Raw genomic sequence first — 72,089 nt, 5'->3', positions numbered from 1 at the left:
TAAAAATAAGCCTCAGTTTTGGACACAGGTGACCATGCACATGGTGCCAGCCCATCAGGAAGATTGTCGATTTCTGGTGTTGCATAATTTGCATGATGTTATCGTGCTGGGTTTTCCGTGGTTGCAGGTACATAATCCTGTGTTGGATTGGAAGTCTATGTCTGTGACTAGTTGGGGTTGTCAGGGGGTTCACAATGACGTTCCTTTGATGTCAATCTCCTCTTCTTCCTCTTCTGAAATTCTAGAGTTTTTGTCTGATTTTCAGGATGTATTCGATGAGCCCAAGTCCAGTTCCCTTCCACCGCATAGGGACTGTGATTGTGCTATTGATTTGATTCCAGGCTGTAAGTTTCCTAAGGGCCGACTTTTCAACCTGTCTGTGCCTGAACATAGCGCTATGCGGAGTTATGTTAAGGAATCTGGAGAAAGGGCATATTCGGCCATCTTCTTCACCGTTGGGAGCGGGATTTTTTTTTGTTGCTAAGAAGGATGGCTCCTTGAGACCTTGTATTGATTATCGCCTCTTGAATAAGATCACGGTCAAGTTTCAATACCCCTTACCTCTGCTTTCCGATTTGTTTGCTACGATTAAGGGGGCTAGTTGGTTTACTAAAATTGACCTTCGGGGGCATATAATCTTGTTTGTATTAAGCAGGGTGATGAATGGAAAACTGCGTTTAATACGCCCGAAGGCCATTTTGAATACCTTGTGATGCCATTCGGGCTCTCTAATGCTCCACCTGTTTTTCAGTCCTTCATGCATGATATCTTCCAGACTTATCTTGATAAATTCTTGATTATATATTTGGATGACATTTTGATCTTTTCCAATGATTGGGAGTCTCATGTGAAGCAGGTCAGGATGGTATTTCAGATCCTTCGTGATAATGCTTTGTTTGTGAAGGGGTCTAAGTGTCTCTTTGGAGTGCAGAAGGTTTCTTTTTTGGGCTTCATTTTTTCTCCCTCATCTATCGAGATGGATCCGGTTAAGGTTCAGGCCATTCATGATTGGATTCAACCCACATCCGTGAAGAGCCTTCAGAAATTTTTGGGCTTTGCTAATTTTTATCGCCGTTTCATTGCTAACTTCTCCAGCGTGGTTAAACCCTTGACCGATTTGACGAAGAAAGGTGCTGATATGGCGAATTGGTCCTCTGCAGCTGTCTCTGCCTTTCAGGAGCTTAAACGCCGATTTACTTCTGCCCCGGTGTTGGGTCAACCGGATGTTTCTCTTCCGTTTCAGGTTGAAGTTGACGCTTCTGAGATTGGTGCAGGGGCCGTTTTGTCCCAGAGGGATCCTGTTGGTTTCTTGATGAAACCATGTGCCTTCTTTTCCCGTAAGTTTTCGCATGCCGAACGCAATTATGATGTCGGCACCCGGGAATTGTTGGCTATGAAGTGGGCGTTTGAGGAGTGGCGACATTGGCTTGAGGGAGCTAAGCACCGTATTGTGGTCTTGACCGATCATAAGAATCTGATTTACCTCAAATCTGCCAGACGGCTGAATCCTAGACAGGCTCAATGGTCCTTGTTTTTTTCCTGTTTTGATTTCGTGGTCTCGTATCTTCCGGGTTCTAAGAATATTAAGGCTGATGCCCTCTCCCGGAGTTTTTTGTTTGATTCTCCTGAGGTCCTTGAACCGGTCGGCATTCTGAAAGAAGGGGTGGTCCTCTCTGCCATTTCCCCTGATTTACGATGGGTTCTTCAGGAATTTCAGGCTGACAAACCTAACCACTGTCCGGTGGGGAAACTGTTTGTTCCTGACAGATGGACTAGTAGAGTGATTTCTGAGGTTCATTGTTCTGTGTTGGCTGGCCATCCTGGTATTTTTGGTACCAGAGATTTGGTTGGTAGGTCATTTTGGTGGCCTTCTTTGTCACGTGATGTGCGTTCTTTTGTGCAGTCCTGTGGGACGTGTGCGCGGGCCAAGCCTTGTTGTTCCCGTGCTAGTGGGTTGCTTTTGCCATTGCCGGTCCCTGAGAGGCCCTGGACGCATATTTCTATGGATTTTATTTCTGATCTTCCGGTTTCCCAGAGGATGTCGGTTATCTGGGTGGTTTGTGACCGGGTCTCTAAGATGGTTCATTTGGTGCCTTTGCCTAAATTGCCTTCCTCTTCAGATTTGGTTCCGTTGTTTTTTCAGCATGTAGTTCGTTTGCATGGTATTCCGGAGAATATTGTGTCCGACAGAGGTTCCCAGTTTGTTTCTAGGTTTTGGCGGGCCTTTTGTGCTAGGCTGGGCATTGATTTGTCTTTTTCTTCCGCATTTCATCCTCAGACAAATGGCCAAACCGAGCGAACTAATCAGACCCTGGAGACTTATTTGAGATGCTTTGTGTCTGCTGATCAGGATGATTGGGTGGCTTTCTTGCCATTGGACGAGTTTGCCCTTAATAATCGGGCTAGTTCGGCTACTTTGGTTTCGCCCTTCTTTTGTAATTTTGGTTTTCATCCTCATTTTTCTTCAGGGCAGGCTGAGCCTTCTGACTGTCCCAGTGTGGATTCTGTGGTTGACAGGTTGCAGCAGATTTGGGCTCATGTGGTGGGCAATTTGGTGTTGTCTCAGGAGGAGGCTCAACGTTTTGCTAACCGTCGTCGGTGTGTTGGTTCCCGGCTTCGGGTTGGGGATCTGGTTTGGTTGTCTTCCCGTCATGTTCCTATGAAGGTTTCTTCCCCTAAGTTTAAGCCTCGGTTTATTGGTCCTTATAGGATTTCTGAGATTATTAATCCGGTGTCTTTTCGATTGGCGCTTCCGGCCTCTTTTGCTATCCATAATGTCTTCCATAGATCTTTATTGCGGAAATATGTGGTGCCCGTTGTTCCCTCTGTTGATCCTCCGGCCCCGGTGTTGGTTGATGGGGAGTTGGAGTATGTGGTTGAGAAGATCTTGGATTCTCGCTTTTCGAGGCTGAGGCTTCAGTGCCTTGTCAAATGGAAGGGTTATGGCCAGGAGGATAATTCTTGGGTTTTTGCCTCTGATGTCCATGCTGCTGATTTGGTTCGTGCCTTTCATCTGGCTCGTCCTGATCGGCCTGGGGGCTCTGGTGAGGGTTCGGTGACCCCTCCTCAAGGGGGGGTACTGTTGTGAATTCTGCTCTTGGGTTCCCTCCGGTGGTTGTTGGTGGTAATGCAGTTGTCCCTGGGTTGCAATCCTGGGCAGGTGTCCCTGCTGATTGCAGTGCTGACTGGGGGATTTAAGGTTGCAGGATTCATTACTCCTGGCCAGTTGTCCATTGTTCTTGGAAGGTTTGGATCTCAGTCTGGTTCCTCCTGCCCCGCTGCCAATTCAGCAAAGATAAGTGTCAGGTTTTTGTTTCTGCAGCACACACGCTGTGTGCTTTACAGATCAGTGCTATTCATTGTTTTTTCTTGTCAAGCTTAGACTGTGCCAGGATTTTTCCAGTCAAGTTGGATTCTCAGGAGATGCAGATATACGTTCCATGTCTTTAGTTAGATGTGGAATTTTTGTATTATCTGCTGTGGATATTTTCAGGGTTTTATTACTGACCACTTAGCATTCGGTCTTATCCTTTCCTATTTATCTAGAGTGGCCTCTTTTGCTAAACCCTGTTTTCTGCCTGCGTGTGTCTTTCCTCTAATACTCACAGTCAATATTTGTGGGGGGCTGTCTATCCTTTGGGGTTCTGCTCTGAGGCAAGATAGGATTCCCATTTCCATCTATAGGGGTATTTAGTCCTCCGGCTGCGTCGAGGTGTCTAGGATTGTTAGGTACATCCCACGGCTACTTCTAGTTGCGGTGTCAGTTTAGGGATTGCGGTCAGTATAGGTTCCACCTACTCCTGAGAAAGTCTCATGCGGCTCCACGGTCACCGGATCATAACACTAATCACCTCCAAGACTTCTCCTGAATATCCCCATCCTCTGGAATTCTGTACCCCAACACATCTGACTCTCAACCACATTCTGATCTTTCAGACGGAACCTGAAAACCCACCTCTTCAGGAAAGCCTACAGCCAGCAATAACCCCGCTGCCTCCTCACCACTACCGGAGCTATTGCAAAGCATTCAATCTTAAACTTATCAGTATATATTACCGCCACAATCTTGGATTACATACTTACCTGTGCAGGCTGTTTAGTCAGATCCACAGTGTGTACCCACCCCGACGCGCATTTTGGCGTGACGGCCTTTTTCAAGGGGTGATAGGAAAGGGGAAGTGCAGGTATAAAAAGACCTCATCCACCAATAGCCACCAACTAAGTGCTCATGTGGTTTTCTGCCTCAATGAAGTCGCAAGTATCTTTGTCCATTCATTCCGTAGTTTACCCCCGCTGTCATACAATCACAAGCCAATGACTAGGTCATGTGATATCTACCATTGCGTCACATACAGCGCCAAGTCTGCCTCTAATGACGCATGTGTTTCCACAACGACCCAGGACGCGAGACGGCATCGGCGTCAAGCACGAGGCGAGAGTTCACCAATAGCCATGGCGACGATAGACGCCGAAAACCGTCCAGTGCACCCGGAGCCTTAGCACACATGTGTATCAGCAGTAGGTAAGCTGGATATGAGGAAGCTTACTCAATGGCATAGGGGGATATATTAGGTAGTATGTGATTGATAATTATAACCACCTATAAAACAATAAGCGACTCTTTAGAATACGATCTGAGTCAGAGCATATTAATGGTGACAGAATAAAATGATACAGATCTTTAACACATATATACATAGATCTCCTAGGTTAATCAAATTACATAGTTGATAAATAGGCATATATACTTTGCATCACATCATACATGTATTTTAAATTAATGCAAATGGTCAGATACCAGTATTATATAGATATAGACAGAGAAATTCCATTTATCATAGAACAGTGAATAGTAGATATAATCCGGAACTGTTATTCCAACATAGCATAGTTGTATATGTCCTCAGTCAATCATGTTAGATATAGCATAGTTGAAAAATGCACAATGTGGATGATTACTTGATAAAAGACAGCATAGATAGTTAAAAACAATATAAAAACTAACATGCACAACAACCAGGAGGCAAACGTGATTTTTACAAAAATGAGACAAAACTCATTGTTTCATTAAGCCCTTTGGGGTTAAAAAGTATCCAAAGCCCAAATCCATCTAGTTTCACATTGTGATAGTTTTTGACTTAGCTTACCACCATGGATACCAGGATCAATCATGTCAATCCCTCTAATTCTAAGCAGGGAACTGTCGCATCCGTGGTGTAGCTTAAAGTGCCGTGGTAATGTCCTAAGTGTGGTCACGTCATCATGGTCGGCCGCCGCCTGAATCCCTAGTACATGTGCTCGGACACGTACTTTCAGTTGGCGGGTAGTCATCCCAGTGTAGATTAATCTACATGGGCATAGAGCATAATAGACCACATACCGAGAGTCAGGAAATTGATGTGACGTCGGCGGATATTACAGGCGGCTGCAGCTTGGGGGTCACGTGACCCGGACTCAGCCACCGACATAGCACAGCTCACAGGCAGTATCGGCAACAGAAGGTATTTACAAAATTCATTAGGGGCCCGGGGGGATACATTGGGGGGTTAATTGAAAGTAGTGGACAACCCCTTTAAGACTCTAGCAAATTGAGGAATGTTGTAATCTCCATTTTTCTTTTTAATTTGTACAATCCTTATAATGCAAGTATCTCCAAATAAGTTTCTTGGACACTAAACTACTTTTGAGGCAGAGTGCAAAGCTCAGAAGGGAGGAAATGCCACATTACAGTGCAGATTTTACTGTACTGGTTTGTTGGTGCCATGTCACATTGGCAGAGCCCCTGAGGTGTCATAACAGTATAAACCCCACATATGTGACCCCATTTTCCAAACTACACCTCTCATTGAATTCATCTCGGGGTGCAGTGATCATATTGACACCACAGGTGTGTCACAGACTTTTATACCATTGGGCAGTGAAGAAAAAAATATTTTTATTTTTACCACCAAGATTGTGTGTTAGCTCCAAGTTTCACAGTTTCTTTCTGGGAAATAGGCAAAAATGGCACTAAAAATTGTCCCACAAATTCTGCTGAATGTAGAAATACCCCGTATGTAGATGTACAGTACTGCTTAGCCATACGAAGAGACTCAGGAGGGACGGAGCGCTATTTGCCTCCTGGCACAGATTTTCCAAGAATAGTTTGCGGATTCCATATAAAGAGCCCCCAAGTGCTAGAAAACCAGAATCCCCCCCCTCAAGTGACCCCATTTTGGAAATTATATGCCTGCCAACATGTTGACGCTAAAGGTGGTTTATGCACACTGGGGCTCAGAAGGGAGAAGTGCAATTTATCTACAGATGTAGTGACGATTTTAACGCCATGGGTGTTTTCCAGAAACAGCAGCAGAGGATGTTGCTGAGAGAAAATTGGAAACTGTCATTGTAGTGACCATTACGCTGCAGTGACCAGTACATTATGCCCAGCTCATGCTTCTGGAGACACACACCTGTAAGTTAGGCGGGTTCTCATCACTACAGAAATGCCAAACATGTGGGCGCTAAATGTGGTTTAGGCACACTGGGGCTCAGAAGGGAGGGGGCATTTGGGTTTGGGAGCATACCAGTAATGTGGAAGCCCACTATATTTCCGTTAACAGATGAACCTGAGTGGGGACTTGCTTTTTTTGTGGATTGAGTTGAAGCTTTTATTGGAATCATTTTACATAACGTTTGGGATCACATTTATGTGATGGTTTGTTCTTTGTGGGAGGAGCTGACGTCTTTATCGGTACCATTTCCGGGCACATGACATTTTTTGATCGCTTTCTATTCCGATTTTTGGGAGATAGAATGAACAAAAGCCAGCATTTCAGGAATTGCTTTTTGTTTTTTTGTTTTCTTAATACCGTACCATTTTTATGTTTTGGCGCTTTTACACAATAAAAACTATTTTATTGAAAAAATATTTATTTTTGCATCGCTTTATTCTGAAACCTATAACTTTTTTATTTTTCTGATGATGGAGCTGTATGGTGGCTTGTTTTTTGCAGGATAAAAATGATGTTTTCAGTGGTACAATTTTTATTTACATTTGTCTTTTTTATCTTGTTTCATTGCACTTTTTGTTCGGAAGTATGATGATAAAGCAATTTTTTTTGTATTTTTTCACGTTGTTCACTGCAGGGGTTAACTGGTGGGACAGTATTATAGATTGGGTCGTTACTGCTACAGTGATACCAAATATGTGCCCTTGTATTGTTTTTATTTACATAAATAAATGTATTTATTGTAATAATATTTGTTTCTTTTTCTTTGTTCTTTATTTAAGGATATTTTTAAAAAAATATTTGACACTTATATATATATATATATATATATATATCTTTTTTTTACATTTTCCCAGGATGGGACATTACTAGTGTTGAGCGATACCTTCCGATATTTGAAAGTATCGGTGTCGGATTGTATCGGCCGATATCCGAAAAATATCGGATATCGCCGATACCGATACCCGATACCAATACAAGTCAATGGGACACAAATATCGGAAGTGATCCTGGATGGTTCCCAGGGTCTGAAGGAGAGGAAACTCTCCTTCAGGCCCTGGGATCCATATTCATGTGTAAAATAAAGAATAAAAATAAAAAATAGGCATATACTCACCCTCTGACGCGCCCTGGTTGTAACCGCTGCAACCGGCAGCCTCCGTTCCTAAGAATGAGCGAGTGAAGGACCTTCGATGACGTCGCGGCTTGTGATTGGTCGCGTGAGCGGTCACGTGAGCGGTTACGCGACCAATCACAAGACCGCGACGTCATCGCAGGTCCTTCACTCGCTCATTCTTAGGAACGGAGGCTGCCGGTTGCAGCGGTTACAACCAGGGTGCGTCAGAGGGTGAGTATATCCCTATTTTTTTTTTTATTCTTTATTTTACACATCAATATGCAACCCGATTCACGATATCGCAAAAATATCGGAACTCGTTATCGGAATTCCAATACCGCAAATATCGGCCGATAACCGATACTTGCGGCATCGGAATGCTCAACACTAGACATTACTGTATATCATCAGATCGCTGCTTTGATACTCTGCAATGTTTCTGCACTGCAGAGCATCAGAGCAGTGTCTGACAAGCAGGGAAGGAGGCATCTCAGGTCCTGCTGTGAGCAGGAAAGCACTGGCATGCCACTTTCCCTGAAGGACCTTACAGCCATCTTCCAGCTGGGGGTCTCCATGGAGACCATGAGTACAGTTCCTCTATCAGCAGCCATGGGTTGGTTCTCCTAAGCAGCTTTGTATTTTAGGCAGAAAAATATATATCATTTTTTTTTCCTCTTTTACATTTTAAAAATTGCAAAAAGGAAAATGGGCTGATGCAAAAGATTGGTCACCCTGCATGGTTAGTACCTAGTATCACCCCCTTTTGAAAGTATCACGGTTAGAGATGGGTGAACCCAATCAGTAAAGTTCGGCGTCCGTACCGAACACCTACTGTTCGAGCACGGACACCGAACATGGACCTCACTAGGAAGTCTGTGTAAGGGCTCCTTCTCACTTGCGAGAAATATGTCTTGGCATTTTGCTCAGCTCTTCCCATTATATGACCGTCCAGGCTGAGAACCACTGGTGAATGAGCTGCTGCGAGCACAGGCTCAGTGACCGATGGTGACATCATTGAGGTTACATCCGGTCACTGAGGCTCCATTCCAAGCTGGGCTCAAATGCGGTGACCGCTGTGAGATCCCCGCTAGCAGCGTCCGTGTTATATGTCCATTAACCCCTTCACGACATGCCCCGTACTAGTACGGCGCATGTCGTGTCTCCCCCTTTGATGTGGGCTCCGGCGGTGAGCCTACATCAAAGTCGCGACATGTCAGCTGTTTTGTACAGCTGACATGTGCGTGCAATAGCAGCAGGTGGAATCGCGATCCACCTGCCACTATTAACCAGTTAAATGCCGCTGTGAAACGCTGAAAGCGGCATTTAACTACCACTTCCAGCCGTGCAGCCGGAAAGGCGCGCATCACCGACCCAGTCACATGATCGGGGGTCAGCGATGCGTCGGCATAGTAACCAGAGGTCTCCTTGAGACCTCTATGGTTACTGATGCCGGCTTGCTGTGAGCGCCACCCTGTGTAGCAGAGCCGATCAGGCTATACCAGCTTCTAGCCTCCCATGGAGCATGGCAAAAGTAAAAAAAATTGTTTTAAAAAATATGAAAAAAATAAAAAAAATATAAAAGTTTAAATCACCCCCCCTTCGCCACATCCAAAATAAAACAATTAAAAAAAATCAAACATACACATATTTGGTATCACCGCGTTCAGAATCGCCCGATCTATCAATAAAAAAAGCATTAACCTGATCGCTAAACAGCGTAGCGAGAAAAAAAATTGAAACACCAGAATTACGTTTTTTGGGTTGCCGCGACATTGCAATAACGGGCGATCAAAAGAACGTATCTGCACAAAAGCGGTATCATTAAAAACATCAGTTCGGCGCACAAAATATAAGCCCTCCCCTGACCCGAGATCCTGAAAAATGGAGACGCTACGGGTATCGGAAAATAGCGCATTTTTTTTTTTTTTTTAGCAAAGTTTTGATTTTTTTTCACCACTTAAAAATATACCTAGACATATTTGGTGTCTATGAACATCGTAATGACCTGGAGAATCATAATGGCAGGTCAGTTTTAGCATTTAGTGAACCTAGCAAAAAAGCCAAACTAAAAACAAGTGTGGGATTGCACTTTTTTTTGCAATTTCACCGCACTTGGAATTTTTTTCCCGTTTTCTAGTACAAGACATGGTAAATCCAATGGTGTCACTCAAAAGTACAACTCGTCCCGCAAAAAATAAACCCTCACATGGCCATATTGACAGAAGAATAAAAAAGTTATGGCTCTGGGAAGGAGGGAAGCGAAAAAGGAAAATGCAAAAACGAAAAAGGGCTGCGTCTTGAAGGGGTTAAGAGGAATATGTTGGCTTTCTAATACAGATGGCATCTGCCATGTGTAGAGCAGGCTCAGCCCCTTAGCCTACTCCACCCGCAGCATGGTTATACCAGCTATAAGGTGTTAAGAGGTTAACATGGTGCTGACTGTATGTACCATTTCCAGTTGTTATGACATTTTTTTACAAATTACCTACTATAGGATAAAGTTATCTCCATTTATCTACATGAATGATGAATATGTGTCAAGTTCTTGGGTTGTAGGCAGTATTTTTGCAGACATCTAGTTATACCACTAGATACATTGGTCTTGCTGTAGGTTAAAATAATACCATAATCATTCCAAACCCTAGTAAATGAGCATGTTAGTACGGGAGGCTGAAGCAGCTCCACATCTGATGGGTCATGTGCTTATATGTCATTATATCATACAGGTAACATTCGCATAATCAAGCTGCCAAATTTTTCATCAATGGAAATGATTACTTGGAAAAATTCAGCAGTGTCTTGATAAGTCAATGTATTATTAACAACAGACAAAGATTAACAGACGCACTTTTTGGTGTCCTTGGTGTTCTTCATTCATACTATAGTAAATTACTAGAGCATTTTTCTGTTCTTGGCAGTGATTAGTGCATGTACAGACCATTTCCACTACTAATATGTAACTTGAAGGGAAATAATTACTTGGGACATACATGAGGACTCGCAGTTATGGCTCCAATGATTTCTTGCTAACTGGCCAAAGAATTCCCGAACAAGGAAGAGTGATGCACTTTTAAAGTTAACCCTTTGAGCTTGTCATGCTATCAAAGGGAAATAAAGTCAAAACAAAATTATATATTTTGCATGCATATACACCACATACATTTTTTGAAAGCACTATTTATTCTCTATATATATATATATATACACACACACACACACACACATATACACATACATACATACACACACACACACTTTCAGAACAATGACAATAGCTTTAAAACATGAAAAAAATAAACACAAAATTCCTTGCAAGAATGGACAAAATGCACTTATTATGGTAATTAATAACTGCCTATTGACTTAAACTTAACATCTAGCCACATCCTTTTTGCTGAAAAAAAAACCCCAGCAAAAACTGTTTTGTGTGAAAATATCTACACAGTTTTTAAGTAATTAGGTAGTTTCCGGAAATAAAGGATTCTTTTTGTATAATAAAAAATGTACAATATTTGAATAAACTTTCGATATAAAGTCCAAATTCTCCACTTGCTGTCCTATGAAAGGAACCTTTAACACTTTCATGGAGTTTTCTGGGAATAAACCTGGGAGCCATGTGTTAGACCCCACCAAGCTCTTTTCTGATGACCTACACTACAGATGGAGCAAACGCTGGAGCAGATGTCCGCTATAGGTAGAGCATCGATTATTTAGTCCATGATGACTCTTTTAATCCCTTCTTGACCATGCATTGTAAAGAACAGTCATATGGCTGCACAGGGTGTATAGGGGATGCTCACGGGTTGGACTCATAAGTAGATAATGAGCACCCTCCACCCTCCAAAGTCAACGGTTTCCTGAGGTTGGTGGCTTTACGTCTTGCTCACACAGGAACAGTATTCATTTGCTAAAACAGTAACATTACTAAAGTGAACCCGTCAACGCTACAGTGAAGAAAAAAAAAATTGGAGCTGGAGGCCAGAAAACAGGGGGTGCCAATATGTAAGGTAAGTGCAGTGCGTTAACTCATTCAACTGATTAAAAACAAATATATTAGGCTACAAACCTCTCTGCATAGACTTTGCCTTCTGGAAATCAGTATTCGTCCATCCATGATTAGAATTAATTGTTCTTCTCATGTGTGTGTCATGTCCAATGAATATATATATTTTTAATATATACATTTAGCACCTATGCTTGTCGCTTCGTCAGTCTCGTAGACTAGAGTCCCTCATATACATTAGAGATGAGCAGCCAAATTTGCAGATTTTAGCAGGAATGTCTGATGGGTAATTTGGTCCTGGTTACTTTCCTTGGATAGAAGATTCCAGGGGAGAAAAGAATAGACATCTGACAGCAGATTTCTCCCCTCTGCCCATATGGGGAGTCTGAAGAAATATCAATTATGCAAAATCCATCACACGTAGAGATGAGCAAATCAATTATCAGAACATGGTCAAGTGGCCATATCAATAATGGAATTTAAGCATGCCATCATACATCCATTACTTAAAAAACCCTCCCTCGACCAAAATGGTGCCGCTAATTATAGACCTGACTCTAATCTTCCCATCATCTCTAAACTCCTCGAACGCCTGGTCCACTCCAGTCTTACCCGCTATCTCTCAGATAACTCTCTTCTCGACCCTCTTCAATCTGGCTTCCGCTCTTTACACTCTACTGAAACTGCCCTCACTAAAGTCTCTAATGACCTACTAACAGCTAAATCTAATGGTCACTACTCCATGCTAATTCTCTTGGATCTCTCTGCAGCATTTGATACTGTGGATCATCAGCTCCTCCTCACTATGCTCCGCTCCATCGGCCTCAAGGACACCGTTCTCTCTTGGTTCTCCTCCTATCTCTCTGACCGATCCTTCACTGTACGTTTTGCTGGTTCCTCCTCCTCTCACCTTCCCCTTACTGTTGGGGTTCCTCAAGGATCAGTCCTAGGCCCCCTCCTCTTCTCTTTGTATACCACCCCTATTGGACAAACAATCAGTACATTTGGTTTCCAGTACCATCTCTATGCTGACGACACCCAATTATACACCTCTTCTCCTGCTATCACGCCGACCTTTTTAGAAAACACCAGTGGTTGTCTTACCGCTGTCTCTAACATCATGTCCTCCCTCTATCTGAAACTGAACCTGTCAAAAACTGAACTCCTAGTGTTCTCTCCCTCTACTAACCTACCTTTGCCTGACATTGCCATCTCCGTGTGTGGTTCCACCATTACTCCCAAGCAACATGCCCGCTGCCTTGGGGTCATCCTTGATTCCAAGCTTTCATTCACCCCCCACATCCGATCACTGGCTCGCTCTTCTTATCTGCATCTCAAAAGCATTTCTAGAATTCGCCCTTTTCTTACTTTCGACTCTGCAAAAACTTACTGTCTCACTTATTCATTCTCGTCTGGACTATTGTAACTCTCTACTAATCGGCCTCCCTCTTACCAAACTCTCCCCGCTCCAATCTATCCTGAATGCTGCTGCCAGGATCATATTCCTCACCAACCGTTACACCGATGCCTCTACCTTGTGCCAGTCATTACACTGGCTACCCATCCACTCCAGAATCCAGTACAAAACTACTACTCTCATCCACAAAGCACTCCATGGCTCAGCACCACCCTACATCTCCTCTCTGGTCTCAGTCTACCACCCTACCCGTGCCCTCCGCTCCGCTAATGACCTCAGGTTAGCATCCTCAATAATCAGAACCTCCCACTCCCGTCTCCAAGACTTTACACGTGCTGCGCCGATTCTTTGGAATGCACTACCCAGGTTAATACGATTAATCCCCAATCCCCACAGTTTTAAGCGTGCCCTAAAAACTCATTTGTTCAGACTGTCCTACCGCCTCAATGCATTAACCTAACCATCCCTGTGTGGCCCATTCAAAAAAAAAACAAAAAAAAAAACGAACCATAATCAGGTTCCTCTCATCATGTTCTCATACACTTTATGCAGTTAATAGCCCTCTGTGTCTGTACTGCTACACACTTAGGATGATAAAAAAAAATTATCTGTGCAGGTCACCAATTTGAACACACGCCTCAGTGATTTGAAACCTTTGAAAAATACAAAGAAAAATAAGATTGTGCACTATTTTTGTAAATTACAGTTACCATGATAATTGTTTTTCAGATTCAAGTCTGAAATACCTTTAAATAAAAAAAAAAAGCAATAAGAAAGGAAATGGAGGGAAACATTCCAGGTTTCTGCTGCAGGAAACAAAGGCTTATTTACATTCCTAGTGATAGAAATGGCAGCTGATAGAACGATGAATCAGCATTATGACCAGGGAAACCTTATCTCAGTAAAACGACTGAAGAATTATTGCTTCGTAGTCTAATCTGTGAAAGCCAACTACAGGACATGTTCTTGAGACAGATGTAGGAACAGTTTATGAGTTACAAAATCAGCTATTACAACACGTCTACAAATGATACAGTATTTGTGTTGAAACAAAGCCTCTCTGCTCTATGATCACTAGATGAATTCTTACATCATGACTATGCCCGCTATGACATTGACATGTAACCCTTTTAGGATTGTTACTTCCAATAAGAACTAAAGTTGAAGCCCTTTACTCTCTGAAGAGAAATTGCAGATTTGAGTTTCCCAGAGGAACATTGCATGACTTATAAGTCTCCTTACACTGGCCAATTAGGCATGTCATTCTGCATAAGGAGAAACATTACCACTCACACCCCAGTCAGAGGACTCTAATCCAGCCAAATCTGATCTGTGCTTTGCATTGAGGAGGGGCAACATCCCGAAACATGTCTGCAAACAGATTCTGGTTTGGCTTTTAAGTACCATCGCTAGGATCGTTAACCCCTTCACGACCTTGCCCTTTTCGCGTCCTCGTTTTTCACTCCCCTCCTTCCCAGAGCCATAACTTTTTTATTTTTCCATCAATATGGCCATGTAAGGGCTTGTTTTTTGCGGGACGAGTTGTACTTTTGAACGACACAATTGGTTTTAGCATGTCGTGTACTAGAAAACGGGAAAAAAAAAATCCAAGTGCGGTGAAATTGCAAAAAAAGTGCAATCACACACTTGTTTTTTGTTTGGCTTTTTTGCTAGGTTCACTGAATGCTAAAACTGACCTGCTATTGTGATTTTCCAGGTCAGTACGAGTTCATAGATAAAACGTAACCTAGACATGTTTGGTGTCTAAGTGGTAAAAAAAAAATTCCAAACTTTGCTGTTGCTGAAAAGAATTGCGCAATTTTCCAATACCCGTAGGGTCTCCATTTTTCGTGATCTCGGGTTGGGTGAGGGCTTATTTTTTGCGTGCCGAGCTGACGTTTTTAATTATACCATTTTGGTGCAGATACGATCTTTTGATCACCCGTTATTGCATTTTAATGCAATGTCACGGCGACCAAAAAAAAACGTATTTCTGGCGTTTTGAATTTTTCTCTCGCTATGCTGTTTAGCTTTCAAGTTAATCCTTTTTATTATTGATCGATCGGGCGATTCTAAACGCGGCGATACCAAATATGTGTAGGTTTGATTTTTTTATTGTTTTATTTTGAATGGGGCGAAAGGGGGGGGGGTGATTAAAACTTATATTTTTTCCCATTTTTTCATATTTAAATTTTTTTTTTTTTTTTTTTTACTTTTGCCACGCTTCAATAGCCTTGATAGGCTAGAAGCTGGCATAGCCTGATCGGCTCTGCTACATAGCAGCGATCAGATCGCTCCTATGTAGCTGAATTACAGGCTTGCCATGAGCGCCGACCACAGGGTGGTGCTCACAGCAAGCCGGCATCAGCAACCATAGAGGTCTCAAGGAGACCTCTGGTTACTATGCCGACACATCGCTGACCCCGATCATGGGACGGGGGTTGGCGATGCGCTCATTTCCGGCCCGATGGCCAGAAGCGCCGGTTAAATGCCGCTGTCAGCATTTGACATTTCTTGTGTGTGGAACTGCAGCGTTTCTGACCCCTTCCATAATAGAAATCCGCAGGGGTAAACGCAGAAAATCTGCACAAAATCCGCATAAAAACCGCACAAAATCCGGAAAAAAATCAGCACCTGCGTTTTCTGCCAGATGGGGATTTTGTGCGGAAAATTCTGCACCCCAATCCGCAACGTGTGCACATAGCCTAATAGTACGGCGGAGGTCGTGAAGGGGTTAAAGGGTCAATATTCACTTTTATGATTGTAACTTCCAATAGGTGGCACTAGAGTTCAAGTTCTCTTCCTCTCTAAAGACGCAATTGTATATTGGCTCCACCGGATAGGTCATTAACCTTCACATGCCTTCCCAAGTCACCTTTCGGCAACATTAACTTGGCAGTATTTTAGTACATTTTTCACATCACATCAGAATTTATAAGCCAAATTCAGGAGTGGACAAGTATAATAGAAAGACATGCACCACTTCTGTATTTATCACCCACTCCTGGTTTGGTTTACAAATACTGTTGTGCAATACTGATCAAATACTGACCGAGTGAATATAGCCTAAGGCCATGTTCACACTTCGCGGTTTTTACCGCGGATCCGCGGCGATTTTGATGCTGCGGGTCCGCAGCAGTTTCCATAGCATTTACATTAACATGTAAACCCTATGGAAACCGCAAACCGCAGTGCACATGCTGCGGGAAAAACTGCGCAGAAACGCAGCGGTTTACAACCCGCAGCATGTCACTTCTTTGTGCAGAATCGCTGCGATTCTGCACCCATAGAAATGCGTTGAACCGCTTACTTCCCGCATGGGGCTGTGTCCACGATGCGGGAAGTAAGCGGATAATGTGCGGTTACTACCCGGGGTGGAGGAGAGGAGAGTCTCCTCCAGGCCCTGGGAAGCATAAATAGTGTAAAAAAAAAAAGAATTAAAATAAAAAATGATGCTGTTAAGTCCTTCTCAGTCCCTGGCTTACTGGAGGTAAGCTTCCAGGTAAATGACACGCAAACAAAGTATTGTGTGATCATATACAGGGGAAGCTCAGGAGCGCGTCTGACTCTCTGGGCTTTACCCCTCCTTTATAAAGAAAAAGAGTTATGCATTTACAGACATGCGCACAAGCGCTCATTATTTCACATTCTCTTACAAAGCTTATCTATACTGTGAAATTTACAACCTCTAGTATGTAGGTAAAAGGCTATAATAACAGAAGGAATGCGTGCATAAAAAGGAAATGTCAACTTGCTCAAGTTTCTTGCTGATAAGCCAGACGTCTCAAGAGAAAGATACAATGGATTCTTTCAGTCTAATCTCTACAATTCCCCCCTTTGACATATTCCTTTTATTTATTACCATAGGGCCAAAGACAAAGCCTTTATTTTTGGTATTACACATACACACACTTATATTATTAATAAGAGAATCAAATCTAGTATTAATTCTTCTATTGCAAATTATTTTCTTCTTTAGCAGTATACTAAAATATAAAAACAAAAATTAGTACAGTAATATTAATCAGAATCACTAGAGGATAACATAAGAAGGAAGAAAAAAAAAACCAAAAAAAAAAACTTTATACTCTTGCATCTATTACACAAAGTTTATCTGTGCATACTGAGATACCCTTGAGCACAATCTGGAATAGTACGTATATGACTACAATAATCATAACTATATGTATTATGCTCTGCATAATCCCAGCAACCCACCCACCGATTCCTCTGAACCAGTTAAAAAGGTATCTGACCACCAGTTATCCTTATTCTGGTCATTATCTTTGTCATACTGATCTCTGAGTCGTTGTACGTCCTTTAATTTAAATGTCATACTCATAGTACTATTCGGGTCTATATAATGACAGCAGGTGGGTCCGATGATTTGACACATACCTCCTTGTGAGGCAGTTAGGTAATCCAATACCAGAGTATGTTGGTTGATGACTATTATAAGCTGATTCTGTACAGCTATACTAGTATTTAGTATATCCAATATATCCCAAATCTGATCATCTAGATAATCCGTGGCTCTAACTAATTTATCCCACATCTGTGTTAACATTATTAACATCAATATCATGAGTTTTGTACTGCTTTTTTGCAGTGGCTTGCATGTATCCATGATGCCTTTCCTTCTAGCTTGACTGATGTAGGTGTTGTCAACAGGACTTGGAAGGGTCCGTCAAACCTTGGTTCTAGAGCCTTTCTGGTGTGTCTTTTTACATAGACTTGATCACCTGGTTCCAACTTGTGACTTCCTTCTGTATTGTCAGGATCTGGAAGGGAAGCAAAAACTTGTGCATGCACCTTAGTTAATTGTTTCTGAAGATTTTGCACATAAGAAGTCAATGACTCAATATTTAACACAAGTTGTTGTGGAAAATAACATCCTAAATTGGCAGTCCTGCCAAACAAAATTTCATATGGAGACAGTTTAGTCTTACCCCTTGGGGTATTGCGTATTGAGTAAAGGGCCAGTGGAAGGCATTCTGTCCAAGGCTTTCCTGTTTCAGCCATGGCTTTCTGTATTTTTAATTTTAAAGTTCCATTCATGCGTTCCACCTTACCAGAACTTTGAGGATGGTATGGAGTGTGTAACTGACTTTCAACACCCAACATTTTCAGTACATTTTGAAATATTTCTCCAGTAAAATGAGTACCCCTATCTGACTCGATCACTTCAGGGAGACCGTAACGGGGTATCAGTTCGGCAACTAGCTTTACAGCAGTGTTTTTCGCTGAAGCCTTCCGAACTGGATAGGCCTCTGGCCACCCTGAGAACATGTCCACACACACCAACACATACTCATACCCATTACTTTTTGGCAGCTGGATAGAGTCTATTTGTAATCGCTGAAACGGATAGAGAGGTCGGACGTGGTGCTTCATAGGGGTCTTTGTCGTCTGTCCGGGATTATGTGCCAGGCATATAACGCATGCAGCACAATAGTCTCTTGCGTAGTTGCCAAAACCTGGAGCCAACCAGACTTGCTTTGCCAGTAGTGTCATTGCATTTGCAGACACATGAGTAGGGTGGTGCAGTCCACCAACTACAATCGGGTACCAGGCTCTAGGTAGACATATTAGTCCATCTTTCTTCCAAATTCCTGCTTGTTCTTCTGCCCCTTCCTTTTTCCACCTGTCCCTCTCCTCTTCTCCTGCATCTTCCTGTGCTTGTCTCAGTCTATCTTCAGTATTTTCTGTGGGGTTTACAGTATGAACCTGCTGTAAGGGTTTGACCGCTGCTGCCTTGGCTGCTTTATCAGCCCTATCATTTCCCCTAGATTCCCTAGTGTCGAGTCTCACATGTGCAGCTACCTTAATTACTGCTACTTCTTTTGTTTCTTGTGCAGCCTCTAAGATCTGTTTGATCAGAGAAGCATGTTTTACAGGTTGGCCTGACGCTGTCATGTAACCTCTAGCTCTCCAGATTACTCCAAAGTCAAACACAATACCATGTGCATACCTAGAATCAGTGTATATATTAGCTGTCTGATTCTCAGCTATTTTTAGCGCTTCAATCAATGCTGTTAGTTCTGCTTCTTGTGCAGACTGTTTTGGTGGAAGTGGTTCTGCTTTGAGAGTTTCAGATTCTGACACAACTGCATACCCTGTATGGAAGTTACCTGTGTCATCTGCAAACCTACTACCGTCTATAAACAGCTCTAAATCTGGATTTTGAAGTGGTGTTTCGGATACATTGGGTAAGCCTGCTGTTTCTTGTAAAATGAGCTCTGTACAATCATGTGTGTCTGTAGGAAAAAATTTGCGTGTGGATCAGTGTCCTTATTCCCCCCTTCAGACTCGAGAGGTAGCAGTGTAGCTAAATTGAGAGTCTGAAGCCTTGCAAATGTGATAGTAGAGGGGAGCAGCAAAGAACACTGTAGCCGCAAATGTCTGGCCATGGAAATGTGTTTTGGTTGGACCTGGTTTAATATCCCATAAACATCATGTGTGGTTTGAACTGTGAGTGGATGCTCTAGGACAATTTCTAATGCTTTGTCCAACAATAGTGAGACAGCAACAACCACACGTACACAGGTTGGCGCTGCCCTGGCTACTGGATCTAACCTTGCTGAAAGATATGCAATTGGTCTTTGTTTCCCTGCATGCTTCTGGGTAAGAACTCCTGTAGCATGAGAATCAACTTCTGCAGCCATAAGCTGAAATGGTTTGGTGTAGTCTGGTAGCCCTAACGCTGGAGCTGAAACAAGGGCATCTTTTAATTGTTGGAACGAAATCTGACCTTCTTTTGTCAACAAATAAGGTTCACTTTTTACACAGTCATACAGTGGTTGCATTAGTTGACTGGCATGTATAATCCATTGTCTACAATGAGACACTATTCCTAAAAATGCTCGTAGCTGTTTATGATTTCTAGGCTCATTCATCTGTCTTATTGCTTCAGTTCTTTGAGGTGTAAGATGCTTTTTACCTTGAGAAATGCAATGACCTAGAAAGACCACTTTGATCTGACAAACTTGTAGCTTTTGTCTATTCACTTTACACCCTTCTTTTTCTAGAAAACATAGTAAACTCACAGTGGACCTTTCTGCAGTTTCTAGATCTGGGCAGCAAAGTAGTAGGTCATCCACATACTGCAAAATTACTACCTGTGATTCAGGTTCAAACCTTTGAAGAACTGTTTGTAGGGCATTTGAATAAAGAGTAGGGGAGTGTATCATTCCCTGTGGAAGGCGTGTCCACGCCAACTGTTTGCCCTTAAATGTAAATGCAAACAAATGCCAACTATCTTGGTGTAAAGGAACCGAGAAAAATGCATTTGAAAGATCTATTACAGTAAACACTTGAGAACTGGCTGGTATCTGTGATAGTAACGTATGAGGATTGGGTACAACTGGGGTGATTGGATCTAGAACTTTGTTTATTTCTCTTAGATCATGTACCATACGATATTTGGGCATGGAACCCTTATCAAGAGTTCTCTTCTTGACTGGATACAGAGGAGTGTTAGCAGGTGATTGTATCTCTACCAAAACTCCTTTCTCTCTATATCCCTCTATCTGTTTTGTAATCGCTAGTTCCTGCTGGGCACTCACAGGGTATTGTCTGAGCTGTGGGAGAACAGTTCCTGGTTGCACAGATAATTTTACAGGAGAGATATGCAATAATCCCACATCAGTATCTCCCTGTGCCCACAGTGTTTCTGGGATCATTGAGAGGTCTAGATCTGTGGTGTACTCTTTTTCTTCAGTATAATCCTCAAAAGCCTGAATTCTGACATATTGTTCTAATGTTTCTGCATCATCAGGGATAGTCAGCATAACTGTACCATCTTCCCTAAAATTGATGTTAGCTTCTAATTTCTTTAGTACATCAGTTCCTAACAGACATGTTGGGGCACCTCTGGCATACAAAAATCTGGATGCAAAACATTTAGGTCCTAATGAGACCTCTAGGGGCACAGTATATGGCAATGTTCGAATTACCCCATCATAACCCTCAGCAAAAGTTGTTTGTTCTGAAATATCTTCCGGATTCGGAAGAAAATCTTGATTCAAAATTGAGGAAGTTGCACCTGTATCTATCAAAAATGGAATCTCTCTCCCCCCCACATTCACCTGTATCATAGGTCTTCTAGCTGGTAGGGAAGTTTGTAACACATCGAGTCAATCTGAATCTGGTATGGGACCATCTATGATGGTAGATTTCTGCTGGTTGTCCGTTTGGGAAGGGTTATTTCTGGGAACAAATTTGCCTGACTTTATATCTGCCAACTTCTTCCTGCACTCTCTTTGAAAATGACCTGGCTTTTTACAGTAGTGGCAAGGAAAATTGTGTCTCATTCTTCCTCCTGTATTAGCTTGTGCTATTCTAACAGGCTTACGATTCTCTCTCATATCCATGGCTATTCCTAAACATCGTTGTTTCACAATATTTGGTTGTTCAATTGTTCTCCAATCTGGAGTAGAGGATTTAAATTTTTCTCTGATTTTCGGATCTAGCCCCTCTATTAATTGTTTTGTAAAAAGTCTCCTTACTGAAGCATCAGTCAAATCCAATCCTTCATCCCTAAAGCTATTTTCTAGTTCTTGACTATATTCTTCAATACTTTGTCCAAATTTCTGCATAATCACACCTGTAGACCCCCTTTCCCTCTGTTTTCCTCTCATGAAAATTATTAATGCCTCTGTGAACTGGGTACCTGATGCTTCTGTCTGTAAGGCACCCCCTTCTGCCACTGGTCTATTGGGCTGTAGGTGTGTCAATAATTCCTGAAAAAGTCCGGGGGACATTTTCATTCTACATAATTCTTCCCCGTCCGCCCAGACCCCAGCATGAGTCTGCATGATTTGTTGTATATACTGCGCAAATCGGATAGGATATTGAGTGGGATCAGGCGCATTATGCAGGAGGGACATACCCTCGGCAGGGGACCAAGGAAAGTATTGTCTGGTCTGATGATATCTGGTGTTCATTACCCCGTCAGCACCAGCTTCTCTAAAAGGTCTTGGTACTACCCTAACAGGGGCAAGTACAGCGCCATATCTAGGTGTACCACAGGCTAGGCAATCATTTCTCCAATCTGGATTTTGTTGTCCACAGTGTGAACATTCCCATCCTCCTACCCCACCAAGATTGGGATACAAGGCTGGAAATTGTTTTCCTCCTTCTGCTCTTCCAGATGGTACAAATGATTGGGCTTTTGGATCTAGGTAAGGTGGCGGGATTATGTCACAACTTTTTCCCTTCCCCATGATCCATTTGGAAGTGTCTGGATCGTACTTCCAATTCTCCTCTTTAGCTGTTTTTGAGACCTCTATCATACAGTGTATGATTTCTTCCCACCCATTGTCTTTGATAATTCCACCTCGTTCTTTACTCAGTTTTTCCCATTCTGTACTAAACATAAGTGCTTCTGAAATTCCCAATTTTCCTCTTACCCTTCTAATCTGCCTTCTGACTGTCTTTCCACATCTTTCCTGTATGATATCTGCTGCTTCCACTTGTCCTAAGACAGTTTTGGTCTGTTTATTTCCCATTTTTTTTTTTTCAATATTAGCTATGACTACCCTAGGTGACGTTTGGACAATCACTTGCTCTATGGTGATGTCTCGTTGCCTTCTCTCCTAGGGAGCTAAAATATTGAAGGGCTGATCTGCTCCGTTCCCATTTTCCTTTTCAATATTAGCTATGACTACCCTAGGTGACGTTTGGACAACCACTTCCTCTGTTGGTGGCGTCTCGTTGCCTTCTCTCCTAAGGAGCTAAAATATTGAAGGGCTGATCTGCTCCATTTCTTCTAATATGCAGGACGTACTTAAGTGCTATTATGCACGCAGACAGACCCAGCAACACCATACAGATCACAAAACTTTCTGTGTCAGTTAGCATACTTGTCCCAGGCTCATGAAAACCGCGTCCTGGGCTCATTCTATCAAACCTTATCCAGAAATGAAGGAGGTTTAAGCACTTAATAAGAGTCAAGCATGGGCGGAGAAGAAGAACGCAACCACATGACCCAGTTAGGCTGACTTCCGTGTATAAGGCTTATACCCCAACTATTTCGGCTTATTTTTCTACGCACTTTTGCTCTTCTTTCACAACATACCACAACCTTCACACTGTTCACACACTGCCAGGGACAGGACTCATAAGTCTATACAATATGGTAACCCGAGTTTTATAGGTATCTACTCACTACTAGACTAACCCAGCGTGACACGGCTCATAGAGATCTTTCGGATAATACAGGGCAGATAAAAGAGAACTAATAATGTCTCTTACCTGGCCAGGTTTTTCAGTTCATTTGCCGTCCATTATCCCAGATCTCCGTTGTCCGTATCCGCAGGTAAATCTCGAGCAAATACTCTTATCTCAGGTCCCTGTTCGGTGCGCCAAAGAAATGTTAAGTCCTTCTCAGTCCCTGGCTTACTGGAGGTAAGCTTCCAGGTAAATGACACGCAAACAAAGTATTGTGTGATCATATACAGGGGAAGCTCAGGAGCGCGTCTGACTCTCTGGGCTTTACCCCTCCTTTATAAAGAAAAAGAGTTATGCATTTACAGACATGCGCACAAGCGCTCATTATTTCACATTCTCTTACAAAGCTTATCTATACTGTGAAATTTACAACCTCTAGTATGTAGGTAAAAGGCTATAATAACAGAAGGAATGCGTGCATAAAAAGGAAATGTCAACTTGCTCAAGTTTCTTGCTGATAAGCCAGACGTCTCAAGAGAAAGATACAATGGATTCTTTCAGTCTAATCTCTACAATGCTATACTCACCTCTCAGCGCAGCACGCGGCCGTCCGGTCTGGGTTGCTGTGCGAGCAGGACCTGCGGTGACGTCGCGGTCACATGACCGTGACGTCACGAAGGTCCTTCTCGGCACAGCATCTTTGGAACCGGAGCGCCGCGTGCAGCGCCGAGGAGATCCGGACATCAGAGGGTGAGTATAACCAATTTTTATTATTTTTACCATTACTATTGATGCTGCATATTGCTGCATATGCAGCATCAATAGTATAGGAGTAATCCCGCAGCGGAAACCGCGGAACAAACCGCGATAAATCTGCAGGGATAACCGCAGCGGTTTTTCCCTGCAGATTTATCAATTCCGCTGCGGGAGAACCCGCAGAGAGACGCCGCAGAGTGTGCACATAGCCTAAAGGACATTCATTAGTGACACAAGCGCAAGAGAAAATTCATTAAGACAGGAGTTTCAATAAGAGGCAGGTTTACAAGACTGGGTTTGGTAGATTCAGCATATGCCACTTTTTAAAAAGGTCACCTTTTTTTAACTAAAGTTTACTCTAGTGCTCCCTTAGAATAATTTTATGTAGGTCTATAATTTTTGCAACATTTTAGGGGACCAATTGACTTGCTGTTCTAACAAGGTACAAAAAAGGTAAAGAATTACAGAGCACTTTATTTTGCTAAAAAATTATAGATCATTTTAAAGAATTGAGCAAAACAAAAAAAACCTGCAAATGATGACTCATGCTTTATGTACTTTTGCTAATGAAGGCCATTTGTTATGTTTGTATTATGCAATTAGCAAAGCCTGGAAAACAGTACAGAAATGTTTTTGCCATTTTTGGTAGGAAACTTACATTTTTTACTTCCATTAATAATGATTACGAATACAGAAAGTCAGAGTCTTAATATAAAAGGTTTTCTAATATTTTACAGCTCTGACAAACTTATACTAGAATTTGATGATCAATGTTTCCAAACCTCCTCTCAAGAAATCCCAACAGGCCATCTATTTAGTACCTATGCTGCCGTAGGCCCCCTTCAGAGGTGTCTTTGGTACCCGTAGCATCCGTTTTTACACATACCAACTATAATCTATGGGGCTGCACACAAGTCCATGTGACCCACATGTAGACATGTCAATATTTTTCCGGTAGAACAGTTGACATGGGCCAATACACGTTAATGGGTCATGGCATCTGTGTGACATACCGGACTAGAATGCAGAATGGAAATTACAGATGTGTTAAAGATTTACAAAGATGATAGAGAGACTAAATAGATATACGTGAGATACATAATTTCTGCCTAGCAAGTGTAGCTAGTTTATCTTTTAAACCTACCGTATATACTTGAGTATAAGCTGAGATTTTCAGCCCATTTAGTTTTGGCTAAAAGTGCCCCTCAAGTCATTGTCCCAGGTGGTCAGCGGGGGAGCGGCAGCTGTCACATCATACTCACCTGCTCCCGTTGCAGTCCCTGCTTCTCAGATTGTCTGACGCCAGCAGCTTGTTCCTGTGTTCAGCGGTCACGTGGTACCACTCATTAAAATAATGAATATGGACGCGACTCCACTCCCATAGGGGTGGAGAGCATATCAATTACTTTAATGAGCGGTACCATGTGACCGCTGAACACAGGAACAAGCTGCCGGCACCAGAGACCATCGCATCGGAGAAGCAGGTACCGCGCCGGGAGCAGGCAAGTATGACGGGGGAGGGCGAGCCATGCGATATTCACCTGTCCCCGTTCCACCGCCAGGCTCTGTCTTCCGTGTCCACTGGCTGTGACATTCAGGTCAGAGGGCGCGATGACGTGTTTAGTGCGCGCCCTCTGCCTGAACAGTCACTGAAGAGAGCCGGAAGACAGCGGCACATGGCGGTGGAACGGGGACAGGTGAATATCGCAAGTGCCGGGGGCCTAAGCGACGAGTTGTTTTTTATTTATTTATTTTTTTTTAAATCACAGCAGCAGCATACGGGGCTATCAACCTTTGTGCAGCATTATATGGGGCATAATATTCTATGGAGCATCTTATGGGGCCATCAACCCTTGAGCAGCATCTTATGGGGCCCCATCAACCTTTGTGCAGCATTATACGAGGCATGATATTCTATGGCGCATCTTATGGGGCCCATCATTAACCTTTTATGCAGCATTATATGGGGCATATTTTAATATGGAGCATCTTATGGGGCCCATCATGAACTGTATGGAGCATTATATGGGGCTCCCTATTCAATATGGATATTCAAAGACACTTAACCTACTCATGTCTCAATTAATTTTACTTTTATTGAAATTTTTATTTTTGAAATTTACCAGTAGCTGCTGCATTTCCCACCCACTTTTTTCTTAATTTATTAGGTTAATACACGTAGGGTAAGATACACTTGCAAGGCACAAGTTATCTACATCTTTACACAATCTGTAATTTCTATTCTGCATTCTATGTCCTATGGATAGCACAAGGATTTCACACGTACAGCTTATAGAAAACCACACAGATAGCAAAAGGGGGAAATGCACAGAATATGGGGATATTATATAGACCGCAATATATGCAGTAAATAGTGGGACAAGGACCAGAAGCCTCAACTCACTTGCCAAAAGTTCTTAGATAGCCTTCATGCTGGGTCTAACCTGAAGACCGCCCAGGAGGAGGAAGGGGGGGGGGTGGAGGGGAGGGAGAAGACCTGTACACACCTATGGGCCACCACTGACGAGAAAGCTTCTGCATACTTCGAGCGTCCCATAGGCTGAGGAAGGACCATGGGCATGTCGATAATGTTACAGTAACCCACCAGAAACATTGCACAATATCTACAATTGCATGGTTTTCTCTATTTGGTTGATGTAGTCCTGTTCAGGTTCATTTCATTAAGCCCAGATGTTCGGGGAAAGGCAGCAAGTATTAATTACATGAAAGGGGTTGACTGGTTCCTAGGAAGGGGAAACAGCAAGACTTGCACTGCAGCCGTTACATTCTCAGGATCAGCGAGGGTTCTTTGGATCAGACCCCCCTCAAACAGTAATGCGAAACCTGTCAGTACAATGACTGTTCAAACCAGAGCTGCTTGATGAACATTTTCACTTTTGCATAAACCTTCCCCCTCTTCTTCCTTAATGATTCACGTGTGACACAACCCACCTTGCTTCTTTATGAACAGGGGCCATAGTGTACACAATTTCTATTAAAATCAATTAACTTTCTCCAGTGGTGGTACTTCTGGCAAATTAAGACATTCCTTGATACAAATTGAAAAAGGGATTTACAAAAACCATAACAAAAGAGCAGGGGAAAAAAATAAAAAAGTGTCCACTGTGTTCCTTTTTTTTGTCCATGAAATATACCAATTACAACTTCTTTAAGTCTATGAAAAGCAAATCTAAGACGACAAAAGGTGTGCACAACAGTAGACAGGCCTTATATACGCCAAAGTGGCAGAAAAAGTTTTTGAAATTACTCTTTAAATTGCTCTTTAGTAGTGTTGAGCATTCCGATACCGCAAGTATCGGGTATCGGCCGATATTTGCTGTATCGGAATTCCGATACCGAGATCCGATACTTTTGTGGTATCGGGTATCGGTATCGAAACAACATTAATGTAAAAATGTGTAAAAGAGAATTAAAATAAAAAATATTGCTATACTCACCTCTCCGACGCAGCCTGCACCTTACCGAGGGAAGCGGCAGCGTTCTTTGTTTAAAATTCGCGCTTTTCTTTCCTTACGTGAGGTCCCGGCTTGTGATTGGTTGCGTGCCGCCCATGTGACCGCAACGCAACCAATCACAGCAAGCCGTGACGTAATTTCAGGTCATTCAGTATTTTAAAATTACGCTCCGGCTTTGTGATTGGTTGCGTCGCAGTCACATGGGCGACGCAACCAATCACAGCAAGCCGTGACGTAATTTCAGGTCCTTAAGGATTTTAAAATTACGTCCCGGCTTTGTGATTGGTTGCGTCGCAGTCACATGGGCGACGCAACCAATCACAAGCCGTGACGTCACGGGAGGCTGGACACGCGCGCATTTTAAATCACAACCAATCACAACGACGCAACCAATCACAAAGCCGAGACGTAATTTTAAAATCCTTAAGGACCTGAAATTACGTCACGGCTTGCTGTGATTGGTTGCGTCGCCCATGTGACTGCGACGCAACCAATCACAAAGCCGGAGCGTAATTTTAAAATACTGAATGACCTGAAATTATGTCACGGCTTGCTGTGATTGGTTGCGTTGCGGTCACATGGGCGGCACGCGACCAATCACAAGCCGGGACTTCACGTAAGGAAAGAAAAGCGCGAATTTTAAGCAAACAACGCTGCCGGTTCCCTCGGAGAGGCGAGTATAGCAATATTTATTTTAATTCTTTATTTTACACATTAATATGGTTCCCAGGGCCTGAGGGAGAGTTTCCTCTCCTTCAGACCCTGAGAACCATCAGGAATACCGTCCGATACTTGAGTCCCATTGACTTGTATTGGTATCGGGTATCGGTATCGGATTGGATCCGATACTTTGCCGGTATCGGCCGATACTTTCCGATACCGATACTTTCAAGTATCGGACGGTATCGCTCAACACTACTCTTTAGTAATTCAATCTGACATTTATGCTTGGAAGATAGACGAATATACATTTCAAACTATTGAAAACTGAATCAAAATTAAATAAAAACTTTTATTTGAGAACAAGTTACATACAGTACATCAATCTTATGGGCCTAAAACACATTATCCGGGTTGTTAACTGTGTTTTTCTGGCAGTGGTTGCCACAAATGAACCTTTAATAAGCCAAACTGCATTAAGCAACAGATTGCTTTTATTACGGAGAGGAGGTGTGTGTATAAATATGGTGGTGACTTTACAAATACTATTACTATACAAGACACTAGAAGATCACTAAAAAAGATAGAGGTAGCAATAGTACAAGCCAGCTGGCCCGGTTAAGTGATAGGAGGTAGGGACTTAAAGCCCCACTCTACCATTTTTTCGCCCATTTCATTATTTGTTAGACATCAGTAAAGTAAGCTCTGTGTGCACTGAAATACATCCCAGTTGCCATTGCCTGCCGTTTGCAGCACAGCTCCAATCCTTCTCTTGCATCATGTCACTGCAGACCTTTGTTGCCAGCTCACACAGTGAACAGTTCGTTCTTTTCCTAATTTGTCTACAGGAGCTTCAAAACACACTAAAGTCAGACAGACAGCTGTCAGGCGAACACTTCCGATTATTATTCTGCACACAGGCATCTCAGCAGACTCTCCCATGCACAGGAGCACTTGTTCAGCTGAGCGCTCCTGTGATCTTTGGGAGGAAGCCGCCGGCTGACATACCAGACAGCTCATCTCCGGCAAAACAGTATGATCGACATCTCCTCCAACCATTAGTAAGCCGGCACCCCTATATACACAAGATTGGTTGAATCCACCAATATTGGCGGGTTCAAATCGACAATACACTGTGTGCAGAATTATTAGGCAAGTTGTATTTTGATCATATGATACTTTATACATGTTGTCCTACTCCAAGCTGTTCAGGCTTGAGAGCCAACTACCAATTAAGTAAATCAGGTGATGTGCATCTCTGTGAGGAGGGGTGTTGTCTAATGACATCAAAACCCTATATAAGGTGTGCTTAATTATTAGGCAACCTCCTTTCCTTTGGCAAAATGGGTCAGAAGAGAGATTTGACGGGCTCTGAAACGTCCAAAATTGTGAGATGTCCTGCAGAGGAATGCAGCAGTCTGGAAATTGCCAAACTTTTGAAGCGTGATCTCGGAACAATCAAGCGTTTCATCGCAAATAGCCAACAGGGTCGCAAGAAGCGTGTTGGGCAAAAAAGGCGCAAAATAACTGCCCATGAATTGCGGAAAATCAAGCGTGAAGCTGCCAAGATGACATTTGCCACCAGTTTTGCCATATTTCATAGCTGCAACGTTACTGGAGTAACAAAAAGCACAAGGTGTACGATACTCAGGGACATGGCCAAGGTAAGGAAGGCTGAAAGACGACCACCTTTGAACAAGAAACATATGATAAAACGTCAAGACTGGGTCAAGAAATATCTTAAGACTGACTTTTCAAAGTTTTATGGACTGATGAAATGAAAGTGACTCTTGATGGGCCAGAGGCTGGATCAGTAAAGGGCAGAGAGCTCCACTCTGACTCAGACACCAGCAAGGTGGAGGTGGGGTACTGGTATGGGCTGGTATCAAAGATGAACTTGTGAGACCTTTTCGGGTTGAGGAATGAGTGAAGCCCAACTCCCAGACCTACTGCCAGTTTCTGGAAGACAACTTCTTCAAGCAGTGGTACAGGGAGAAGTCGGTATTGTTCAAGAAAAACATAATTTTCATGCAGGACAATGCTCCATCACATGCCTCCAACTACTCCACAGCGTGGCTGGCCAGTAAAGGCCTCAAAGAAGAAAAAATAATTACATGGCCCCCTTGTTCACCTGATCTGAACCCTATAGAGAACCTGTGGTCCCTCATAAAATGTGAGATCTACAGGGAGGGAAAAACAATCCACCTGTTGGAACAGTGTCTGGGAGGCTCTGGAGGCTGCTGCACGCAATGTTGATCGTAAACAGATCAAGGAACTGACAGAATCTATGGATGGAAAGCTGTTGAATGTCAGCATAATAATCTTTATTTATATAGCGCCAACATATTCCGCAGCGCTTTACAGTTTAACAGTTTCATCATAAAGAAAGGTGGCTGTATTGGTCACTAATTTTGGGGGGTTTTGTTTTTGCATGTCAGAAATGTTTATTTCTAAACTTTGTGCAGTTATATTGGTTTACCTGGTGAAAATAAACAAGTGGGATGGGAATATATTTGGTTTTTAAGTTGCCTAATAATTCTGCACAGTAATAGTTACCTGCACAAACAGATATCCTCCTAAGATAGCCAAATCTAAAAAAAACCCACTCCAACTTCCAAAAATATTAAGCTTTGATATTTATGTTTTTTTAAGGTTGATTGAGAACAGTTGATCAATAATAAAAATAATCCTCTAAAATACAACTTGCCTAATAATTCTGCACACAGAGTAGGCTAATGGGTCTTGAAAAAGTGACTTCCGGTCACACACAGGAACACCATTGTGTATAGGGCGGTCACAACAACTGTCACTTCTCCCAGGAGGAAACTGGAAAACTGCTGAAAGTGGCAAAAGACACCAACCTATAAGCATTTTACTGCACACACTGAGCACACATTACCGATAGCTAACAAATTGGGAAAAACAAAAATGAAAAAAAATAAGAGTGGGGCTTTTTAAGCTTGTTACCATAACATCAACTCCATTATTAAATGGCAACAGCATTTAGCCTTAATTTTCACTTTCCGCATTTGTCACAATATTATTGGCATAGGAAATCTGGGGAGCCATTTGGTAGGATCATACTATACCTGCACCTGTCTGCGGTCCCCCCCATGTAGCATTCACAAATGAGCCCATGGATACTGTACATCACAGGCAAGAACATCAAAAGCAGAAGCAATAGTACAGCTCACCCCCCCCTAAGAACGTGACATGGAATGAAGGAGAGGAAATTGTAAATACAAAAATTGCTATGTTCTAAACACTAAATAGGATTGGACATAAATTCACCTTGTTAAAAAAAAAAAAAAGTTCCCACGTTCGTGTGAGATTATATTGTAGCTTAAACCTGTCTAACTTTAATGGAGTCAATACACAGACTTTTCAAACCAAACAGGGGCACTAGGTGCAACCTTGACGTGGCCTAACATTCCCATCTATCGCCACCCCCTCTGACAGTTGTTGGTTCACAGGGGGAAAGTATTTGGAAAAGTGCACTGAAAAGTTTGGTTGCGCGAAGGGTGCACAGTGCCTGTGCTTGGGTTGTTGGTGTTGACTGACTCCCTTTAAAAGGGAACAATCAGCGCAGAATGACTGTTCAAACCAAGCAGAGGCTCTGTGCTTCAGGGAGTGGATAATCATTTAAATAGACCTTCCTTGCTTGGTTTTCATTTATGTCCACCCTTCTCTGGCTCTACAAAGCCATAGCTGTCAAAGATGGGGGTGCAGATTGAGGGAATACAAGCACGTGGGAAGGTGTATATAAATGGTTGGCCCCGTCATGAAGCAGCGAACCGTGGCGCTTAGTTTGAACAGTATATGGTGACAGTCCCTTTAAATAGGCTCAACTGCAATTCCAATATTGCCCCGACGTGTGTGGTGCCATTACTGCTATGTTCTCTAGTGTTCTACAATCCTTTTAGACAGTATTTGGGGAGCTTCCATATATTTCGTTACTGGCAAAGAGAAATTGGGGGAGTAGACAGGATAGATCATCTTAATGCTTATTTGCCACTTTAATGTAAAATCGGCATCACCCTAAATATTAGAGCTGATTGAATGTTGGTTTTGAAGCATACATTAGACTGCATGCACACTGGTGTTGCTACATCCGATACACATCTGCCACTAGTTACCACGCAAGGAAATAAGAACCCATCACCCAAAACTTCTGAACACTACTGTCTATGCAGCCCAAAACGAAAATATACCATTAGGTGTCGGTACTGTTACCAGGTGCATATACCCCTTTTAAAATGGCTTCTCGATTATACGAGATAAAAAGCAGTTCTATCCTAAAGCTATACAGCTCACAATAAAGTTATACTTCATCAGTCACGATACAATATACAAGTTACTAGCCACTCGTGATGAAAGCAATGCTTGTTAGATTTTGACATGATTTAAAAAAAAACTGTTCTGGTAGCCCATGATTGGCGTGGGGGGGGGGGGGTAGTCAAGAACTGACTCCTAAGATACATGTAAAATAGCTCATTAATTAAAATACTTGGAGCCCAACATGGCTGCCTTATCGGCTACTGGAAGATTTTACAACAAGAGCCGCTGAGCACCTTCATTAATACTGGAAACACGCACTACATCCCCCCATAGCAATAACAAAAGGCATTACAATTTTTTTTTTTTTAATGCAAAAGGCCAAATTCTCTGCCATGATCCATTCAGAAACCTGCCAGCCGAGACCCTGGGAGATTATTTCCAATGATTGATGTATTGTAGCAGCATCTTATCTAGTGGAAGTAGTCCTTGGAAGACAGAATCCAAGCGTTGCATATGGGTTAACTAAGTTTTCTCCAATTGTTCCTGTTAATTAAAACCTTCCGGTGGGTGGCACGACCATGGCCACATAAGTCAAATATAAAAATAAAAACAAATGCTATGGGTTATAGAAGGCTCCTATTAGAGAAAACAAAAAAAAAAACTTAAAAAAAATAAAATAGTTAAATGGATTTGTGAACAACAGCATTAATAAGGCACAAGTTAACGGTCCAGACAACTGAAGGATTAAAATTGCAACGTTTAGTTTCTGTCTGTTGAAATGTTTTTGTGTTTTTTTTTTTCATAGATCTGCTAGAAAAAAAAAAAAAAAAAAAAAGTGTTTCAGATAAGGCTTAAAAATAAATCCTATCATAACATGAGACTATTGTGCAGTATCAGTGTCCTGTGTTGACTGTGTTCAGCAAACCCAGCAGTCTCATATGTTGCTTTCCTCCTCTTTCACCACTTCATCAGAATTCTGAGGAAGGACTGAGAGTTCATTGTTGACTTTGTGTTCGGCTTCTCCACCATTTGCCTCCTGGCTTTTCTTTTTCTCTTCAGCTTTTTGCTCTCTTGCTACAAGTCTGTAGTGGATGGTCATTCCAATAAAGAGGTAGATGGAAGCAATGATCAGCACGATCCCACAAGCTCGGTAAGTGTACTCGTAGTCTCCATACACATCGTGCAGTCTACCTAGAAGTCAAAACATCACACAGAAAGTCAGCAGTAGACCAGCCTGGACTTTATGTCTATATGAGCAAAATCAAGCCTATGAATCTAGTAACGGAAAGAGATTATTTAAAAGTGATATTCTAATTCCAGCAAATAGCCCAGTATACAAAGAATAAGTTATGTAGAATTTAGTATGATTTCTTTATTAATTAATCAGTATTTTCAAAATTTCTGCTTGCCACTATTAGGAAAATGCGTGGACACTACACCATTTTCAGATTAACTGCATATATTCTTCATAATTTACTGGAATTACAAAACTTTTACATCAAAACAGTGAGGCACACATTCCTATACTGCATCCATCTCCGATCACTGCGCATAGAAAAATCATTTACCCAAAAAGTAGCTGTATAAGGCTTAAGGGGAATACAACCCAAATGAGTGTGAGCTCTTGCCGTATACACCTGTGCCTCTACCAGCATCTCCCAGTCAAGCCCTTTGGAAAAATGATTGTTTTGTTCTGGTCAAATAATGAATATATGCAATTAATCTGAAAATTATGCAATGTCCTAAGGTTTTCGTCATTAGATGGAATTCAGTATATAAGTTTTTAGAGGATCTTGGCTAGCAAGTGGGTGATAGTGGCTGTGAAGCAAACTGTCTTCGCTAACTGATAAATTGGACATCATTTGATGGGAACCATCTGTGGGCGCAACAGGCCCCCCAGAGTTGATGTGCAAGGCCAGATTAGATGTGTTACATGCTAGAATTAGTGCATAAATTAGGGACTGAGGAGACAATGGACCCAGATTTCCCACACTTCCCTGTTAATTTTGTGGATACATATTGTATGCCAGTCATGCAATTGGGACAAAGCTGCATGTCCTCTTACAAATGCTAAATAGTTTATGGGCCCCATACACTGGCAAATTGACCGAACCAGCCGATATCGACAGTGTCAGCTGATTGTCTAATGTCTAACAGGCTGCCGCCAGTTGACTGTAGGGAGAGAGGTTGATGATGCCATGCCTGATTTCAGACTGCCAATCTCGTTCTGAGGTAAGCCACCGGCCAAAGGGTCAGCCTGCAGCTTTCACAGAACACCGAAGTGCTCGGCCAAGTGAGCATACCTGTGTTTTTCAAGACAGGCAAAAGGCCGTCGTCCAAATGTTGGTCCGACAGCTGTCTAATTATTTTTATATGTACGAGCTTCTATCTTTTTGGGAATAAATACTGAAGGTCCCCATTAGGTTATGAGAAGCATACATCTTAAAAAACGTTATGATCAATACAAAAGATATAAAAGGCTATTACAACATTTGTGAAAAGCAAAATGCCATATAACCTAACCGTCGACTTAATGTTAGGTGTCATCCAATGGAGAGGTAAAGCATACTATACATTAAAGTGTACTTTAGTCAAAAACGCACTATAGAATGCCAATGTATAAAAGACAGCAATCATGTTCCAATTATTCTTACCTAAAAGGGGTGGTCCAAGGAGGACAGGGCAGCACTCCACAATGGTCACCAATCCAACAGCACTGGAAAATCTCTGTGCACCAACCAAGTCCATCAAAGTTTCAAAGAGGACTGAGCTTAGCCAACCAAAAGCAAATCCAAAAAAGGCAGCATATAAGGCAAAACCTAAATAATTTGTTGATATGGGAGCCAAAAGGTGACATATCCCATTGAGAAGTACAGCAATGGCAAAGAAATACTGAATTTTTGGTCTGATCCACTTAGTATTGGCTACCAGCCCCATGGATGGTCTTGCAACCATATCGACAAACGCAAGGATAGAAAGCAAGAAGGCAGCAGACTCATTTGAAATATTCTTGCTTTTTGCATAATTGCTAAGGAAGACTAAAGGTGCAAAAAGTCCAAAGAACATGATTGTGTGCCCAGAAAGGTAAATCAGAAATCCCCGATGGGTAAAAAGAGAGAAGTCCAGAAATTTGTTGATTGTCTGAAAAAAGGTTGGCTTTGTTTTTGCCTTGCCATCAATTAGATCTTTATTAACATCCCCATCATCCTTTGAGGCGCATTTCCCAGCTTCTTCCAAAACCTCCTTGGTCACCTTCTTTTTCAAGTCCTCGGGTTTTGGTCCAATGGGACGCATTAAAGAACCTGCAACACAGCAATTCAGCAGAAGACCACCCAGGATCAAGAAGCTTCCTCTCCACCCAAAGATGTTATAAAAGTATTGATTCATTGGAGCCAATGTTGACAAAAATACTGGGCTTCCTGCCATGGCAAGTCCATTAGCTATTGGTCTTTTCTTAAAGAAGTATTTTCCAATCATTGTTAGAGCTGGATTCAAGTTGAAGGCCAGACCAAATCCTGTGGATAAAAAAAAAAAAAATTCCAAGATGTTTATTGCATTACACTAACTTGTAAGTTAGGGTACTGTCACACATTGAAATTTCCATCGCTACGACGTTACGATTCGTGACGTTCTAGCGATATCGTTACGATATCGCTGTGTCTGACACGCTACTGCGATCAGACACCCTGCTGAGAATCGTACGTCGTAGCAGATCGTTTGGAACTTTCTTTCGTCGCTTGATCACCCGCTGACATCGCTGGATCGTTGTGTGTGACAGCGATCCAGCGATGTCTTCGCTTGTAACCAGGGTAAACATCGGGTAACTAAGCGCAGGGCCGCGCTTAGTAACCCGATGTTTACCCTGGTTACAAGCGTAAACGTAAAAAAACAAACCGTACATGCTCACCCGTCGGTGTCCTTCAGGTCCCTTGCCGTCTGCTTCCTGCTCTGAGTGCCGGCCGGAAAGTGAGAGCAGATCACAGCGGTGCTGCGCTCTGCTCTCACTGTACGGCTGCACTCAGAGCAGGAAGCAGACGGCAAGGGACCTGAAGGACACCGACGGGTGAGTATGTACTGTTTGTTTTTTTACATTTACGCTGGTAACCAGGGTAAACATCGGGTTACTAAGCGCGGCCCTGCGCTTAGTTACCCGATGTTTACCCTGGTTACCCGGGGACTTCGGCATCGCTCCAGCGCCGTGATTGCAACGTGTGACCGCAGTCTACGACGCTGGAGCGATGATTATACGACGCTGCGACGTCACGAATCGTGCCGTCGCAGCGATGAAAATTTCAATGTGTGACAGTACCCTTAGACATTTGTATTTATTTATTTTAAGAACACAAAAAAAAACCCAACACTAAATCCTTTACGAATCCTCCTGTTCTGATGCTTACTTCATCCTTGTCTCTTCTTCTGGAAAACGTCTCAACATTGCCGAATTGCCTGCCTAGCCAATCAATGAAAGCAGTGATGACCTGCCGGGGCCAACTATTGGCCGTTTGAGACATATTGAATACAACAAGACACCAGCAAGGACCAGGAAAGCATCAAGACAAGAGCAGCACGAGAAGTGTCAAGGGTATCTGAGCTCATTAAGTACATTAATAGCACTGATTCCAATGAATTTTAGGCTTTATAAAAACATCTGATCTGCTGTAAAATTGCAAAATTACTGTGATGTGCAAGAAACTTTAAAAGCTGGATAGTAAACGTGTTCGTTTGGAAGATGTCATTTGTGAAGGGAGCCTAGTAGGTCTGTATCAAGATGTAATAGGGGAAAATAAAAAAGTTTGTAAAGGAGAACATTAATTAGCGTGCAATCCTACATTACGTGGACTCCTGGACCTAGTGAGCTACGAGTGCATGTGTAATAGAAAAGCTCAAGAGATTCAAGAGTAATACTGCTAGACGTGCACAAGCTAATATCTCACCATGCAAAAAAACATTGTATTCTTCAGAGAACGCATATACCGTATTTTTCTGACCATAAGACGCACTTTTTTTCCTCCAAATTTGGGAGGAAAGTGTGGGTGCGTCTTATGGTAGGTATGTAGCATGTGGGGAGGGGTTGCAGCAGCAAGTGGGATCGCACTGTTATCCCACTTCAGGAGGCAGAAAAATGTCCCCACTGCCGGGAATCAGCGATGGGGAAATCATGTGGTCCCGATGATTAAGTGCAGTGAATATTCATTAGCTACTCCCCGCCCACCTATCAGCTGAGCGGTGAGCCGGGAGCAGCAAATGAATACTGCACTTAAGCAGGGACACACATGGTTTCCTCAGCGCTGATTCCTGCAGCAGCTGGGGAGATCTGTGTGCCCAGGGGAGGAGGAGGCAGCAGCAGCAGGGTCCGGGGGAGAGGAGAACGCTGCCTGCCTACCTGCCTGGGCTGGAGCTGAGTGTTGTGCAGTGTGCACAAGGAGGACCTGTGATGATGTCAGAAGTGGGCGGGCTGGAGCATCACATGGCAGCACAGAGCCCTCCCTCTTCTTGACATCACAGGTCCTTCAGACTCCAACACTAGAATCTGCTGGCTTCCATTACCTGTGCTGTGGAAAGGCAACAAGAGGGAGGGCTCTGTGTGTGCAGCCATGGGATGCTTTCACCTCACCACAGTGGCTGGCTGGCTGCCACAAATAAGAGGTTAGTCTTTCCAAAACACAATAAAGCACTCTGCCACTCCTTTAGTGAACTAACTCCCAGCATGTCATAGGATCTGCAGGACATGCTGGGAGTTATAGTTCTCCCATGGGATTTTAAAGCAGCACTCCAGTGTTATTTTGCAGTGCTGGAGTGGTGCTTTCAATATAAGCCCTGTGCCCCCATTCTTATACTCACCCTCCAGCATCTTAATATAGTACTTCACAGACACCACACTGGTCCCGCAGCTTCCAACATAATAACATACTATTATATATAACACCACCACATATAATAGTATGTTATTAAATATTTTACCACATTTTTTTGCTTCAAATATTTTTTTCCCTATTTTCCACCTCTAAAACCTGCGTGCGCCTTATAGTCCGAAAAATACGGTAGTCAGATTGCATACAAAAAAAAAAAAAAAAAAAACTTACCGCCAATAACACCAATGCAAAAGTATAACTGGCTCACAGTATTACAAAATGAGGCTCCAATTAAACCAATGCCTGAAAGAAGGCCCCCACCAATCATGATAGGTCGGCTTCCATATTTGTTCACCAAAACACTGCTTATGGGACCTAAGAAATCAGAGGGGTGAAAAGAGTTACATGGTTTTATAAAACATTAAAAGCAACTTTTAGCACATGAATCCAAAAAAGTAAACCGATAGTAATGTAAGATGGTTGAATAGTGATTGTTATATCCTAACATCAGACATTGGTTAGTGTTCACACAGATAATAGATGTGATAAAGGGCTATTCCCAACTGGGCACTAACAGCATGTAACATGACAATGTTCATATACCGTACTTGTATATTTATATATAAACCAGATAACATCATTCAGAGATACCAAGGCCCCGTTGATTGTGCTTTTTTTGTCTAGTTGTGGGCCTTTATTTTACTTTGCAAGCAATTCTACTTTGTATCTGCTTGCCTATTTTTGTTGGTTTTCTCGATTTGTGGGCAAACGTTAATGATTCCAGATTCACTCCTTTCACCTATGGTATCTTTCATAGTACAGAGTTTGTGACTTGGCACCAAATAGTGACTTTTTTTAATAATGTTACTTGTTTTGGACAATTTTTCAAACATTACAAACACTTAAAGGGAACCTGTCACCCCCAAAATCGAAGGTGAGCTAAGCCCACCAGCATCAGGGGCTTATTTACAGCATTCTGGAATGTTGTAGATAAGCCCCCGATGTATCCTGAAAGATGAGAAAAAGAGGATAGATTATACTCACCCAGGCCCGGGTCCGATCCGGTGCCTCCCATCTTCTTACGATGACGTCCTCTTCTGGTCTTCACGCTGCGGCTCCGGCGCAGGCGTACTTTGTCTGCCCTGTTGAGGGCAGAGCAAAGTACTGCAGTGTGTAGGCGCCGGGAAAGGGTCAGAGAGGCTGTCAACCCTCAGCTGTCCGCGTTAGCAAGGCTGGTTATCAAGAATAGAGGGGAATCCACGCAGATTTTTCTATATTAAAATTTTAAAAACCTGCACGGGTCCCTCCCCCCATTTCTGACAACCAGCCAAGCTAAAGCATACTACCGGGAGATGGTATTCTCAGGCTATTGCTCCCCTACAGCCTAAAAATAGCAGCCGCCCCAGAAAAGGTGCATCTTTAGATGCGCCAATTCTGACACTTTGCCCGGCTCTTCCCACTTGCCATGTGGCAGTGGCAAGTGAGGTTCATATTTGTGGGGTTGATGTCACCTTTGTATTGTCAGGTGACATCAAGGCTACGGCTTAATAATGGAGAGGCGTCTCAAACGTTAATGGAATTCAAAATGATTTGTTCCAGTTCATCACCAAGCCAGAATATTTTCCAATCGCCTTCATTGCAGCAGGCAGGGAATCGGAAGCTCTGGCCAAGAATAATAGTGTCATCAGCATAAAGGGCAACTTTCTCCTCTACATTCCCTCTATGAAACCTAACTATAGCTGGATGTCCTCTGATAATCGCAGCTAGGGGCTCAATGGCCAATGCAAAGAGCAGGGGGAGACAGGGGCCAACCCTGCCTTGTGCCCCTTTCCAGTCCAAAGTCCGAAGTGAGGCATCCATTTAGTCTTATTCTAGCCATCGGCCTTCCATATAATAAACCGCCCACAGAAATTGCCATTCGATGGAATCAAATGCCTTAGCGGCATCAAGCGAACATATAATCCAGTCCCCTTCATTATCCACCGGTAGTTGAAGGTTAAAGGGAGTTTGTCACCCCCCAGGGCTTTTTTAAGTAAAAGCCACCTTCAGCAGCACTAAACCTGCATTCTGTGAAAGTAGCTCTTATGTTTCTGATCCCTAGTAACACTGAAATATTGAATTTTATAAATTGCACCCTATATCTGTATTGAGTCCCAGAGGTATGGTGTCTCCCCCTGTTTCAGCTGCCTCCCAGCCGTCCATCATCCAGTTCTTGAGTCTGTGCGCCGCCTCCTGTGTTGCTGTTACATGCCCTGTGCCTGCCCCTATCTCCCTCCTCCTCTTTCCTCCCTCGGCAGCGTCTGATGAGCTGAGCTCCCCACACGCAGTTCACTGGCAGGTCAGCTCATCAGACGCTGCCGAGGGAGGAAAGAGAAAGAGGAGGAGGGAGATGGGGGCAGGCGCAGGGCATGCAACAGCAACCCAGGAGGTGACGCACAGACGCAAGAGGATTGTTCGGAAAAACGATTTGCTGCTCATATTTTAATGTTTTCAAATATTCTTCCCCCAAAGACTGCAAGCCTTTAAAAGTAGTAATGCACAATATTCTGCCGTTTTGAGCTAGGAAGAAGCTCCATACGCCAAGACACAAAATATTACCAACTGCTGACTAATAGGAAATTACTTTATAATTAAAAAAAAAAAAAAGGGACCATCTGAACCAAATCATACTGCCCCGAATTTGGACACCATAAATCAGAGACTAGGTCTATTATTACAAACTTGTGTTCAGTGTGTGTCAAAGTGTCTGCTAAAGCTGGGCCGAAAAAACAACAACAAAAAAAATATATATAAAGTCATTCAGCGTCCATTTGTAGTCCATGACTTTCCATCTGACAGCAGTTGCACTGTGTGCTAGGGAGCAGCAGGCAGGAAAACCAATGGAAAAAATACGGTACTTTTACTCAAATGGAAAATATATTTAAACTGCGCAGATTGCAGGCTAGGAATAAAATAATCATGGTTCTCTGAAACATTTAGGGAAGGACAGGAGTGTGTAAGAGATATTATAAGGGAAGTGAGGATGGTAAGGAGACGTGCCAACTGGTCATTTGACCCGGCCTGGTAAATGAATAAACCCAAGCTAAAAAGTTGTGCAACAGAGGAAGGATGATCAGGTCAATGCTTAAAGAGCAACCGTCACAATATTTAGGCCATGTTCACACGATCCTTTTTTTGATCCTTTTTTTTTCAGGTCCTGATTTGGAAAATCCGCAGTGCAAAACAGCACTGCTGATTTTCCGACTGTTTCTTCTGCGGATTCCTCTGCGGGTTTTCAACAGCACTTTCCTATTGGTGCATGTTGAAAACAGGAGCGGAATCCGCAGAAAGAATAGACATGGTACTTCTTTTTTTCTGCAGGCAAATCCGCGTGGATTTGCCTGGGAAAAAAAAAGGATAGTGGGCACAGCGGATTTTGTTTTCCATAGGGTAACATTGTACTGTACCCTGCATGGAAAACGTCTGCGGATCCGCAGCAAAAAAAGGATCGTGTGAACAAGCCCTTAATAGGTGGAAAGAAGCTTGGTAATACATCTTGATAAGAGAAATCCACTTTTCCCCACCTGGACCGATCATTCTCCATTCACAGCATCTTCTTCAGTGAATTCAGATTTTTTGCATTACTAAGACAGATGAGAGATGGGGCTCAAACTTCTATGGAACGTGCAGTGGAAGATGTGTCTGCCGTTAAATCCTCCCCTCTCCATAGAATTGTAAGGGCACCAACTGTCAGCTTTTATTTCAGTAATGGGAAAAATTTTTACTTGAATACAGATTTTACCCATGAACTGAGTGAAAGATGAATCCAAGAGGACAAAAGCACGCTGTAATATATCTTTTCAAGGCAAAGTTATATTCAAGCTTTAGGAAATAAAAATAAAGTGACGGTTACCCTATAAATTGTTGCCATATTTCTATGGGTTAAGGTCAAGGTCAGGATACCCACTGTATAAAAGCCTTTTATCAGCAGAAGTAGAGAAGCGGTGGGGGGGGGGGTTGAGTGCACAATATGGTGACCCTATTTAAGGACGAGACAAAGTAAGTAAGAGGTGTTGCACACCTAGGGGGTTGTATGGTGCCCGTGTATTACCCCAGGTAATACGTTCTCCAAATAGGCAATAAAAGCACTTTAAAGATGGACAGAGTGGACGAAAGTCTCTAGTTGCAAGGCAATTCAATTAAGGTGCTTTTATTCAGAAGACGCACTCCAACACCGCACCAGCGTCTTAAAAAAAAAAAAAAAACAGATCTGCGTTTTTTAGAACTTAATAAAGATGCAGATACGTAGTTGAAACATGTTGCCTGAATAAAATAACCTTCATTAAACTACCTTGCAGCCAGAGACTCTTCCATCCGTGCAGCCTATCTTCACAGCGCCTTTATTCTCTATACGGAAAATGGTTGTCAGATGTAGCCATTTTAAAAAATGCAACATCAGCACCTTAGTATAGGCTATCTACTATATAATTGTCTAAGGGTCTCTTCTGTCTGTCACGGAAATCCCAAGTCGCTGATTGTTTTGCCGCGACCAATCAGCGACTGGCACAGTCCGGCGGCAAAATGGCCGCTCCTTACTCCCCGCAGTCAGTGCCCGCTCCATACTCCCCGCTCAAACAAGGTTAATGGCAGTGTTAACGGACAGTGTTATGCCGCGGTGTAACGCACTCCGTTAACCCTGCTATTAACCCTGTGTGACCAACTTTTTACTATTGATGCTGCCTATGCAGCATCAATAGTAAAAAGATCTAATGTTAAAAATAAAAAATAGTTATATACTCAGCCTCTGTCAGCCCCTCGGATCCAGAACAGGCCTTTCCCGCTCCTCGCGACGCCCCGGTGACCGCTCCATGCATTGCGGTCTCGCGAGACCGCAATGCACTCTTGGGACCGGAGCGCGCGAGGAGCATCGGTAAACGCTTCGCCTGGATCCGGGGGCCAACGGAAGGCGAGTATATCACTATATTTTATTTTAATTCTTTTTTTTAACAGGGATATGATGCCCACAGTGCTATACACTACATGGCCTGTGCTATACACTACGTGGCCTGTGCTATACACTACGTGGCCGGCCGCGAACAATCAGCGACAGGCGCAGGATTTGAACCACGCTTCGCTAATTGGTCGCTGTTAGCCGAATCCTGTGTATTCAATTTATTTTAAAATCTTCATAAATAAACTACATACATATTCTAGAATACCCGATGCGTAAGAATCGGGCTACCATCTAGTCTACTATATAATTGTCTAAAGGTCACTTCCGTCTTTCTGTCTGTCTTGGAAATCCCGTCGCTGATTGGTCGTGACCGCGACCAATCAGCGACGGGGCACAGTCCGGCGGCAAAATGGCCGCTCCTTACTCCCCGCAGTCAGTGCCCGGCGCCTGCTTCATAATCCCCTCCAGTCAGAGCTCACAAAGGGTTAATGGCAGCGTTAACGGACCGCGTTATGCCGCGGTGTAACGCATTCCGTTAACGCTGCTATTAACCCTGTGTGACTGACTTTACTATTGATGCCAATAGTAAAAAGATCTAATGTTAAAAATAATAATAATAAAAAAAAGTCATATACTCACCCTCCGTTGGCCCCCTGGTTCCAGCCGAGGCCTTTCCCGCTCCTCGCGGCGCTCCAGTGACCGATCCATGCATTGTGGTCTCGCGAGATGATGACGTAGCGGTCTTGCGAGACCGCTTTGTCATCATCTCGTGAGACCGCAATGCACTCTTGGGACCGGAACGTCGCGAGGAGCCTCGGCTGGATCGGGGGGGGGGGCGACGGAGGGTGAGTATATAACTATCTTTTGTTTTTGTTTTTTTTTAACAGGGATATGGTGCCCACATTGCTATATACTACGTGGGTTGTGTTAGATACTGCGTGAGCTGTGTTATATACTACATCTCTGTGCTATATACTATGTGGCTGTGGTATATATTGCGTGGCTGGGCAATATACTACGTCTCTAGGATATACACTACGTGGCTGTCTGTTACGTGGGCTGTGCTATATACTATGTAATAGATATATAGATATATATATACACACACACACACAAAATAGCACAACTATATTGCTTTGAAATCTTCCTGTAAACCACTGGCATTGATGTAGAGTGTGTATGCATTTCCCTCAGAAAGAGGTACGATACATTAATTATACATAAGGCCATGCCTGACACTCCAGAAAAAAATGAGCAACAAATCCAGAGCGTGAGAGTGAACAGGCAGTGAACCTGCCGAGGATCAGGCCATGGCTTGGGGAGGGGCTGCTGGATACAAAGATCATTCTGTAAGTCCAACACTCGCCAACTTCTGCAGCACGAGGCTGTACGGCTCTCTCAAGTTCCAGGATATCGGGCACTTTCTGAATCCATTAACAAATTAATTCGCATTTTATCATGTACATTACAGGGGTAAAAAAAAAACAAAAAAAAAAAACGGGTAGTCGCTAATACATGGCATATGGACATCACAGAAGCTGGAAAAGTGCCCTGCTGGCAGTGACTGGCAAATAATGCTGGTTGTAGGACCCAGGTTCATTATTTCATCATCCTAGAGACCACCACTTGAAAGGGGGTTGTCTCTCATTTAAAGGGTTAATCTCAAAATAGTAACTCATCCCCTATCCATGCATTGTCTTGTGAGACTGTCAGAAAGGGCACCATCATTGGCTCTCTCTAGCAGTTCCACAGAGGATGAATGGAGTGGACATCAAGCATGGGATCCTCCAAGGCATTGAAGACCATGCTCTTTTGAGGCCTAGTCACTGGTTTCATAGCTCAAGATTGTTGCAGGACCCAGCAGTGGGTCCGTTATCTCCTTTCCTATACGCAGGGGATAGCCCCATACAGCCTCATGAACATGATAGAACGACAAGTTCCTGTGATAAATCACATTATGGAGCAGCGAGAGCTTGTTTGCTGCCGTTTTAGGCTTTACTGGGCATCATAAGATTATACCCAGGAAGCAACACTTCTAGAGAAGCGCATCTGTTGAGTACATGACTTCTGATGGTAGACTCCACAAAATCTTCATGAAAGTCAGACATGTATACAGCACGGGCTCAAATCTGTGTGAGGATATCTGGGTTGATTCTCAAGGAAAATGCTTTATCTGGCTCTACTCATGACTAGAGTTGAGCAAATATGTTCGGGTTTCCTCTTATTCGGCAAGCTGTAGCGCTTGCCGAATAAGCTGCAGAGGGAACCCAGCTTCCTGGATAGTGCGCCGCAGCTGCATGTGTCAGTCACGACATGCATAGAGAGCACAACAAACAGGCTCTCCATGTAAGTGTCGTTAATGACACAGCCGCGACACATGCAGCTGCGGTGCCGATCAGCCGGCGCGCTCCAGGTATCCGGGTTCCCTCTGCAGCTTATTTGACAAGGGCTATATAGGTTGCTGAACAACACAACACAAACATTTGCTCATCTCTACTCATTACTGAAATTGGATTTACTACTAATTTTTGTGTTTTTATATGGCATGACAGTCTAAAACCATTAACAAACATTAAGCCCCATTACACATTAGATGGCCAACAGCTATCTTTCCAGTCGTTCCCATAAACAGTGACACGTTACCTTTGGATGCTTATTTCAGATTGGACTGTGGACAGGTCATCTTGGTGTCAATCATTGGGTAATAAAGCATGTCATATTACATTTAAGAAAATTTAAAAAAAAAAACAAAAAAAAAAAAAAACACAAGAATATTGTTTACCACCCTAATCCACCCCCCAATAATGTTAATAAAAGCCTTACCTCCAGCATACATCACAGCCAGCATGATTGAAGAAATCCATGAGACCTCACTACTTGTTGCTCCAAATATTACTTCTATGTCTTTAAAAAATACTGTAATTGATTTGGGAAAGGCGTAAGAGAAACCAATGGACACGAAAGCTCCAACAACCACCACCCAACCCCAGCCGCCTTCTGGCGGGGTGTAACCCATAGGTCCTCCAACTGCAGGTGGCATCTTGCTGCTGTTTTAATCTTTCTGAAAGAAAAAAAAAAATAAAAATAGTAATAATTATGTTGCACTGGACAATAGGTAAATGATGTGCAATTACATTCATTATTTGGGAAGGAGGCGTATTCCCTGGCTGTGTCAACAATGTATTTTCAGACTTTTCTTCTCCATGTCCCTGGATTTACTCAAATCATTCCCAAAGGTTATTTTCTATAAACTGCTTTCAATCCATTAAAGGGTTTGTCCTGTGTAAGAAGCAAGTTCTACAGTCGCTGCACAATACCTAGAGCCGCCGGCCAAGTCTAGATGGCATGTGACCACAAGTATGAAAATCTCCTACAAGCAGTCACGTGGCCGCTCACTCGCTCGAGGAATACAGGGGTATTGTGAGTACATCATACACGGTCACAATAAGAGTCTCCAGAATTTACTTCGAGTGGACAACCCCTTCTGCTTATTCATCCCTCCATCTGCAATTACAATGTGTTCTGCAGAGAAGGAGTTACACGGTTTAGTGCTGGAAACTATTATAAAAGATTGAGCCAAGAAGTACACAAGCAATTGTCAAAATTCCAGCACTCATGACCAAGCTTTACACTATGAGCACCAAGTATGGATGCCTTCTGTCTAACGTTAAGGAGGACAAGGTTATATTAACTAAGTTTCAGGAAGGGCAAGGGAGGACCGCCAGCAGCACGTCTTCATACATTAGCTACATGGCTCCTGAAAGCTGCCCAGCAATGACAGCCAAAAAGGAAAACTGCACATCCAGGGGAAGAAGGTTTCAAGGACTTTTCTAATAATTCGATCTGAAGACTGAGCAAAATCATAGAAACCAGGGGACCAGTGCATAAAAATCTGCAAGTACTTTGGACTGATGGGTTATATGAAAATTACTACATCGTCTCACTACAAAATTCAGGCTGGCTCCACGATTCCCCTCATAGGCTCCTAATACATGCAGCATTTAAGCCAAAAACAGCTCACCGAGAACTAAACGAAAAGCAGACGCACTACAACACTAACACTGCATTTGTGTAACCTCCGCTGGGTCGTCCTAAAGTCAGTAATTTCAATATCTGCTGAGCTACACCCTATCTGCAAACATGGGTGGGCGCACCATCAAAAGATAAGCAGCAATATTAAAAAGGAGTTGGCTGCTACTTTACATGTCCCTTTCGTGTAAACTAACTGGCATAGGTAAGCACTTGAATACCTTGCTTCCCCAAATTCTTCTGCTTGCAGGACCCCTGTGAGAGCCTCCTGGCTTCCCGTGAGGTCACATCAAAATCTCCCACAGTTCCGGAAACTCTTGGGTGGGCATGGCTCTATCCTGCAGAGTTTACACTCCTCTTGTACACGCTGCTGCAGACACAGCCCCTTTATATCTGTATTTATACATGTTGTGAGGCAGTGATGGGAGCCACATTCAAGGGTCGTTACGTTTCCCCAGGATGTCGCTGGACTCAAGATGAACCCACTGGAGAGCATTGTAATTACAACACAAAATAAAAGTACATGTGGACTGGATCCAGTTATTTGACCAAGTCATTTAGGAAAACCTGATATGGGCTTATTTTTTTTAAAGATCTGTACTAAAGTAATGGGACAGATCTTTGCCTCCAGTTGGGGTCTCAAGTGGCCCATGGCCACGATTCACATTTCAACCTGCAGGTACTGTAAGGTGTGTCAGTGTTGGTTCCATGTGCAGCAGAGCTGGAGGTTGTGTGTGCGACTGAACATAGACTAGAGCCTTGGGAAAAAGCCATTACCGAACCAGAGATTTCTATGGTGGTGCAGGCACCCACGGCATCACACTGGATACGGATGTACCAGATGATAACGCTTTGGGTTTATGTTGTAAGTTTTCAAATAAAGCCCTTTATGTAGAACTTACTTGGGTCATTGCCTCGTTATCATGCTTGTTTGAAAGCTGCTGCCTTATAATGTACACACACATTGCTGCATACCCTGCCATATACTCTCTTAAGGTACCTTCACACAACGATATCGTTAACGATATCGTTGCAACGTCACACTTTTTGTGACGTAGCAACGATCCCGCTAACGATCTCGTTATAGTGTGACAGCGACCAACGATCAGGCCCCTGCTGGGAGATCGTTGGTCGTAGGTAATGATCAGGACCTTTATTTGGTCGCTGATCACCCGCTGTCATCGCTGGATCGGCGTGTGTGACACCGATCCAGCGATGTGTTCACTTGTAACCAGGGTAAATATCGGGATACTGAGCGCAGGGCCGCACTTAGTAACCCGATATTTACCCTGGTTACCATTGTAAAAGTAAAAAAAAAAAAAACACTACATACTCACCTTCTGATGTCTATCACGTCCCCCGCCGGCGGCTTCCCTGCACTGAATGTGTCAGCGCCGGCCGTAAAGCAGAGCACAGCGGTGACGTCACCGCTGTGCTCTGCTTTACGGCCGGCGCTGACACATTCAGTGCAGGGAAGCCGCTGGCGGGGGACGTGATAGACATCAGAAGGTGAGTATGTAGTGTTTTTTTTTTTTTTTTTTCACTTTTACAATGGTAACCAGGGTAAATATCGGGTTACTAAGCGCGGCCCTGCACTTAGTAACCCAATGTTTACCCTGGTTACCCGGGTGCTGCAGGGGGACTTCGGCATCGTTGAAGACAGTTTCAACGATGCCGAAGTCATTCCCCTGATCGTTGGTCGCTGGAGAGAACTGTCTGTGTGACAGCTCCCCAGCGACCACACAACGACTTACCAACGATCACGGCCAGGTCGTATCTCTGGTTGTGATCGTTGGCAAGTCGTTTAGTGTAAAGGTACCGTCACTTTCTATTACATGAATACATTCACATATCTCTCCCCATCCAATCAATCTCCTTTATCTGTTATGGTGGGGGGGGGGGGGGGAGTAGGGGATAATAGTTATCAGGGCTCCTGATCTGGTGAATTATTTTTCCCTGTAACAGTGTCCAGTAGAGAAGATCATGCTGGGCCTGTGTGTGATGCCCAGTAAGGCTACTTTCACACTAGCGTCGTACAACGCACGACGAATTGCGTTGTTGCGACATACCGACGCAAGCAGTGAAAGCGCTGCACAACAGGGGCAGCAGATGCTGTTTTTCAACGCATCCGCTGCCCCATTGTGAGGTGCGGGGAGGAGGGGGCGAAGATCCGGCCGTGCATGCGCGGTCGGAAATGGCGGACACGACGCATCAAAAAACGTTACGTGCAACGTTTTTTGGTGCCGACGGTCCAACGCAACCGTCGCACGACAGAAGTTGGACGGCTGTAATGCTCAATGTCACAAAATTGTATCTGTTCTGCAGGCAGGATATTAGAGAAGGAGGAGTTGGTCAAATTGAGATACACCTCCGCCAAAATGTAACAGTTTTGTAAAAATAGGACCACCCATCTACACACACACACACACACACACACACACACACACACACACACACACGGGATTTCAGTGAATAAAGTACAAGATATACCGAATCTTTCCCAACAAACCTATATATCAGCTTCTTTATACCATGCTGTGCACAGATCAGACTGCAGGTACAGTGCGACAGGTTCTTTCACAAATACACTAACCCCATAATGCTCAATCCAATTGTACATAAAGTTGTCCTACAAAGACACCATGAAATAGCCAAGTGCCCATTTACACTGCCTGATTCTATCTGTTAAAGAAGGCCAATCCAGCTCTGAGGCCAAGCCAGCTTATGTATATAGGGTATACCATGCTGCGATTTTAATTACATCCAGACACAGTTGGTTCTGAGCTTCCTATAAAAGCAGGATTAACCATGTTATTAGCCATAGGTAAGTGTTCACACTAGGCAGTCAGCTCAGGTACCCATCCGTTTTGAGATTACCTTGACGTTTGGTGGATGGGCTCACAACTTTTGGCCAAATCTTGTGCTAAGAATCTTATGTGTTTTTTCATAAATTTCACAAGCCATTATGCTATTCACATTTCATATATTGCACATTTCCTTGCCTTAGCACAGTAAATTTTGAGTGCAGCCATTGATCTATTCGCTATATGACATTTCTGGTTATGCACCAGTTCAGACTATATTGTTGTTCAGTCAGTTTTCTTATATTTACTATGTATATAGGGTAAGCAGAACGCTAAGCATAGGAAAAAAAAAAAAAAAAATCATTTGCAGCCGACCAACTAGTGTTCTGATTGTTTGTAGGAAATTTGCCATTCTGCTTAGATGGGCCAAAAAGTTGTCCACCTTATCCATTATTTCAGTCTGTGAAAAATCGAACTGCACGTTAATGTCATCCGAGTGCGGTCCAATGTTTTCCACAGACATGAATGGGCAAGTGGCATCCGACTCGGAGGCAAATCATGCATGGTGAACAGCCCTGTAGAACATGGGTATGAGTGAGCCATAAAAAAAACAAAAACAAAAAAAACGGAGATAGGACTCATCTGATTAAAACTGTAGTCTGCACAATAACTACATTTTCATTGTTTCAGCAATGAAAAATACGCAAGGTAAAGGTACCTTCACACTAAGGCCTCTTTCACACTTCAGTTGTTTGGCGTCAGTCTAAAACCGTCATTTTCCTCAAAAAATTGATCCGTTTTTTTTTTTCGATGGATCCGTTTTTTTCCCCATAGACTTGCATTAGCGATGGATTGTGACGGATGGTCGTCCGTTCCATCCGTCATGCGACGGATCCGTCAAAATTTAGCGGACGTCATCTAGACATTGACGGTCATTGCAATGTTTTTTGTCTCCGTTGAAATGACGGATCGCGACGGCTCCGTTGCGTCCGTCATTCCATAGAATGGCCACCTATGGGCGACGGGTCCGTCGCGACCGTTATTTCGACGGATCCGTCGCCCCAATCCGTTTTTTCAATTGCGCATGCTCCAAAAAGTATATACAACCCCCGAGTAACGGCTCCGCCAAAAAAACGGCTCCGTTACATCCGTTTTTTCAACAATTGTGACGGATCCGTCGATCCGTCACTTTGTCGGAAGTGACTGACGCCAAACGACTGAAGTGTGAAAGAAGCCTAAGCGACGCTGCAGCGATACAGACAATGATGCCGATCGCTGCAGTGTCGCTGTTTGGTCGCTGGAGAGCTGTCACACAGACCGCTCTCCAGCGACCAACGATGCCGAAGTCCCCGGGTAACCAGGGTAAACATCGGGTTGCTAAGCACAGGGCCGCGCTTAGTAACCCGATGTTTACCCTGGTTACCAGTGTAAATGTAAAAAAACAAACAGTACATACTTACATTCGCGTCCACCGGCGTCCGCTTCCCTGCACTGACGTCACCGCTGTGCTTTCACTTTACGGCCGGCACTCAGTCAGTGCGGGAAGCGGGGGACGTGTGACAGACATCAGAAGGTATGTACTGTTTGTTTTTTTTACTTTTACAATGGTAACCAGGGTAAATATCGGGTTACTAAGCGCGGCCCTGCGCTTCGTAACCCGATATTTACCCTGGTTACCATTGTAAAACATCGCTGGCATCGTTGCTTTTGCTGTCAAACAACGATACACGGCGATCTGACGACCAAATAAAGTTCGGAACTTTCAGCAACGACCAGCGATATCACAGCAGGATCCTGATCGCTGCTGCCTGTCACACTCAACGATATCGCTATCCAGGACGCTGCAACGTCACGGATCGCTAGCGGTATCGTTTAGTGTGAAGGTACCTTAAGTTTCCATGATGAGATTTTGGTGAGTAATTAACATGCACCTTCTATAAGCAATAAATCTGCAGAGGAATAAGCACAGGCTCAGAAACAAATTCACCCCTACAAGGTAAGACATGGGACAGTTTTACAGCACTTTTTGGAAAGTTGCAAATAAATATTCAACAAAATAATTAAGAGTCATGAAGGTCCCAGTTTATACGAAACAAAAAAAAACAAAACATAAATCGGGCGTAAGTGTTAGATGGTAAAAGACGGAGTTAGGATTTCAGTAGAATCATTCGGCTGCTGCTCTCGGGGTAACATCAGGACAGATTCCACGCTAGTGATACTTGACACTACTGTGATTACGTGCAGTGCGTGCCTCTGAACAACCGAGTGAAGGGTTTTTTGCTTCTTTAGGAACATGTGGCTTCATTAGTAATGAGTTACGTAGTCAGGAAGAGGATGAGCACATAGACTTCCCCGGGATGATGACGTTTAGGTGCTTAGTCACTATGGGTTTGCCTGCTAGTGGCATGAAAGCCTATAGGGCAAATGACAGTGTGAAAAACGGAAGAAAATATGGACTTAAGGTTACCACACACATTGCTCATCCTATTATATCTCTGTGAATATAAGACAGCAGAAACGGTGGGGGATGGGGATGGACAAAATATACGCAGCGTTCAATGCAGGATGTGCTGTAAATGTTTCCATAAGAATTTGGGAAAGTTATGAAATGTCCTATAAATGTCTGTTCTGTTCCTGATCTAAGGATCTCGGCTTTTAGTAGAGGTGAATCTGTGCTGCACTTTACGCACATGCTCAGTAGTGAGGCCGTGCTGTGGGGTCAGGAGTCGGGGAAATTGAGGAGTCGCAGTCAGACGGTGGTTCGGCTTGCTGAACACCACAACCCTGGTGTGAACGCAACCTTAAGGCTGTGTGCACACGTTGCTGATTTTTCGCGTTTTTTCCCGATAAAAACGCTATAAAACCGCAAAAAAAACAGCATACAATATGCATCCCATCAGTTAGAATGAATTCCGCATGTTTTGTGCACATGATGCGTTTTTTTCTGCAAAAAAAATGCAGCATGTTCATTAATTTTGCGGGGTTTTTTGCGGATTTCCCACTATAAAATGCATTGGGAAATGTCCGGAAAAACGCATCAAAACCGCATGAAAAACGCATGCAGATTTCTGGCAGAAAATTTCAGGTTTTTCTCAGGATTATTCTGCAAGAATTCCTGAACGTGTGCACATAGCCTAAGCGTCAACGATTTTCATCAGTATTTGGTGGGTGTTTCAGTTTTTACCATCAGTGATTTTCTTATATGAATAAAAGCCAAATACCAAAGCCAAGCATGGTCCGGAAATGCCGATCACTCTACAAGAGGCAGCTCCACTGCATAATTTCAACGTTTGGGTTTTTGCAAGCTATAGCCCACAGCCTAGGTGACATTGTGGGCTTATAAGAAAATGCAGTAAAAACTGTAGAATGTGGTGGCAATGGCTTTTTGTAGTGAAAACCTGATGACCATCTCCATTTCAAGCCTATAGTGAAATATCTAATGATATTTCAGAAGACAACATGCTAAGTAAGGCTGCCCTTCACGGGCCTCTCCACAGAAAACACTGAATGAACCCTTTGATGAGCCCGATACAATGAGATCAATTTAAAATCTTGTTCTAGAGCATGGTTCCTCAACGGCTCCGTGCCGGGCGGCTTGCGGTGGTCTGCCAACTTGGTGCATTGGCAGATTTAGCCAACAACTATGAAGAGAAAGTCTACAGATGGGGACTTGTGAGTAGGCCAGAAGAGCGGATGTACTGGTGTGGAGGATAAATCGAGATAGGAAGATACTGACAGTAAGAGGGGTCCTCGAAGCTCGGTGTGATATGGGGGTGAGGGCATCATCTTATTCTTAATGGATGCAGTTTATGGCAGAAACTAAGAAAAGTGCAGAATTGTCTCCAGACCAGCACTGTTCCGGTGGACCTCCCGCTGTCTCTCTCCTAGCAGTCATGTGACATTCCTAGATGACTGCTGCAGGTCTGGTGCAGCGTTTCAGGATTTTAATAGAACAGAGATGGCAGAAGATCAGTGGCTATAGAATCTAATATTACAGGACCCCAGGGTGGGGAAAAAATTATTAAAGAAATCGAATGGTGTTGGTTTAGGAGGCAAGAACTGGTTGGTGACTTAATAACAAAGTCCTCAGATTTTACTGTGTGCTGCAAATTCAGTCTTCCAATAAAGTTCACCAGCTCACCTAGCAGAAAGCCAATGACTCAGCACTTCTGAAGGCTACAAGTAGGGCGAGTGTTCAGGTTCAGAGCAGAAAGATCTCCCGCTAACCAGAAAGGTCTACATGTGAAGAAAATAAATGCTGTAATAAACCAAAAAAAAAAAATAATACAATCTTGTAAAATGGATCCACGATATCTTGTTACCTACTGATCTGACAGAAGGCTTCAGAGCCATGGTTCCCATGAGACAGACGCAGCTCAGTAGGCTGAAGCATGCCCTGGCACCAGCACAACAGGAACGGGGGCTAGAACAGACTCAAATTGTTCAAGTTACCGCTAAGTCTGGTGACAAGGACAAGCATTTATAGCTGGAGAGGCCACATGGCTGGATTATGCATTCACATGAGATGGTTCCAGGTTGGAAATAGCTCTGGAACGTCATTTGGAGGAGGGTGCAGCTATTGCATCACTAGTCATTATAAGGGACTGTTCATAGAGGCACACGCCGGCCACATGAGCCTTCTGGCAGCTCACGGGCTAACCCGCGGGGCAGCATGGCCTAGCAGGCACGGACCAGCAATGACAGGAGCATTCCTGATGGGAAAGGTGTTCTAGGATTCCTATTTCACAAATACATTTATGAAGAGGAAATATTGACAAACCTTAGCACGAGATTTCCAAAAACAGCAAATTTAGTATTGAAGAGAAATAAGCCTTAGCAGAGACTATAATACGGCTAGGGCTTTTGTTGTGTCCCACGCACCTGGCGTGTAACGGAAAGATTCACACTGCCAAACCACAGCAAGATTAACACTTGTTAAGCAAATTCAGGCATTCGTTTACTCCCAATACTTGGCCAAGTATCAACATGGAGCTAGACACAAGCTTAAAGGGAACCCGTCACCCCGTTTTTTCCGTATGAGAAAAATACTGTTAAATAGGGCCTGAGCTGTGCATTACAATAGTGTATTTTGTGGACCCCGATTCCCCACCTATGCTGCCGAAATACCTTACCAAAGTAGTCGTTTTCGCCTGTCAATCAGGCTGGTCTGGTCAAAAGGGCGTGGTGTCTTCCCCCAGATCTTGCTTAGTTTTCCGTTGGTGGCGTAGTGGTGTGCGCATGCCCAAGGTCCCGAATCCACATCACAGGGGAGTGAAAAGAGCGCGATGTGCTGTATTTCATTGGTGATCGGTGGGCGGCCATTTTGCGAACTCTGCTTCAGGAAAATGGCCGCCGCAATCTCCATCTGCGCTCGCGTGGCATCCCGCTGCCATTTTCCTGAAGCCGCGGCCAGCAGAGCGCCGCTTCTGCGCATGCGCGGCCAAAGGAAGATGGCCGCGCCCACCGATCACCAATGAAATAGCGCACATCGCGCTCTTTTCACCCCCCTGTGACGTGGATTTGGGACCTTGGGCATGCGCACACCACTACGCCACAAACAGAAAACTAAGCAAGATCTGGGGGAAGACACCACGCCCTTTTGACCAGACCAGCCTGATTGACAGGCGAAAACGACTACTTTGGTAAGGTATTTCGGCAGCATAGGTGGGGAATCGGGGTCCACAAAATACACTATTGCAATGCACAGCTCAGGCCCTATTTAACAGTATTTTTATCTCATACGGAAAAAACGGGGTGACAGGTTCCCTTTAAAGGACGGCTTCCTCTCAGATAATGGTTCTTAGGGTAAGTTCACAGAGGGCGTTTATGCTGCATTTTTTTGGCTGCTTTTTTAATGCTAATTTTCAGCTGCTTTTTACAGTCCATTAAAGCCTATGAGATTTCAGAAATCTCATGTACATACATTGTTTTTGTGTCATCAGCATTTTGTGCTTTGCTGCGTTTTTTGGACACAGAGCATCTTGCTTCTTTCAGCGTTTTCCACCCATTGACTTGACTGGATGGTGAAAAAATACTGCTAATATGCTAGGTTGACTTTTCTTGCAGCGTATTTGCTGCAGAAAACTCAAGGAGCGCCGGATGGGACGGCACACTCAGCTCTGCTACCTCTAGATGGCAGGCTGCATGATGCATCCATGCAGCCTGTAATCCAGCAGAGCGGATCCATACCCCACTCACTTGAATGGGGGTCCGACATTACAGGGATTGACACGCTGTCATATGCATGACAGCACGGCTGGAATGATTTCCCCGCCGATCAGAGCCGCGGAAGACAGTGGTGAGCGCTCAGCTGTGATCGGAGGTATAAACTCACCTCTGATCACTGGTGTCAGCTGATGGGACTACTGATCCCATCATCTGACACCTGCTAATGCTTATTACAGTGACAGCAGGAGCGGCTGATGGGAGTTTTCATCTGCAGCTCCTGCTCTATAAAGAATTAAAAAAAAATAAATAAATAATAAAAAACATTGCATGGGTTCCCCCCTATTTTCTGATAACCAGCCAGACAACCCCCCCAGCTGTCAGCTTTAGCAAGGCTAGTTATCAAGAATAGAGGGTCCTCATGCTTTTTTTTTTTTTTTTTTAATAATTAAAACGGCGTGGGGTCCCCCCATTTTTGACAACCAGCCTTGCTAAAGCTCACAGCTGGGGGCTGGTATTCTCAGGCTGGTAAGGGGCCATTGATATAGGCCCCCCAGGCTAAAAATAGCCACCAGTTGCCCATAAAAGGCGCATCTATTAGAGGCCAAATTCTGGCGCTTTGCCCGGCTCTTCCCACTTGCCCTGTAGTGGTGGCAAGTGGGGTAATGAGGGGTTAATGTCACCTTCCTATTGTAAGTCAATAAGACACCTATCGATTACTAATCCTATAGTAGTTAAAGGGTTAAATAAACAGTAAGAAAACGGTCTTTTAATTAAATAAAACACCACACAGTTTTGCCATGTTTATTAGTCTGCCATTCCAAGCGAAGCCCTCGATTCTCCTGAAATAAAAATAAACCAACACAAATACTCCCTGATCCATCGTAGTCCAATATAATGAGTGTCCCCCGCAGTATCTGGGGGAGATAAAGCTGACAACCGGAAGAGCTGCTAATGCACCCGCTCCCAACTGTAAGCGACTGGGGAATGAGGAGATGCTTCCGGCGCTTGCTTCAGTGACCGTGGGCGATGTCACCGAGCCTGCGCTCCCTCACTGCCTGACCCGAGGTAACCTCTGCACCATGGGAAAATGCCAGTGAAGAGGTTACCACAGGTAATCTATCGGGAGTTTTTTTTTCTCTGTGCGCACACAACTTTATTGGCGTGCACAAGAAAAAAAAAAATTCATGAAAACGCACCAAAAACGTACCTAAACCTGCGTTTTTGGCGAAGCTTCTTTCCTGCCAAGAGGATCAGATTTTGCTGCAGAAAAAAAAAAAGCAGCAAAAATGCCCTGTGTGAACTTACCCTTAATTATTGCCCTTGGATGTACCCTTGAGTGTCCGCTGCTGCTCCCAATGTCTAGCATTAGCTGGGGCACTGAGGTCACATCAACAGTGATCTCTATGGCACTACCAATGTAGAAGGAGCCATCAAGCTCATCGATTTACTGCCGCCCTGTCAGAGTGACATCCGGGTCTCAGCCTATGACGGACACCAGGAGCAGTGATGAGACCACTCAGATTGGTATTTCGTAACAAACTGCAGCTGGGGCCCAACATTAAAGGGTTTGCTCCCTTCCAAGCAAACATTTTATCCCATAAACCTTTCCAACTACTTCTGTAGTTACATTAAAATACTTTCTCATTGCCGCCCTCCTCACTTTCCAGCCACCGACATTGTGCTCTTTAAATCAGAATGAGGCTTTATCATCGATTACCCACAAGAGTGACTTCCAATTCACACAAAATAGACAGGAGAGGACCGGAGTGGCGCTGGAAACCAGAGAAGATGGCGCTCCGTAAGCGTTTTACTACAAATGCACATATTAAGGATTACAGGATAACATTTGCTGGGGGTCCATTCTTCAAAAAAAAAAAAAAAAAAATTGAATGTATATTCAAAGCAACAAGTAAATGCTGAAATATAGAAAACTGTTCAGGCTAAATGTCACTTGCTTTCTTCACCATGTAAGAAGAGTCTGCATAGCATATGGAGGCAGGGCATGGCCACACCCACAGTGCACTCTCCAGCTACTTTGCATGTAGGTTCAAAGTATTATTTCTCGGCACTGGCACAGCAGATTACTGATGTGACACCTTTAATTCTTTTTTTTTTTCCCTTTGTAAATTTATTATTAGTGAAGCCCGAACGTGCTTGGATAAGGTGTTATCCGACATGCTCGTGTGCTACCGAGTGTCTTCAGCGTGCTCCAATAATATGTCCGAGTCCCCGCAGCTGCATGTTTCATAGCTGGGATTACCTAACAGACAAACAATCCCTGCGTGTGTGGCGACTGTTGAACAGCCAGGAGACATGCAGCCGCGGGGACTCGAATATATCTTTCGAGCGCTGAAGACACTCGGTAGCACCGCCAACCACACTGAGATTATTCTGTTCCAGGACTGGATGGAGCGGCACAGATGGCGGCAGAGCAACAGCTTCATGTATATAAAGATGGAGGAATCCAGGGGTGAGACCTCATTCCAGGTAAATGTATAACTTATTTCACTATCAAAAATATCCAGGAGCAGCAACTGACTGGTCGGCAAGATAAAACAGGTGGCGGGACGGACCGACGCGTTTCGACCGTAAGCCTTATTCATGGTCTCTAGAAACAATGAATAAGGCTTAATGTCGAAACACATAGGTCTGTCACACCACCTGTTTTATTTTGGCGACCTGGATGTTTTTAATAGTGAAATAAAAGTTTTATACATTTTACCTGTAACGATGTCTCACCGATGGATTCCACATACTTTGTATAATTATTATATAACCACGAAGCTCTGCACAACAGGCAGTGCACGGGGCACAACACCAAACTGACTATATGGACTACTGATCTATAATATCTACCAATAACTATGAGGGAAACTGTGGGGGAGGACCACCATCTCCATAAGCTCCAGGGCTTTTGTGCATCACATGTAAACCATATGTTTACAGGCAATTTAGTGAAGTGTCATCAGCTAGATCAAAGCCTCAGCATCTACCACTTATGCACTGGACAGGTAGCTTTACGACTGCAATTTAGGGTTACTCAGAACTGTGTTAGAAGTCACCAGGACCAAAACATCATTAAAAAACTGAAGTGTCATGTCATCACAGCTCAAGAAGAACACTGGGAAGGCAAGAAGCCTCCAGAGCTGCCACTGTGGACAGGCTCTGAGAAATGGCTGAGCCAGAGCGGAGTCCTGACTGTTTTCCACTTTGGGACGAGCCCTCCCACCTGAATAATGCCACCCCATTGTCCCCCAATCCTAGCCTTATGGTGGACTCGCACATTTACAATGAATGCTAAGGATCTGCAGTAAATTCCTACACTGGATTTTGTTGCAGAAAGTTCAACAATCCTATTTATCTAGGACAGTGTTCATTGCACACATCCGGAATCTCCGCACCCCATACATAGGACCCTGTGATATACCTTGCGGTGACGGAGCGTTGCCGCAAGGTAAACATACATGCTGTGTTCTATAAAGACACACCGCATGTCCGGAAATGCAGGGCCGCCGGATGTGTGTTCGCACGCATAGTGGAGACGTGATTTCATAAAATCCCCTCCACTATGCTGTAACATCTGGACGCTGCGGTTGTACGCAGCGTCCAATCCGGATGTAATAAGGCCTGTGGACACATACCCTAACAAGGCTATTGGGAGCAGACGGAATCAGATTGTGCTCTGCCAAACCTTATTTTCAGTGCTGTCCATTTTAAGGTGGGCACAAAACTGCAGTGGACCCCGTTTTTCTGATCACTAGTGATGAGCGAACATGCTCAGATAAGGCGTCATTAGAGAATGATCGGTGCTAACAGACTTCAGCGTGCTCTAATACTATACTCCGAGTCGCCGTATGTCTCGCGCCTGCATGGATTACCTAACAAACAGGCAATTATATTCACATGGGTCAATTTTAGGGACATCACTACAACACTCAGCAGGCACACTAACACAAGCAGGTTTCCAGAAACCTCAGTCTGGAAATAGATCTAAAGGAATCAAATTAATGGAAATGGACCCCTCCAGACCAGAGCGAGCGACAGCCTGAAAAGCTCAGATACATTTGTGATGTAAAGAATCTCGCCCAGATCCGCAGCCGGAGGAGAGACATTTCTCACTCACATGCAAAACATTCCTGTCTTGGACTTGTACCTTCTTATATTACATTTGTATCTTAAGACTGAGCTGTGGATTCAGCGCTACGGTGTCACCACTTCCACGCTGTCAGTTGCCAAGCGACCAAGACGCCCGTTCATTAGACACTCCGTGAACAGCACGCACACACTGATGGGGCAGAGCCACCCTCTGCAATACCTGCTCATATGGCAGACGGAAGGACAACCAGCATCACCGGGGTGGGACAGGGAGGACGCACGCCCCCGGTATGGTGGGACAGGGAGGACGCACGCCCCCGGTATGGTGGGACAGGGAGGACGCACGCCCCCGGTATGGTGGGACAGGGAGGACGCACGCCCCCGGTATAGTGGGACAGGGAGGACGCACGCCCCCGGTATAGTGGGACAGGGAGGACGCACGCCCCCGGTATAGTGGGACAGGGAGGACGCACGCCCCCGGTATAGTGGGACAGGGAGGACGCACGCCCCCGGTATAGTGGGACAGGGAGGACGCACGCCCCCGGTATAGTGGGACAGGGAGGACGCACGCCCCCGGTATAGTGGGACAGGGAGGACGCACGCCCCCGGTATAGTGGGACAGGGAGGACGCACGCCCCCGGTATAGTGGGACAGGGAGGACGCACGCCCCCGGTATAGTGGGACAGGGAGGACGCACGCCCCCGGTATAGTGGGACAGGGAGGACGCACGCCCCCGGTATAGTGGGACAGGGAGGACGCACGCCCCCGGTATAGTGGGACAGGGAGGACGCACGCCCCCGGTATAGTGGGACAGGGAGGACGCACGCCCCCGGTATAGTGGGACAGGGAGGACGCACGCCCCCGGTATAGTGGGACAGGGAGAAACCTCTAGTGCAGAGCAGGCCCACACATTGATAACGTGGAGTAGGATCAGAAACAGCAGCAATCAGACACACTGACATCACAGCAGAATAATCCACCCACTACTAAATGACAAGGTCATCAATAGGCGCATGTTCACAACAGGAAGAACTTGTGTACACAGGAGCTAGCAAATGGTTACCACGTTCCACCAGGAGTTGTCCAATAGTGGAGACCCCTTTCAATCACTTGCATGCCCCATATAAGAACCACCACCGATATTCGCCTCCCACTGCGGAGCCATTTGAGTGATGTTGGCGCTGCTATTCTTGGCGTGACACAATGTGACCCGCTGGGAATAGCAGCGCACATTGCAGGACCGATGCCGCAGCAGCAGGAGAGCAGCCATTATTTTTATTAGATGGGACACTAGTGATTAAGCTGGGGTAAAGCCCCCGTCACACTAAGCGAGGTCGCTAGCGAGATCGCTGCTGAGTCACAAGTTTTGTGACGCAACAGCGACCTCAGTAGCGATCTCGCTATGTTTGACACGTAGCAGCGACCAGGCCCCTGCTGTGAGATCGCTGGTCGTGTCGGAATGGCCTGGACCTTTTTCTGATCGTTGAGGTCCCGCTGGGTAGCACACATCACTGTGTTTGACACCTTACCAACGACCTCGTAGACTACAACGTCACACAGGACGTCCCTCATCGAGGTCTGAATCGTCATAATAGCTGCCATGTGACAGGGTCACAACGACCAACGACATCGTTGTACAGGTCGCCGCATCGCTGCTGCGTCGTTGGGAAGATCTCACTGTTTGACATCTCACCAGCGACCACATAGCGACGCAGCAACGATCCCTGACAGGTCGTATCGTTGTCGGGATCGCTTTAGCGTCGCTAAGTGTGACGGGGCCTTTAGTCCAGTAGTGGATAAACCATCAAGGTCAGATGAGAAACATTCAGGTTACACATGGAAGTTAAGTCAAAAGCCACATTTGTCAGAAATCCGACCCAGATGTCACAATCCCCATAACTTGGATGAGAATGGGTTTCCATAGCGCCTTTCACAAGCACAGGAGAAATCCCATGCCGGCTCTAGGCATCACAGAAGGATAGAAATGCACAGAAAGCCGAGGGTCAGTCCTCCGGAATGACAAGAAGGCCAATTATTGTGGGGAATTATGGCAGCAATCCAAAGGCCTCGGATCTCCGCCATACAGAGCGTTTCTGACATGTGAACAGATCCCGTGCTCCTGCTCTATGGACCTCACAGCTACCGTGTAGTATATGAATAAGGGCACACAGGGTCATGTGTAGCCGAGGACAAATCAATACCAAAACCTATAGATCGTTTATTTCACCTGTCTAAAGACAATTCTGCCTGCTTTGGGGGGCAGTTGGCTGCCTGTTTAGACTAATAACTGCTCCGTGTAAAAGCTGTAAGAACCCACCAAGGGTCTAAAAGGCATCAGCGACCTGTGTCTATATGAAATATAATATATAAATTTTATATTATGCTATACTTATATACAACCATTAATTCCACAGTGCTTTACAGACGCTATCACTGTCCCCATCGGGGCTCAATGTACATTCCCTAGCAGTATGTGTTTGGAGAGTGGGAGGAAACCCTCAAACACGGTGGGGGGGGGGGAACATACAAACTCCTTGTAGATGTTGTCCGTGGTGGGATTTGAACCTAGGACCCCAGTGCTGCAAAGCCACCATGCTAACCACTGAGCCACCACGCTAACCACTTTATGTGAACACTAGATGCTCTAGATTCCCTCTGTACGTTAAACATGTGCATCCAATTATACCTTACTGAGCTGGAATTGGCTTCCCCATGACATCCAGAAAGGTCTTATCCATAAAGTTCTAGTCAGTCTCTTAAAAGGAGCATTGTACCAAACACAGGCCGGCGCCTCTGTTACATAGCTATACAGTCAGTGAAACCAATAGTGATCAGGACATATCAGATGTTCTAATTGCATCATATCAGACCTCTGCTTGCTGCCAGTGAGTGGAAACATCCACAGGACTGATGATCAGGATCTGCTACACATGTGGACACTTCTCACCACCCTCCATCAGTAGCACAGAGCTGTCTGCTGAGGGTCTGCTACAATGTATCACTAGCCCTGAGCCCAGGCGTGAGAGACCCTCCATTCCCTGCCTACAGCTGGCAGCACGGTCGCCATCAGGGGCAGAGGTTTCCAGGGCATTGCATCACTCACACTGATGAACGACGGAGCTTGGGGCCAGGACTGACCTATGGCCACACTCAGTGACGAGCACCTTTGTGCCTGATAAGAGCATGGAAGAGGAAGGGTTAAGCCCGCAGCGGTGAGAGCTCGCCCGTTACACGTGGAGGAGAGCCGCCCCCTCCGCCAGGCAGCACAAACAGATGGAAGCACGGAGACGCACGTGCACCCTGCGGCACAGGCCGCCGGCCACTCACCTCTCTGTATCCCCGGAGTCACACGCGAGAGGCGGAGAGAGGGCTGCAGCAGCCCCGCACGATGCGCACTCAGCACAGCAATGGACTAATCAGCGGAGCCTACAGAAGCAGCCGCTCGGAGGGCAGCACTGAGCATGCGCGCCCCTCCCTCTCCCCGGCCACGCCTCTCATTTACACATAAAGGTGACCGCTCGGCTGTAGCTCCTTTATATGTCGGGCAGGCGCTGTGTGATGACCGTGCGCTCTTGTCAGGCAGTGTGTGGCGTTATTTAGGGGGACGTGAGCAGTTGTGCTTAGCAAACGCCCCTCATACAGACATGTAAACGCCCCATTACTATGGCACTAAACTCCACGGCGATTTGCACTTTTTTAAAGGGAACCTGTCACCACGTTTTTGGAAGATGGGATAAAAATAGCGTTAAATAGGGGCAGAGGTGGGCGTTACATTAGTGTGTGTGTTATGCGTTTATTACCCACCTAAGTTGCCGAAATACCTTTGCAAAGTCTCCGTTTTCGCCTGTCAATCAGGCTAGTCTGGTCAGATGGGCGTTGTCTTCCCCCAGATCTTGTTTAGTTTTCCGTTGGTGGCGTAGTGGTGTGCGCATGCCCAAGGTCCCGAATCCTCTGCCAGGGGATTTCAAAGAGCGCGGTGTCCGTTATTGCATTGGTGATCGGTGGGCGCGGCCATCTTCCTTTGGCCGCGCGTGCGCAGAAGCGGCGCTCTGCTTGCCGCGGCGCTCTGCTGGCCGCGGCTTCAGGAAAATGGCCGCCGCGATATCCATCTGCGCACGCGCGGCATCCCGCGGCCATTTTCCTGATGCCGCGGCCAGCAGAGCGCCGCTTCTGCGCACGCGCGGCCAAAGGAAGATGGCCGCGCCCACCGATCACCAATGCAATAACGAACAGCGCGCTCTTTGAAATCCCCTGGCAGAGGATTCGGGACCTTGGGCATGCGCACACCACTACGCCACCAACGGAAAACTACGCAAAATCTGGGGGAAGACAACGCCCATCTGACCAGACTAGCCTGATTGACAGGCGAAAACGGAGACTTTGCAAAGGTATTTCGGCAACTTAGGTGGGTAATAAACGCATAACAAACACACTAATGTAACGCCCACCTCTGCCCCTATTTAACGCTATTTTTATCCCATCTTCCAAAAACATGGTGACAGGTTCCCTTTAACGTCACTTTTATTTTTTTTTTGCGCCATGTTAGCTGAGTTTATCGCACCAAACTCTTTAGCTTTGGGTAAAAATGAAAAGTGCCCTCCTGCCCGATTCATTATGGCATTGGCGCCTTTTTTGACGCATTTTTGGTGCTTTTCGTCTGCTTTCATTTGGGCCTTATAATTTGCGCCATTTTTATGTGTTCAACATTTAAGGTTTCTTTACTGGTTGCCATTGTGGATGGGATTTCTGGTTTCCAAATGCCGTTTTTGTCAGTTTTGACTTTTTGAAAAGTTACTACATTTTATGTGCACCGCAAATTATGCAACATTCTAGCAGCATGGCTTGTTAGGGTATGTGTCCACGTTCAGGAAACGCTGCGTTTTTGACGCTGCGTTTTTCCGCAGCGTCAAAAACACAGCGTCCAGATGTTAGGCTACGTTCACATTTGCGGTCGTCGCCGCATGCGTCATGCGCCCCTATATTTAACATGGGGGTGCATGGACATGCGTCGCACTTGCGTTTTGCGCCGCATGCGTCCCTGCGGCGCCCGCGTCCGGGCGCAGAGGATGCAGCAAGTTGCATTTTTGCTGCGTCCAAAATCAATGAAAAAAAGGACGCATGCGGCGCAAAACGCAGCGTTGTGCATGCGTTTTGCTGCGTTTTTGTTTGCGTTGTGAACGTAGCCTTACAGCATAGTGGAGGGGATTTCATGAAATCCCGACTCCACTATGCGTTAAAAAACGCATGCGTTTTTGCCGCGAAAACGCATGCGCGGTGCGTTTTTTAAAAACGCAGCATGTTGCTACAATGAGCAAAACACGCAGGCACACCGCAGGTGACCCGCCAGTGACCTCAGGTGCAGTTTTGGTCAGGATTTTACTTGCATAAAATCCTGCCCAAAGCCTGAAGCAAACCTGAACGTGGACACATACCCTTAGGGTATGTGCACACGTCCGGATTTCTTGCAGAAATTTCCTGAAGAAAACCGGAAATTTTCTGCAAGAAATCCGTTTTTTTTTTTTCGCGTTTTTTTCGCGTTTTTTTTTTTAGCATTCTGCAAGCGTAATTAGCTTGCAGAATGCTAAAGTTTTCCAAGCGATCTGTAGCATCGCTTGGAAAACTGACAGGTTGGTCACACTTGTCAAACATAGCGTTTGACAAGTGTGACCAACTTTTTACTATAGATGCAGCCTATGCAGCATCAATAGTAAAAGACAGAATGTTTAAAAATAATAAAAAAAATGCTTATACTCACCCAGACATCTCATCAGCGGCGTCCGTTCCTCTTCCTATAGCTGGTGTGCGCGCGCAGGACCTTCCATGACGTCGCGGTCATGTGAGCGGTCACGCGAGCGGTCACATGACCGCTCACGACCAATCACAAGACAGTGACGTCATCGGCAGGTCCTTCACCGCACACCAGCTACAGAAACCGAAGCGGCAGCATGCAGCGGTGAGGCGGGAAGACATCGAGGGTGAGTATAGGACTATTTTTTATTTTAATTCTTTTTTTTTTGACCAATTATATGGTGCCCAGTCCGTGGAGGAGAGTCTCCTCTCCTCCACCCTGGGTACCAACCGCATATAATCTGCTTACTTCCCGCATGGTGTGCACAGCCCCGTGCGGGAAGTAAGCAGATCAATGCACTCCTAGGTGTGCGGAATCCCCGCAATTCCGCATTTTTAATGAACATGTTGCTTTTTTTTCCGCGATGCGATTTTTTCGTGGAAAAAATCACAACATTTGCACAAAAAATGCGGAATACACTGTAAATAATAGGAGGCATATGATAGCGTTTTTTTCGCGTTTTTATCATGTTTTTATAGCGAAAAAAACGCTAAAAATCCTGAACGTGTGCACATGGCCTTAGGGTATGTGTCCACGTTCAGGATTGCATCAGGATTTGGTCAGGATTTTCCATCAGTATTTGTAAGCCAAAACCAGGAGTGGGTGATAAATGCAGAAGTGGTGCAGATGTGTCTGTTATACTTTTCCTCTAATTGTTCCACTCCTGGTTTTGGCTTACAAATACTGATGTAAATCCTGACCAAATCCTGATGCAATCCTGAACGTGGACACATACCCTTACTGTGCTAAAAAGTCACCAAAAATGTCAGAGAAAAAGCGCATTTTAGATTTTTGGCAAAATACGTGAACCAGGTCCATTATTTTGAAACATTTGACACAAAAAAATTCATAGAAAAAAGAAATGCTTCTTAAAAATGCAAACAATTAAATAATGAATCGGGCCCCTTAAAGGGAGCCTGTCATGTCCAATAATGTTATTAACCTGCAGATGTAGGGTTAATCGGTTTGGAGCAAATAGGCCACGTCAGGGTCGTATTTAGAGTTTCTGCTGCCCTAGGCACTTTTAGTGCTACCTCCCCCATTGTTGAGTATGACACTATCGGCAGTGACTTTGGCAAAAATCGCTGATGTGAAAGTAGCCTTTTGCAGCAGATCCGGCAGTCTTTCCGCATCTGCTGCGTAACTGATCACTCATGGCAATACTGCGTTCGGCCTCATTCATTTCCTATGGGATTTGTCGACATTTGCGGCACTTGCCGCGATCCGGCAAATGCGGTATCATACCTCCCAACTTTTGAAGAAGAGAAAAAGGGATAAAGTTTGTGGCAAATTTTAGGTCACGCCTCTTACCACGCCCGTTTCACAACTAGTCACACCCATATCCACGCCCCAACCACACCCATTTAGTACTGCTGATCACACTGTTTCATAAAAAAATATGGCCACACAATGCTCCATACTGTATAACGACCCCACATGATGCTCAACACATGATGCTCAATACTGTATAATAGCCACACACGATGCTCCATACTGTATAATGGCCACAAAGTGCTCTAAACTGTATAATGACCACACATGATGCTCCATACTGTATAATGGCCACACTTGATGCTCCATACTGCATAATGGCCCCCTCCCTCCCATCTTGTATGCATGGCTCATCTCCCCCCTCCCATCTTGTATGCATGGCTCATCTCCCCCCCTCCCATCCTGTATGCATGGCTCATATCACCCACCTCCCATCCTGCATGCATGGCTCATCTCCCCCTCCCATCCTGTATGCATGGCTCATCTCACCCTCGCATCCTGTATGCATGGCTCATCTCACCCCCCTCCCATCCTGTATGCATGGCTCATCTCAACCCCCTCCCATCCTGTATGCATGGCTCATCTCCCCCTCCCATCCTGTATGCATAGCTCATCTCCCCCTCCCATCCTGTATGCATGGCTCATCTCCCCCTCCAATCCTGTATGCATGGCTCATCTCACCCCCCTCCCATCCTGTATGCATGGCTCATCTCACCCCCCTCCCATCGTGTATGCATGGCTCATCTCACCCCCCTCCCACCTTGTATGCATGGCTCATCTCACCCCCCTCCCACCCTGTATGCATGGCTCATCTCACCCCCCTCCCATCCTGTATGCATGGCTCATCTCCCCCTCCCATCCTGTATGCATTGCTCATCGCACCCCCCTCCCATCCTGTATGCATGGCTCATCTCACCCCCCCTCCCATCCTGTATGCATGGCTCATCTCACCCCCCTCCCATCCTGTATGTATGGCTCATCTCCCCCTCCACCTCCCACCCTGTATGCATGGCTCATCTCACCCCCCCTCCCATCCTGTATGCATGGCTCATCTCCCCCTCCCATCCTGTATGCATGGCTCATCGCACCCCCCCTCCCATCCTGTATGCATGGCTCATCTCACCCCCCTCCCATCCTGTATGCATGCCTCATCTCCCCCTCCCATCCTGTATGCATGGCTCATCTCCCCCTCCCATCCTGTATGCATGGCTCATCTCCCCCTCCCATCCTGTATGCATTGCGCATCTTCCCTCCCCTCCTGTATGCATAGCTCGGCTCCCCGCTCCCATCTTGCATGGCTCGGCTCCCCACTCCCATCTTGCATGGCTCGGCTCCCCGTCCTCCTTCATCCTCCCCCCATCCTCCCTGGCTGTCATACTCACCTTTCCCACACCGCGCCGAATATCCCTCCATCTCTGTCCCGGCGCAGCACCTTCTTCCTGCGTGAGCGGTCATGTGGTACCGCTCATTAAGGTCATGAATATGCGTCCATATTCATCACCTTAATGAGCAGTACCACGTGAATCAAAAACATCAACAGATGACTCTTATGGGGCTTGGGGGACAAAGAAAATGCCCAAGTCTGAGGACCTCCTCGCAGTCGGGATATGATTATTCCCAGTCACTGGGACTCATTCCCTTATGACCGGGAACGCAGGGTAAAATATAGCCTACAGCTTTCACTGAACACATTAAAACTACTGTTTTCTCCCCAAAAAATGTATCATGGAGGGCCATGTAAATAGACTTTAGATAATCAAGATGTCAATATAGGAGATTCCCAAGAAAATAGCTTACGTATGAATAACACTTCCCTAACAATCTAACCTCTATTGATTGTCATTAAAAATCAAAGACCCAATAACAAAGACTTGACATCAAACAATTAAAGTGAGACTGTGTGTTCCATCTCCTTATCAATGCTAGAAAAACCCTACGCAACCCTAACATATAAAAACACACAAACCTCCTCAAAAATCAGTACTATTCATCACACATATAACGACCACTTGAAAAGATATATGCGATAATAGCCAAATCCAAAGTAACTATAATTAAGTCAAATAGGTGGATGATGATGTTGCAACATTAAAGGTATCGGACTATACAGTATATACCAAACATTTTTACAAGAACATAAAAAAATTACATGGATATATTGTCACCCTACTGACATGGTGCAGTAAGCAAGTACAAATGTCAAATTATACTACATGGGTATTTCCTGAAGGAACTACAGATAGTGCTTTGGAATGGTGCCCGGGTTGCCCCAGCAAGACTTTCACACTTGGGTTCCCCTCAGGCGGTCCAATTTGGTAGGCGGAGTCACTCTGGGTCCGGTTTGGTGGGCGGGGTCACTCTGGGTCCGATTTGGCGGGCGGCGCCACTCTGGATCCGATTTGGCGGGCGGCGCCACTCTGGGTCCGATTTGGCGGGCGGCGCCACTCTGGGTCCGATTTGGCGGGCGGCGCCACACTGGGTCCGATTTGGCGGGCGGCGCCACACTGGGTCCGATTTGGCGGGCGGCACCACTCTGGGTCCGATTTGGCGGGCGGCGCCACTCTGGGTCCGATTTGGCGGGCGGCGCCACTCTGGGTCCGATTTGGCGGGCGGCGCCACTCTGGGTCCGATTTGGCGGGCGGCGCCACTCTAGGTCCGATTTGGCGGGCGGCGCCACACTGGGTCCGATTTGGCGGGCGGCGCCACTCTGGGTCCGATTTGGCGGGCGGCGCCACTCTGGGTCCGATTTGGTGAGCGGGGCAATAATTATAATAACACTACAGATAGTGCTTTGAAATTGTGCTGTGCTATCACTTTAAGAGCTGATATTATCTGGCAAAACTGTGCTGGTGTACAGTTCGCAGGCGTTGGCATAGTAACTGGGCCTGACTGCGCATATCAATGAGCTAATCAGCCAGGTGGCAGGTGGCAGGTGGCAGGTGGCAGGTACATTTCAAATTGCCTCAGAAACCCGGCCATTATAACCTATGGGAAAATTTCCCTATTGAAATGCATTACAATGAGGGGAAAAAACATTTTCAAACGCAAATTGCGCCAAAACTACAAATCCGATCGACACGAAAAATACTTAGCACACCTCTTGGGGACGCTGGCTTCGAAATGACACCTCACTGGAGTCTGTGAGTGAAGCGGTTCGGGCCGCATTACGTGCGGACTGAATAATAATAAGAACTAGATGGGCATTTCCTGAAGGAAATACATGGTGCTTGAACAGCACTGCCAGCTGCCAATGAACCTCAGGAGCAAGTCTGGCATGCAGGGCCCTGCCCCTGGGTATCCAATTTGGCCCCTTGGTAGCCACTTTGATGTGTGGGGCCCCTTGTTAGCAACTTTGGCCCCTTGGTAGAAACTTTGATGTGCGGGGCCCCTTGTTAGCAACTTTGGCCCCTTGGTAGCCATTTTGGCATGCAGGAATCCTTGGTAGCCATTTTGGCATTTAGGAATCCTCGGTAGCCACTTTAATCGGAGGCCGGGGACCCTCGGCCTCCGATTTGGTGGCCGGGGACCCTCGGCCTCCGATTTGGAGGCCGGGGACCCTCGGCCTCCGATTTGGAGGCCGGGGACCCTCGGCCTCCGATTTGGTGGGCGGGGCCGGGGGGGCACTTACTTTTGACACACGGGGCCGGGGGGCACTTACTTTTCACACACGGGGCCGGGGGGGCACTTACTTTTCACACACGGGACGAGAGGGTGTCATATTCACTTTATTCTGATGTTTGACTGTGATAAATGATCATGTCCTAAAATGGACACCGTGCATTTGCATAGCTGCCATCTTTGGAAGGTCAAGCTGGGGATAATGGAAAGTTCGCCATTATTTCCTATGGGAAATTTTTTTTTTTAAATGCGATTTAAATAAAATCTACATATCGGATCGACTATAAAAGTCATAGCACACCTGTCCCCACCGAGGCCTTCGAAACGCCGCGTGAACGGGGTCTCTGCGCCGAGCGGTTCGGGCCGCATTAATTGCGGAAAACGCGGAGAAGAAGAAGAATAAAATATAAGACATCGGATTACAATATGTTGCTTGAACCTAGGAGGGTTCAAGCACCATAATAATAATAAGAATAAGAAGAAGTTATCCACGGTGGAATAACAGTATAGTGCTTTGTTCCAAAGCACTATAAAAATGTGCCATGCAGACGTTATCAATAAGGATATATACGGATTTATAGAACAAATTGTTAATACTTAGATAATTGGCAGATAATTTATCTTTTGTGCGGTTACCCATGCTACAGTACTTCTACAAGTGATTCCGCTAAAGAGAATTATGCAGGTATAGATCCATGTTACATGGACCATGTAGAAGTGGTAACCCTGCCCAAGCAGTGGGTGCACCACATTTCACACTACTTTTCTTAGAATACATTACTACCACAAAATTTTCACTGAGGAAGGGAGTATTCTGGGGGTTCACTGGTGTCCCGTTCTGTATGTATACTGATTTACTCTTAGCTTATGCGTTTTAATGTCATTCTGTGGCCTATTACAATTTGATGAAATGTGAGTATAGCATTTTTTTCAAAACCATATGTCACATCGTAACATTTTTGCTGGCTCACAACCTTATTCATGTATTTTGTAGCCGTTCACAATTGAGGCCCCATGTAATTCATATACAACAAATCCGTGGGATGTCAAGTGACGGTTACAGCAATATTTAAATAAGGAAAAGTCCTAAGACAATAACCTG

General features: G+C 44.7%; 1 protein-coding gene across 1 annotated transcript; it reads right to left on the bottom strand.

The window, feature by feature from the left end:
* Positions 1 to 31,968: 31,968 nt before the first annotated feature.
* On the bottom strand, positions 31,969 to 63,756 carry SLC16A1 (solute carrier family 16 member 1). The gene is made up of 5 exons (XM_077294918.1): positions 63,577 to 63,756; positions 45,977 to 46,214; positions 38,452 to 38,595; positions 35,023 to 35,883; positions 31,969 to 33,559 (listed from the first exon to the last, which is right to left on the bottom strand). The coding sequence occupies exons 2-5, from the start codon at positions 46,191 to 46,193 to the stop codon at positions 33,303 to 33,305; spliced, it is 1,479 nt and encodes a 492-aa protein (XP_077151033.1). The 5' UTR covers positions 46,194 to 46,214; positions 63,577 to 63,756; the 3' UTR covers positions 31,969 to 33,302.
* Positions 63,757 to 72,089: the final 8,333 nt, after the last annotated feature.

This window comes from Ranitomeya variabilis, chromosome 3 (assembly GCF_051348905.1).
Source record: "Ranitomeya variabilis isolate aRanVar5 chromosome 3, aRanVar5.hap1, whole genome shotgun sequence".
In the NCBI taxonomy this organism is placed as follows: domain Eukaryota; kingdom Metazoa; phylum Chordata; class Amphibia; order Anura; family Dendrobatidae; genus Ranitomeya; species Ranitomeya variabilis.
Note: the sequence above shows the minus strand (reverse complement) of the source record. Positions and strands in the feature narration are given on the sequence as shown.

Bases quoted from the DNA above. Each gene is read 5' to 3' on its own strand.
- SLC16A1 (XM_077294918.1), bottom strand. From the start codon at position 46,193: ATGCCACCTGCAGTTGGAGGACCTATGGGTTACACCCCGCCAGAAGGC. The intron at 35,884-38,451 runs GTAAGTTTTTTT...TTTTATCCACAG, and splicing joins TTGCATTGGTGTTATTGGCG to GATTTGGTCTGGCCTTCAAC. The intron at 33,560-35,022 runs GTAAGAATAATT...TTTGACTTCTAG, and splicing joins CCTTGGACCACCCCTTTTAG to GTAGACTGCACGATGTGTAT.